This window comes from Meriones unguiculatus, chromosome X (assembly GCF_030254825.1).
Source record: "Meriones unguiculatus strain TT.TT164.6M chromosome X, Bangor_MerUng_6.1, whole genome shotgun sequence".
Classification (NCBI taxonomy): domain Eukaryota; kingdom Metazoa; phylum Chordata; class Mammalia; order Rodentia; family Muridae; genus Meriones; species Meriones unguiculatus.
In genome coordinates this window covers 104279464-104351552 of record NC_083369.1, presented here as the reverse complement: position 1 = coordinate 104351552, position 72089 = coordinate 104279464, and positions in this window count along the sequence as shown.

Below are 72089 nucleotides of genomic sequence, written 5' to 3'. Positions count from 1 at the left end.
CAAGCTAGAAAACAAGAGTCATCCACCATCTTTACTGCAGTTCCTGCCTCCAGGTTTGTGCCTTCAGTCCCATTGTTGACTGCCACCAATGAACTTAACATGTAATCCAAATAAACCTTGTCTTCCCCAAGATGAGAGAGAACATGCAGCAGTTGCATTTCTGGGTCTGAGTTACCTCACTCACTGTAAAATTTTCCAGGTCTCTCCACTTACCTGAAAAGTTCATGATTTCATTTTTTCTTTACAGAGAAATAATATTTGACAATATAGATTAATAGTTTTTATGTCCATTTGTGGGCCAAGGACATTTAGGTTATTTCCATTTCTTAGTGGATGTAGTTGACTAAGTATCTATGTAGCAGGATGTTCAGTACTTCAGACAAGTTACAAGAAGTAATATATGTAGGTCATATGGTGGATTTGTTTTTAGCATTGCAAAAGATATCCACATTGTTTTCCAGAATGGCTCAACAACTTTGCAATCCCATCAACAATAAATAGCAGTTCTCCTTTCTTTACATCTTTGTTAGCATTTCTTGTTGATTATTTTCTTGATCTTAGCCACTCTGTAAGGGATAAGATGAACTCTCATAATTGTTTTGATGTCTATTTTCCCAGTTGTTAAGAATGATGAAGTTTTTTAGCTATTTACTTTATAATGATCCACAAACACTATTTTTGGCTTGGATTGTAGCTCAGGAATAGAGCACTTTTATAGTATTCATACAGTTTTGTGTTCTATTCCCAACTCCACAGAAAGATATATCATCTATTTTTTTTTTTTATTTTTTGAGACAGGGTTTCTCTGTGTAGCCTTGAACGTCCTAGACTAGCTTTGTAGACCACAGAGATATGTCTGTGTCTGCGACCATAGTACTTGAATTAAAGTCTGAACCAGCACACTTGGTTAAAACATGTTGATCATGTGATCATTTAAAAAGTAATATGTGTCTATTACAAACAAATTTGTCTTGTGTAAAGTTTATTCAACTTACAGCTGCTTGCAAGTACATAGGATCAAAGATTCTCAGTCTTTATCAAGGCTCACTGGAAAATCCAGAAATGTTTGTTTAATGATATCTATCACAGTAAGACGTGTGTATGAACAATAAACATTATATCCTTTATATTTCTAAATTAGTGTCCCAAACATCCCTTAAAATATACCATTCCTTATTATATAGAAATTATACTTACTTCTAAGGTGTATGTGAGCTTAACAGTTGAATAGTATTTTGATATGCACAATAAATGCATACTTGTACTTAATAGTAAGAAACTTATATCCAATAAGAATTCTAGGGCTTAAAAATAAAATTCAACTTTGCACATAGGAAAATATAATTTTTAATTAAATTTTTATTTTTTAGTATTAGTTACAGTTTGTTAACTTTGTATCCCTGCTGTATCCCACTCTCTCTTTAACTCCCAATCCCACCCTCCCACCCTCATCTCATCCCTGCCCCTTTCCAAGTCCACTGATAGGGGAGAACCTCTTCCCCTTCCATCTGACCCTAGCTTATCAGTTATCTTCAGGACTGGCTGAAAAGTTCTCCTCTGTGGCCTAGCAGTGTTGCTCCACCCTCGGGAGGTGAGTGTCAAAGAGCCCGCCATTGAGTTCATGTCAGAAACAGTCCCTGTTCCTCTTATTAGAATACCCACATGGATACTGAGCTACCAAGGGCTACATCTGAGCAGAGCTTCTAGGTTGCATCCATACATGGTCCTTGGTTGGAGAAACAGTCTCAGAAAAGATCCCCCTGCCCAGATATATTTGGTCCTTGTGGAGCTCCTATCCTCTCCAGGTCATAGGAAAATATAAATTTAAAATAAGTTAATGAATATAGACAAAGATACTCATTAATGGTTTAATGATTCTTCATTATTTTATAATTAAATGAAGTATAATTTCACAGCTGAGTCAGTGGTACATAACTGTAATTCTAGGACTTAGGGAGAAAGAACCCAGCAGATTTCTGTGAGTTCATGGCCAGCATAATCAATAAAGTGAGTCCAGGACATCCATGGCTATACTGAGAAAACCTTCTTGAAAAACCAAAAACATTTAAAAAAAAAAGTTGAATTTCACTTGGATTAAGAATACTTGATTCAGCAGCAACAATCAGAGACTTAAAAAATAATTGGGCTCCAACACTTCTGTACTTAGTCCATCTCTGTTTACTCCTTAGTCTTAGGAATTGCTTGTTGAATAGAGATCATGTTTTTATTGCTGTCTTATGTGAACAATGGACACATAGATCCATTCTAAAGCATAAGGTCACCCCTTGATTCTCTTACAAGGGCTGCTTAAGGCCTTGTCACTTAGAGAAAGAGGAATTAGGCAGTCCTGAAGAGACTTGATAGTCTGTGGTCAGTTGGTAAGGGAGGAGTGTTCTCCCTTTCTGAGGACTAGGGGTAGAATATAGGGGAAAAGGTAAGGAGGGTGAGACCTGAAAGAGGATATGGTCTATGACTGGGATGTAAAGTGAATAAATTAAATGTTATTTAATAAAAAACCTTATTAAAAATGAAATAGTCTACAGAAACCAAAAGAATATCTGTTCCATCGGTCTAAAACTGTGGCCTAGGAACTAAAAGCACTTGCTCTTGCAGAGAACCAAAAATAAGTACCCAGCACTAAAGTGGCAGCTTACAACAGGCTAACTTTTTTTCCAGGGAATTTCATGTTGTATTCTGGCCTTCATTGATACCAACAATTCAGGTAGTGCAATGCATAGATCCAGAGAAGCACTCATACACATACAATAAAAATAAATATATTTTAAAACCAGAGCACCTTATTCAATTTACTCAAATCTTATACTAAATAGGGGTTGCTATCCCTTTCTTGTTCTATATTAGAAAACTATTACATAAGATATTATCTAAATAGTTCAGGTTTGAATGTATTTCTGTATTTTGAAATAATGAATAAAATAAGAAATAGATATTTTATCTCACAAAAAGAAGAAATAAATATAAATTTCTAAAAGGGTATTACGCTTTTATTACTGCAATAATGATACAGGAAAGGGTTAGAGAAACAAAAGCTTTTAGAGAATGACATTAGGAGATGGCTTAAGGTAAGACAATGAAGGCCTCAGTCATTGGATAGCTATGGGATAATAATAATAGTAACAATAATGATAAACAATGTGGTAATCTAAATCATTTCAACAATAATCTTCTGAAGAACTAATAAAACATTAAAATGCAAACAGTTATCAGTCAAGGACAGGTTAATTATCTTTAAGGCATTAATAAGCTTTAAAAGGATAAAGTAGATTTTTCATTTATATAGGGTAGATTTTTTTTGTCATCTGGCTATTTTAAAAACCTTTTTAGACAGAGTTACTTTTTTGTTTTATGCATGTAGGCATCTTCTTTTCTAATTTTAATTTTTTTCACAATTTATTCATTATATATCCTGATTGAAGCCTCCTCCCTCATCTCCTCCCAGTCTCTCCCTCCCTCCATCTTCTCCCCATCTCTTTCCCCTAGTCCACTGAAAGGGGGTGTTCTTCACTATTGCCATTTGCCCAAAGCTTTTTAAGTTTCATCAGGACTGCCTGAATCCTCCTCCTCGGTTCTCTGCCAAGGCTGCGTCATCAGGAGCAAGGGATCAAAGAGCAGTCAACTGAGTTCATGATAGAGGCAGCCCATGCTCTCCTCACTCAGAGATTCCACATGGAGACAGAGTTGACAATAGGCCACATCTGAGCAGGGAGTTTAGGTCCTCTCCATTCATGATCCTCTGTTGGTGCATCAGTCTCTGCTGGACCCCCTTGGCTCAGATCATTTAGGGTTTTTTTTTGTTGTTTTTTGTTTTTTTGTTTTTTGTTTTTTTTTTGGTCTTCTTATGGGGCTCTTGTTCCCTACATGTCCCTCTATTCCCACCCCTTTCTTCCTCCATAAGAATCCCTGTACTGTGACCAAAGAATGTTCTTGAGTCTCAGCATCTGCTTCAATCCCCTGTTGGGTGAATCATTTCAGAGGAACTTTTATCATAGGTTCCCATCTGGTTTCCTCTCTTTCACTTCTGATGTCTATCCTGTTTGACATGTTGAATGAGATATAACCATCCTCCCTAGGGCTCTCTTGCTGTTTATATTCTTTAAATCTGTAGATGGCTATCCTGTATTATATGGCTAATATCTGCTTATAAGTGAGTATATACTACTTCTGTCTTTCTCTTTCTGGGTTATCTCAGGATGATCTCTTCTAGTTCCATCCATTTGAGTGGGCATCTTCTTATTTAGTAAGGTTTTGGTAAAAACAGCTAAAATAAGGCTTAAAAAAGACAAACTAAAGTTTGAAAATTTCTTCAGTTATGGCAGGCCAGTTGTACCTTTCCATGTAAAACATATTCAAATATATACCATTTCTTCCTTTATTACACTTTGCAAAATCAAAGTAATAAAGGGTTCCAACTCCAACTCTTTTCTCTTTCTAACATCATATTTCACTCATTCTGTGGGTAAGCTTCCATATCCACTTTTTTCTGAGGTCCAGACTCACATCATTCAGTTTGCTGGAATTTAATACAGTAGAAAAACAATAACTTTCAGTTAACCAGGAATATCTGATTGAACAACAAATGTAATAAAAAAAGAGATTATCAAAGGTGATTCATAAATTAATTTCTGAACCTAGCAGAAACACCTGCTATACTGAAATTGAACTAGAGGGTCAAAGACTAAATAGCCCTTGTGTTCATTTTTAGGAATATTCTGAGAAGCTCTGGTTGCATAGGAGGAATTACTTCACAAAATATTAGAATTATTTTTAGTAAGTTCTTTATCTTTATCAGAATTTCTAAGCTGAAGAAGATGGATAACTTTGAAACACAAGTTAGGCAACAAAGCAATACCCCAACTCACAAAAGAGAACTATTAATGCATATGAATATGAAAATATACATACATAGATATATGAACATATACACACAAATATAAATATATCTGCTAGATTTTGTGTAGTAAGACATTGTAATGTGAAACCATACCAGTGAAACTTTATTTACGTTATGGGGAACAGCTAAGGAAAACTGACTTTGAATTCCCAGAAATCATGTTAAAGCCAGACATAAACACAAGCATGTACAAATTTCACAATTTCCTTATTTTTCATTGCTGAGTAATATTCCATTGTGTAGATGTACCACAATTTCTGCATCCATTCTTCAGTTGAGGCACATCTGGGCTGTTTCCAGCTTCTGGCAATTACAAATAAAGCTGCTACAAACATGGTTGAGCAAATGTCTTTATTGTGTAATTGAGCCGCTTTTGGGTATATGCCTAGGAGTGGTATGGCTGGATCCACAGGGGTCTTCCCAGAGACTCATACTCCAACCAAGTACATGCATGGAGATAACCTAGAACCCCTGCACAGAGGTAGTCCATGGCAGTTTAGTGTCCAAGTGGGTAACATAGTATTGGGAAGAGGGACTGTCTCTGACATAATCTGATTGGCCTGCTCTTTAATCACCCCCCACCTGAGGGAGGGAGCAGCCTTACCAGGCCACAGAAGATGACAATGTAGCCACTCCTGATGAGATCTGTTATACTAAGATCAGAAGGAAGGAGAGGAGGCCCTCCCCTATCAGTGGACTTGGGGAGGGGCATGCGTGAAAAACGGGGAGGAAGAGTGGGATTGTGAGGGGAGGAGGGAGGGACTTATGGGGGATACAAAGTGAATAAAGTGTATTAATAAAAAAAAAAAAAAAACACAAGCATGTATCATCCCAGATCAAGTCTACTAGGAAACAGGAAGCAAAGACAGGAGACTCATCAGAAACTATGGACCGTTTACTCTGGAGTACTCAGCATGAAACAACAAGAAAAGCTATCTCAAACAAGGCAGAAACACAAAGACTGGCACTCAAAATTGTCTTCTGATCTCCATATGAACTTGGTGACGACAGCCTCCCTCCCTACATACAAACATAGAGACCTCCTATGCACAGTACTGTCATCAAGTTTATCTATCTATCTATCTATCTATCTATCTATCTATCTATCTATCTATCTATCTATCACACTTTGAATCCTTGTAGTACCTTCTGTCCTTTCCTTCCAGTCCCATCCTCCTTCCTTCTCCTCTTTTCCTCAGAGAAAGGGAGCTCTATTTCCCATCCACCCCAGTTCATTATGTTGCATAAGGACTGAACATATGCTGTGGCTTGTCAAGACAGTCCTGCCAAGGGAAAGTGATCTAAAAGCTAGCAAGTGAGTCCTTGTCCAATTCAGTCCACACTTCCCTTACTAGAAGACCCATTTGAAGCCTAAGCTGCCTGAAAGGAACAGTCCTGAGTCCCCTATAAAATGTCATCAGTCCCAGGAACTATGCCATAGGTCACCAATTCCAGGAAGAAGACCACAAAATTCCCTACCAAAGGAATAGCCTGAAGGTAACCACAAAAATGGAAAGGTATCTTATCTCAGGGTGGGACGTCTGTGTTGGACAGCCTTATTTTCAGAAATACTGCCCACCAACCACTTGAATGAAAGCCAGTAAGAAGTTGATCCTTGTAACTTCCTTGACAGCTATTATTTGGGGCCAGTATAAACCAGTTTAGAGAACTCCAACCCCTAATAAGGCCCTAGCTAGCCCTAGCCAATTATTGATGCTTTTGACCTCTGCCAATCACAGTAAAAATGACTTAACTGCCCCTGAAATTTCTCTAGTTTCCTATAAAAAGTTCTATGTGCCTTTGTTTAAGGTTGCCATTCTGCCTGGATGGTGGCCCCAGGATGCTGTTCTTCTGCAGAATAAATGCATTTTGTTGCTTGCATGCTACTTGACTCTGGGATTGTCCTTTTTATCATTTTCTGGATCCTAACACTGCCTGTCTACTACATCTCTGTAACAGGCCTAGTTCTATTTCATGCATGGCCTTTTGTTGATGCTTCAGTCTCAGCAAACCACTCTGGTCCCTGGTTAGTTGACTCTGTTGTTTTTGTTGTGGAGCTCCTGTCACTTATGGTCCTTTTCTCTTTCCCCCCACTATACCACCAAGACTCCCTACTCATAGATCAATATTTTGCTGTGAGTCTCACCATCTGTTTTCAGGCGCTGCTGTGTAAAGATTCTCAGAAGACAACTCTGACAGGTTCCTGTATGGGGACTGCATTTATAATGTCAGTGGATGGCATTCTCCAATAGGGTGGGTCTTTGGTTGGGCCAGGCATCAGATGGACATTCCCTCAATTTCTACTCTATCTTTATCCCTGGATATCTCATAGGCAGGGTAAATTTGGGTTTGAAGTTTTTGTGGGTGTGTTGGTGTTCCCTGCCCTTTACTAGAAGAATAGTCTAGTTAGAGGATGTCCTCTTTAGTCTCTACTTCTATTGTCTCTGCTTGAATCCCCCTACTATCCTCCTAGGAGCCTCCAGAGGAAAGCAAGGGGCTGAGGACAGAAGATCTGTAGAGAAAAGAGAGACTGAGAGTGGCAGATCTCAGTGACAAGCTGGAAAATTAGGTCAGGATAGGCTCCTGTGGGATATGAGCAAGACTCAAGCAGAAGCTCCTAGTAGCAGAGACCATAGAGACTGAATAGGACATCCTCTAACTAGACTAGTCTAGTAAAGGTGAGGACAACGAACCCACGCACAAAAACTTGACAGTCATCAATTCTAAAAAGTGGTTGTAAATGAATGGATATGAAAATGTGGTACATATATACTATTGAATAATATTCAGCTGTAGGGAAAAATGAAATCATGAACTTTGCCGGTAAATTAATAGACCTAGAAAAGATGATATTCAGTGAGCTAACTGAAAACCAGAAAGACAAATGTTATATATTCTCTCTTATTTGAGGCTTCTAGCTGCAAATGTCAGGTGTGAGAATGTAGCCTGGAGCAATAGCAGAAACACGAAGGGGAAATGAGAAAGGAATCCAAAAGCAGGCAACAGAGTTGGAGTCAGAAACAGCCCCTACTCCCATTGTTAGGGGACATAGATAATGACTAAGATGCATATCTGCTACATATATGTAGAGGGTCTAGGTCCATCCCATGCATATTCTTTAGTGAGCCCCCATGAGCCCATGTTAATTTACTCTGTAAGTCTTCTGTGGTGTCCTTGACCCCTCTGGCTCCCTCTATCCTTACTCCTACTCTTACACAAAACTCCTTGATCTCTGCTTAATGTTTAGTTGTGTGTCTCTGCATCTGTTTCCATCAGCTGCTTGATGAAGAATCTCAGAAGACAGTTGCCAGGAGCCTCCAGAGGAGAGCAAGGGCCTGAGGACAGAAGACCCTTAGAAAAAAGAGAAACTGAGGGTGGAAGATATCAGTGACAAGCTGGAAACCTAGGTCAGGATAGGCTCCTGGGAGGACTGGTTCCTGTCTCCAAGCTAGCAGAATATAGTTATAGTTAATAGTGTTAATCCTTCCTTCCATTGGCTCACCACAATGGGGTAGATCTCATGTTGGGATAGTCATTAGTTGGCTTTTCCCTCAATCTCACTTCTTGTAGGGAAGACAAATTTTAGGTAAAAGGTTTTATGGGTGGGTTAATGTCCTTCTCCCTCCCCTGGAAATGTAATCTTGCAACAAATTGTGGCAACTTCAGGCTCCATATACCTGCTGCTAGGAGTCTCAGCTAATGTTACCCATAGACTCCCAGGATCCTTCCCTGTCCCAAAGATGCCCCCTACCACCAATTCCCATTTTCTCTCTGATGACTAACCATAACCTCCACCCTACCACTCTTTGCACACATGATCCTCATCCCTGTTACCCTCTCCACATCCTCTCCCATCCAGGTCCCTCCCTACAACTACTTCAGACATCTGTTTAAATTTTGCTTCGGAGTGAGATTCAAGAATCCTTCCTTCCTCCTTGGCTTCTCTGGGTCAGTGGCTTGTAGCATGGTTATTCTGCATGTGAAAGAGAGCAAAGAGGTATGAGGGAATTAAAGGGAGGGAATGGAAGAAGAAATTGTTGTGGTTACATTCTCAAAAATAAAAGGTAGTTATAAAGAACTACAATTCTAGACTAGGCCCTGTTTTAAATTCAGTTTTTCCTTTAATAACAGTGATATAGTATAGAGGTTAGTGTTCTCATCTTCCTTTTACAAAGGAAAAAAAATGAAACCCTTGTAATTATCAATATGAGGAACAATAAAATGGTAAAATTATTTGGATAGTGTATACACCATTGAATACATTACACTGCAACATAGTATGTAAATTCATAAAGCAGCCTTTTTCTAATACAATCAACCCACCCACAAAAAATTTGACCTCAAATTTACCCTGCCTATAGATGTGCAGGGATATAGATAGAGCAGATAGTGAGGGAATACCTAACCAATGCCTGGCCCAGCCAAATACCCACACTATGGAAGAGTGCCAACTTCTGACACTATGAAAAATACTCTGCTGAGCTTGCGACAGGAGCCTGTCAGAGTTGTCCTCTGAGAGGTTTTACCCAGCAGTACCTCAAAACTGAATCTGAGCCTTACAGTCAAACACTGGACAATGAGTAGGGAGTGTTGTGAAAAGTGGGTGGAAAGAGAAAAGGACTTGGAGGTGACAGGAACTCCACAAGAAGACCAATAGAGCAAAATAACCAGGAAACAGAGGGGGCAGTAGAAATGAAATCATCAACCAAAGACCATGAATGAACCAGACCTAGGCCCCCTACAAAGATAAAGCAAGTGGGCAGCTGAGGATTCATGTGAATCCTCTAGTAATAGAAGTGGGGTCTGCATTAGACATGGGCTCACTAAATAGCTTTTTGATCATTGCATTCTGGCGGTACTGCCTTGCCAGGCCACAGGGAAAGATGACATGGCAAGTCCTTATCCAACTTGATGAGCTAGGCTGGCTGGGATAAAAAGCTCCCCATTTCAAAGGAATAGGAACGTGGTAATGTTGTGGATATAAACATGTTTTTGTTTTGGTCCCAGGTGTGGGATGTGTGACTGATTCAGATGGTCCACAGCAACACACTATTTGCTTCCTGTGGGCCCTGAAAGGAGCTCTTTGCCATATGGAGATAGTTTAAATCTGAGGATTCTGGAGGGAGAATAAATGCCAGAGCTCAGAGAGTGGAACGAGGAAAAAGAACAAGGCTGCTCCTGCTTACCTCTTGCTGCTCCTAGTTGCTGTTGTCAGACGAATAGTTGAAGATCTCCTGAAATGAGGACTGGACTGGCTCCAAGGAACCTGATGATTCTAACCAGCAGGAAGCAGCTAAGAAAGAACTGCATTCCCTCTCTCCGGTCTGGTGGTGGGGTGTTGGAAGGGATTGGGGTGAAGTAGGGAGAAAAAAGATAAGAAATGTAAATAAAAAGTATGCCAACAAATGGCACCCAGATGTTGGGCTTAAAATACCGGTTTTATTCTTGCTTTCCTCCAAGAGCTGGTTCTTTGGATTTGTTTCGTTGCAAAGTTGGCAAAGCAATTAGAAAGTTAGCTGGTAGAGGTTGAAATGTTTAAAGAGCTAAAAGCGTCATTGGTAAAGGGAGAACAACTGTTATGGAAAGCTCCTTGTTTTTAAAAAAATGTTTTCAACATTATGACAGGCCTGTAGGCCACCAGGTCTTCAGAGAACCTTCACAAGCACATTCTGCCTGGAAACAGCACAAGCAACCACACACCTTCCAGAACTTAAGCCCCACATTCCAGGCATCAAGCACCTTGTCCATCAAGGCATACTTCCACCCACAAGCCTGCACATGCTCATCAGCATTTAGGCAACTGCACCTGTGGCCTTCCACTGTCAGGTACAGCTGAAACACCAATACACACTCTGACACCTGTGGATCTCTCTCATCTTCCTTAAGAATACTCTAGAAACCAGAGAAAGGTGGACCCAGTCTGAATTACAGACTCCAGGAACAAACAGCAAAGGTTACAGATAAGCAGATGTCTAGAGTTTGGAGTAAGAACACATCCAACAATAAGCAGGACATCATGGTATTACCAGTAAACCCCAAAATCAATAGTTATATTTTAACTCACTGGAAACACAGGAAAATGATTTAAAACTATGCTTTTCCAGTTATTAGAGGCACATAAAGAGCAAAAAAAAAAAAAAAAAAAAAAAAAAAAGAGTAAAAGAACAAAGTTCTCAAAGAAACACAGACAAATACAGCCAAATGAATAGAGGCACAAGAAAAGGCACAATTAGTGGCATTAAGAGAATAAACAAACAACAACAACAACAACAAAGAGGCCATCATAGAAAAACAGGAATCCACATTCAAACAGTTGAAGGAAATGGTGCAAGGCATGAACACAGAATTAGAATCAATTAAAAAAAAAAAAAAACACAAACAGAGAAAACCCTGGAGCTGGAGAACTTAGAGAAAAAATCAGGTACCGTAAAGATAAGCATCATCAACAGAATACTAGAGATAGAAGAGAGAATCTCAGGTGCTTAAAATACACTTGCAGAAAATGATACATCTCTAAAAGAAAAAGTAAAACCAGAAAAGTTCAAAAAACAAAATATCCTAGTAATCAAGGACTCCATGAACAGACGAAATCTAAGAATAACATGAATAGATGAAAAAAAGATTACAGGATCGAAGGTCCAGATAATATTTTCTAGAAAATCATAGAAAAAATATTTCCCAACTTAAAGAAAGAAATGTCCATAAACATTCAACAGGCCTACAAAACAACAAATAGATTAGACCAGAAAAGAAACACCTCATGTCACACAGTAGTCAAAACACTAAATCTACAGAACAAAGACAAATATTAAAACCATTGTAAAGACAATGTAGAGCAAGCCTTTAGCCAACATCAAACTAAACAGAGAGAAACTTAAATCAATCCTACTGAAATCAGGGAAAAGGCAAGGTTGACCACTCTCTCCATATCTCTACAATATAGTACTATAGTTATAGCAATAAGACAACCAAAGGAGATTAAAAGGATACAAATAGGAAAGGAAGAAGTCAAAATATCACTGTTTGCAGATGATATGATAGTATACATGAAATAGCCCAAAAATTCAATCAGAGAACTCCTTCAGCTCTTTACACCTTCAGGAAAGTAGCTGGATACAAAATTAACTCAAAAAATCACTAGCCTCATGAAACTGGAAAATGTCTATAAAACAAAGGACACTGTCATCAGAACAAAACTACAGCCTACAGATTGGGATAGGATCTTCACCAACCCTATATCTGACAGAGGGCTATTATCTAGAGTATACAAAGAAATCAAGAAGTGAAAAAGCAACAAATCTAATAATCCAATTAAAAATTGGGACACAAAGATAAACAGATAATTCTCTGTAGAGGAATATAGAATGGCAAAGAAACACTTAAAGAAACGTTCAATGTCCTTAGTTATCAGGGAAATGCAAATCAAAACTACCCTGAAATTTCACCTTACACCCATCAGAATGGCTAAGATCAAAACTCAAGTGACAACACAGGCTGGAGAGAATGTGGAGAAAGGGGAACTTTCCTCCATTGCTGGTAGGAAGGTAAACTTGTACAAGCACTTTAGAAATCAATCCGGCTCTTTGTCACACACTTAGGAATAGCACTTCCACAAGATCCAGCTATACCACTCCTTGGCATATATCCAAAATATGCTCAAGTATGTAAGAAGGACATTTGCTCAACTATGTTTGTGGCAGTTTTATTCGTAATAACCAGAACCTGGAAATAACCCAGATATCCTTCAACTGAGGAATAGGTACAGAAATTGTGGTATATTTACACAATGGAATACTACTCAGCAATTAAAAACAAGGAAATCATGAAATTTGCAGGCAAATGGTGGGATGTAGAAAAGATCATCCCGAGTGAGGAATCTCAAGGCAGAAAGACACACATGGTATATACTCACTTGTAAGTGGGCACTAGACCTATAATATAGGATAAACATACTTAAATCTGTACACCTGAAGAAGCTAAGGAAGAAGGAGGACCAGGGTAAGATGATCAATCCTTACTCAGGAAGGCAAAGAAGATGTACATTGGAAGAGGGAGAATACAGCAAATAGGACAGTAGCCTACATCAGAGGGCCTTTGAAAAACTCTATCCAGCAGGGTATCAATTAGATGCCGAAACTCATAATCAAACATAGGGCAGAATGTAGAGAATCTTATGAATGAAGGGGGAGATAGAAAGACCTAGAGGGGACAGGAGCTCCACAAGGAGAGCAACAAAACCAAAAACTCTGGGTGCAGAGGTCTTTTCTCAGACTGATACTACAACCAAAGACCACGCATAGAGATAACCTATAACCCCTGCAGAGATGTAGCTTATAGCAGTTCGGTCTCCAAGTGGGTTCCCTTGTTAGTGGAACAGGTACTGTCTCTGACATGAAATCAGTGGCTGGCTCTTTGATTACCTCCCTCTGAGGGGGGTGCAGCCTTACTAAGCCACAAAGGAAGACAATGCAGCCAGTTCTGATGAGACCTGATACGCTAGGGTCAGATGGAAGTGGAGGAGAACCTCCCCTAAGAGTGTACTTTGGCAGGGGCATGGGAGGAGATGAGGTAGGGAGGGTAGGACTGGGAGGTTATGAGGGAGGGGGCTATAGTTGGGAAACAAAGTGAATAAACTGTAATTAATATTTAAAATTAAAATTAAACATATTTTCACCCTGGCCTTCATCCAGGAATAAGGATACGCAGGATGTTTTTTTTTTTTTTTTTTTTGTTTTGTTTTGTTTTGTTTTTTTTTTTTTTTTTTTTTTTTTTTTTTTTTTTTTTTTTTTGCCAAGTTAATTTCGTCTTTTTTGTGTGAGGATCACAAAATTGGTCGAGGTACAAAAGTTTGACTTCTGCGTGAATGCCTTCATTGAATCAAAGTGCTTTGTTCTATAAAAAGCTATTATTGGAAAAAATCAGTATGTGATACTTCTACTGACTGCCCTCTTGAACAGATCCCATGAGTAGTGTTGGTTTAATAATCTTTCTTTGAATCCTGACTCCTCACTCAAGAACTGTTCACCTCTGCTGGCAGGCTCTGGAAACCTGGTAACTGACAGCAGGAATTCTACACAATTTCTGCCCAGCCCTGCTCCAAGTGCTTTGAATGTCAAGTTTCTACAATTTCTGTGAAGCCTGGGAAGCTGGGAGAAGCAGAAGACTGTATAAGCTGAAAGCTTAAGGTCAAAAAGTCTGTTTCAAGAAAACAGGTTAATCATAAGCGACATGAGCTGCAAGAGGAACAGCCTTAGGTTAAAAGATTAACACCATTAGCTGTCCCATTAGCCACCAAAATTTCATGTATCAAAATCCTCAGTGCTGCCTCAGAGCTTAAAATGGCTGGTGTATTAAATCAGAAATCTGTCAGAGAAGCAAATGAGCCATTTCTGGAAGCACTGTGTTCTCTGCAAGAACATCTGTGAAACTTCTGGCTGTCAAGGACCTATGTTGAAGCTCAACAGCAAAAAGTATGTGTCTATCCAGACAAGAGCAACAGAAAGTAAGTTATAAGATTATAAAAGAAAATGATTTAGTCCCTTGATTATCTCCTTTTCTAAAAGCAACAGCCATTTTTGTTTATATTGGATAAAAAGTCAGTTCTATTAAAAAAAAAAAACAGAAATGGGGAAAATGTTGTGGATATAAACAAGTTTTTGTTTTGGTTCCAGGTGTGGGATGTGTGACTGATTCAGATGGTCCACAGCAGCACACTATTTTCTTCCTGGTGGCTCTGAGAGGAGCTCTTGCCAGCTCCAGATAGTTTAAATCCGAGGACTCTTGATAGAGAATAAATGCCAGAGCCCATAGAGTGGATCTAGGAGAAAGAACAATGCTCTCCTGCTTCCTCCTTGCTGCTCCTAGTTGCTGTTGTGATACAAGAAGTTGGAAATCTCCTGAAACAAGGACTGGGCTGGCTCCAAGGAACCTGATGACCCTAACGAGGAGAAAGCACCTAAGAAAGAACTGTGCCACTCTCCCACTATCCTTTTTCTCTCCTACCTGGTAGTGGGATATTGGAAGAGAATGGAGTGTAGTAGGAAGAAAAATATATAAGAAACATTCATGTTTATTCATAAAAGAATTTTTTAAGTATGCCAACAGGGAGAAAAGAGAGAGGGAGAATGGGACTGGGCAGAAAGGAGTGATGGGCTACAACCAGGATGTAAAGTGAATAAAAAAAATGCATTTTTTAAAGTTTGGAAGCATATGATACTGCAGTTTCTTCTAAATTGAAATATTTCTTTTGGGAAGGAAGAAGAACCTGCAGATATTAAGGGTATAAACACATGTCAAGTGTCTGGAAAAGGACCCTTCTTCAGGATTACAGGAGCAGTCAACAACTGATGAAGCAGGAGTCTCTGACTAAACTAACTGCCCAGAGATACATCTGAGATCTACTGAGTTGCTTCAAATTTTCATAGAAAGCTCCAGAGATACAGCTCATGTGAGTTACCATACCGTGTTTAGATGGGCTGCATTTGAGTTGTTGCTGTTTGTGTAACTCCTCACCAAACTCTGGTCAGTACCTCAAATAACAACACATTGTTTCAGCAAGCTGAACTTTGATTCAGTAGCTACTTTGGTCTGTCTTGGGATTTTCCAAATGTCTATTGAGTTTGGCAGGAGTTTTATTTTGTTTTCTTTTCTTTTTTTTTTTTTTTTTTTGAGACATGGTTTCTCAGTGTAGGCTTGGCTGTCCTAGACTCACTTTGCAGATGAGGTTGGCCTTGAACTCACAGATATCTGTCTGTCTCTGCCTCCTGAGTGCTGAGATTACAGACCTGTGCCACCGCACCAAGCTAAAATATATAGCTCAGACTGGCCTTGAACTCATGATCCTCCTGCCTCTGCCTCAAGTCTTACTGGTGCATACCACCACAAGTAGCTTTAAAAAGGAGAATTTGAGGAATTTTTTTTTTTTTAGATCATGGAGTGTTACTCTATGGTCATCAGGTTAATGTGGTCTGTTACAGATTGATCACTGATTTGAGATAAAAAATGTATCCTAAAGGTAGTTTTTAAAGGTATGATTACACTATTTCTATTCATGCAGTCTGTACTGAAACATGCATATTTATTGTTTTCTTTAAAGTTAAACATTTGAAAAGTATAGTTTCTTATTTTTGAAACTATAGAGCTATTGTTGAAAGAAGCTGTGAGGTGAGTATTTCAATAATACATTCAAAAGTATTATGAATGACATGCAAGTTAGAGAATAAAGGAAATAATGTGAAAGTTAGAAAATAAAATCTCAAACTATTTGTATGTCTTTCTGTTGCAACTTATTTCTGTCATCAATTTTAAATAATCAAGTTCAGAGCTGCCAGTGATCAAAGTTTAAATAGCACATATAATAAGGTCAAACTGGTATTAGAATATAATATTTGGTTCTGCAAACATTACTTCCTTTCAAAGTATCAAGCAAAGTATCAGTATTTTGAATAAAAGAGACTGAATACATGAATATTTGTGGAATGGCCAAGGAATCAAGGGCTATAGGCCCTGTGAACGTAGTCACTGAGTTCAGGAATCTTAGTAATACATCATGAAGTTTACCTCCAGTTCTTACTGTAGTGTAATAGAGCTCAAAGTATGTTTCAGTTTATTAGGTTCGTCAATACTGTGCACAATAATCAAAGTTAATACATTATTTCACATGGGAAAACAATAATAGCGGTTATTAATATATGACAAGACACATAGTGTGCCACATTCTATTCTTGATATTGTGAAAATTATAACCTTTATTTCACAAGGAACTAAAGATGCAATAGAGGCTGTTGTTTCTGTAGCAAATTGTCATGAAATAAAGAACACCAATTTATCAGCTTAAATTTTTGAAAGTTATGTCTGAAATAGTTAATACAGAGTAAAAAACACAGCATTAAAAGGGCTACATTCCTTCCTAATGACTCTGATTGTTCACTTTTTTGCTCTTTACAGATTTTAAAGACATCCTAGAGTTTCAGCTTGTGGTCCCCAGCCTCTATTTTCAGTACCAGCAATGGTGAGCTGATTCCTTCTCATAAGGCCATCTCATTCTCTGTATGACCAGAATTAGAAAGGATAGCTTTCACTATGTTAATCCTACAGATCCATGTGCATGGGAAATCTTTCCATCTTCTGATATCTTCTTCAATTTCATTGTTCAGAAACTTGAATTTTTTTTTTCAAACAGGTCTTTCACTTTCTTGGTTAGAGTCACACTAATGTACTTTATGTTATTTGTGGCTATTGTGAACGGTGTAGTTTTCCTAACTTCTTTCTCAGCCCTTTTGTCTTTTTATACAAGAGGGCTACTGATTTTTTTTTTTTTTTAGTTAACTTTGAATCCAGCCACTTTGTTGAAGGTGTTTATCAGCTGAAGGAGATCTCTGGTTTTGGGTCACCCATGTATACTATCATACAATCTGCAAATAGTGATACTTTGACTTCTTCCTTTCCTATTTATATGCTCTTGACCTTCTTTAGTTGTCTTATTGCTATAGCTAGGAGTTCAAGTACTATGATGAAGAGACACAGAGAGAGTGGACAACCTTGCCTTGTCCTTGATTTCAGTGGGATTGATATAAGTTTCTCTCCCTTTAGTATGAGGTTGGCTATAGGCTTGCTTGCATATTGTCTTTACTATGTTTAGGTATGTGCCTTGTATCCCTGATCTTTCCAAGTCTTTAAACATGAATGGGTATTGGATTTTATCAAATGTTTTATCGGCATCTAAGGAGATGGTCATGTGGTTTTTCTCCTTTAGTTTGTTTATATGGTGCATTCCATTGATGGATGTTCTTATATTGAACCACCCCTGCATGACTGAGATGAAACATATTTGGTCATGGTGGATGATATCTTTGATGAGTTCTTGGACTTGGTTTGCAAGTATTTTTATTGAGTATTTTTGCATCAATGTTCACAAGAGAGATAGGTCTGAAGTCTTTTTTTTTTTAATTTTGTGCCTTTTGAGATTTAGGTATCAAGGTGACTGTGACTTCCTACAATGAGATTGGAAATGTTTTTGTGTAATAGTTTGAAGATTATTGGAGTTTGCTCTTCTTTGAAGGTCTCGTAGAATTCTGAATTGAGTCCATCTGGCCCTGGGCTTTTTTTTGGAAGGGAGAAATTTTTTTTTAATTTTTTTTATTTTTTATTTTTTATTTTTTTTATCAGTTACATTTTATTAACTCTGTATCCCAGCCGTGTCCCGATCCCTCATTCCCTCCCAGTCCCTCCCTCCCTCCCTCATCTCCACCGTGCCCCTTTCCAAGTCCACTGATAGGGGGGACCTCCTCCCCATTCATCTGATCCTGTTTTATCAGGTATCTTCAGGACTGGCTGCAAAGCCCTCCTCTGTGGCCTAACAGGACTGCTCCTCCCTTCGGGGGTGGGGAGACCAAAGAGCCATCATTGAGTTCCTGTTAGAAATAGTCCCTGTTCCCCTCACTTTGGGAAACCAATTGGTTACTGAGCTACCACAGGCTACATCTGCTTCTATTTCTTTGGGAGATATAGGAATATTCAATCTATTTACCTGATCTTGATTTAATTTTGGTAAATGAAATCTATCAAGAAAATTGTCCATTTCATTTAGATTTTCAAATTTTGTGGCATATAGGCTTTTGTAGTAAGACCTAATGATTGTTTGGATTTCCTCAGTGTATGTAGTTATGTCCCCCGTTTCGTTCCTGATTTTGCTGATTTGAATAATTTCTCTCTGCCTTTTAGTTACTTTGGCTAAGTGTATGTTCACCTAAAGAAGCTAAACAAGAAGAAGGACCCAGGGTAAGATGATCAATCCTCACTCAGAAAGGCAAATGGGACAGACATTAGAAGAGGGAGAAAACAGGAAACAGGAGAGGAACATACCACAGAGGGATTCTGAAAGATTCTCTCCAGCAGTGCACCAAAGCAGATGCTGAAATTCATAGCCAAACTTTAGGCAGAGTGCAGGAAATCTTATGTGAGAACGGCAAGAGAGAAAGACCTGGAGAGGACAGGAGCTCCACAAGGAGAGCAACAGAGCCAAGAAATCTGGGCTCAGGTGTCTTTTCTGAGACTGATACCCAAATCAAGGACCATGCATGGAGACAACCTAGAACCCCTGCAGAGATGTAGTCCATGCCAACTCAGTGTGAAAGCAGGTGCTTTAAAAAGAAAGGATAGCTTGCCATCATGAAACTGTGAGACCCACCTGTATTTTTCAGTCTAATATTCTTTTTTCTTAAGGTCTTTTACTAAATCATACCTTCAATGTCCTTTCTGTCATATAAACTGCTGTATTCATAGGGTTTGGGGATTAAGGAGTTAATATACGGGAAAATATTAGATCATCAGTTGAAAATTTGATTTTGAAATTACTTAATAACTTATCCAAACTTAAATACCTAGGCTAATGTTTTAATCTGGTTTGGCTCCTCCACAAAATATGATATTAACCAGATCAGAATATTAGAGATACAATAAAAGAACCATAGACTCTGATGATCACTCTCAGTCTTTACTATCTGAAAATTCTCCTTGAAACCATTAAGATTTTTTTACATTTCTAGTAGACTTCTTTGTCTCACCATTACACTTCAATGTTAATTTAATTCTAGCATTATTTCAAAGATGTAGGTAAGTTCAGACTTATTCCTTGGATATGTTTTTAATCCTGAAATGATCAAGGAATACACAAAGAACTGTCTGTTTTGGGTACTCAAAATAGTATTCAAGCTCCAAAAAAGTTAAGGACATACATATAGACACACACACAGACACATACACAGACATATAAACAAACACAAATACATAGACACAAAAAACACACATACACACACACATATAGACACATATACAACACACATACAGACATCCACAGACACACGTACCAACACACATATAAACATGCACAGACATACAAAAACACACACAGACACACATATACACTCATATAAAACCACATAAACACACACATAAACATACACATATACACACATAGACAACACACATAGACACATATATACATACAGACACACATACTGAACACACATACACACACACATACAGACATACACACACATACACATAGACATACACTCAGCATACACACACAGAAACACACATATATATACACACATAAACACACACAAAGATAGACACACACACATACATATATACATCTATACAGAGCACATACACATACACATAGATACAGACACAAAGACATACACACATAAACATACAAACATATATGCATACACAAACACCCATACACACACACATAAACACAACATACTTAGGTACACACTGAACACACACAAACATGCAAAGACACAGACAGACACACTCTCATACACATACACACAGGCACATACAGACTTAGATACAGACACACTAACACACACAAAGACAGAGAAATATACAGAGAGACATGCACAGAGACACACAGAAATAGACACAAAGATACACTCACACATACATACTCAGACATACTTTGACACACAACATAGACACACTCACACACATACATACATACACAGTTGGATATAGTTCTGAGATTTCAAAAGTACTTAGGTAATATTATCTGCTTTCTTGGACTTCACATTATTTTAAGTCCCTTCTTTAAAAATTGAATTAGAGAACAGAATCTTGGAAAATACATTCTTAATGCAATATTAAAAATATGTATTATTCTTCACTTTTACCCTTCTATTTAGTATTCATTGGGGTTCTTTTGCCAACCAAAATGTAAACTCTCTGGTTTCCTCTGCCTAAAAGCTACAATTAGAATATTTATGTATTTTAGAGCAATAACTGAGCATCCATATATGAAAAACAATATTTGCATAATGAAGACTTGACTTTCAGTCCCTGGGCATCTTTCCTTGCATCTTGACAGTAGCATTCCCTGGGGTCAGTCATCATTATAAATTTAAAGTGACTTTCACAGGAACTCAATTAAGAAAAAATTTCAGAAGTTAGTTCTCATGTAATTCATGTATTTACTTGACTACATGAGTAGCATAACAATGAATAGTCATATGTAACTTCCAAAAATCAGCACTACGTACTTGTTAGTTTTTCAAGTAGCTGAGCAAATGTAAGCAGAAATTAATCATGAACTAGTTATCTGAAGAATGCACTCTGAAGCTCCTTTATTACTTTAGGGTAGAAATTAATTGTACAGATTCATAAGTACAAAAATATTCTAATCACATAAGTGAATACCAATGCATAGATGCAGTAGATATCTATTGGGCTCCAAAACCTGAAGAAAAAAATATGAAGCGTTGATGTAATGGTTATAGACTATCTACATTGAGAAAATGTAATTTGACAATAAGCACTTTATTAAAAATATGAATCTTTCACTGGCTCTTATTATAGTGTCAGTAAATTACATATTGTGAAAAGAACTAATAGGTAAGCTTTGGGATTTTTTGATTGTTTTTGTTTTCTATTGTTTTCTTGAGTATATACTATCTGAGTCTTTCTGCTTCTGGGTTGCATCACTCTAGATGATCTTTTCTGGTTCCTACCATTTGCTTGCAAATTTTATGATTTCCTTGTTTTACTCCGCCTAAGGGGTGCAACCTTGCCAGCCACAGAGGAAGATAATACATGCAGCCAGCCTTGATAAGACCTGATAGGCTAGGGTCAAATAGAGGGGGAGGAGTTCCTCCCCTATCAGGGGACTACAGAAAGGGCAGGGAGGGGACAAGGGAGGGGGTGCAGTGGGGATACAAAATGAATAAATTGTAATAAATATATAAATAAATAAAATTTAAAAACATAAGATTCTCTTACTGTCTCTTATATATTGTTAGTAAATTACATATTGTGAAAAGAACTAATAGGTATGCTTTGGTTTTATTTCTTAAATCTTCTTCATTGTCAAAGAAGACAGAATCTTAATCTTGTTCTTTACCTTTTTTGGTATGGTTTTGGAGTTGGCAAACTTTTGGAAGCCCTTTACTCATTTCATCACCAGCTAAAATTTCTGTAAAAAAAAAAAAAAAAAAAAAAAAAAAAAAAAAAAAAAAAAAACTAAACAAACAAGCAAACAAAAAGACAAACACATAAATTAGTCAATGCTGATACCTTTACTAACATGAGTAGAAGAAGATATTTGACTAATTTATTGAGAGATTCCACTAGAAGGAGTCAAAGATGGTGGCGATCAGTACACAACTTTTCTGAGGGGTTGAGGCTCTGAAACTCCAAAACTGGTGAGTGGATGGGCAGGTGAAGCCAGAGGATCAATTCTGAGGCTTCTGGGGTTAGAGGGACAACACATGAGCTGGAACAGATTGGACCCATCTCCCACACCTTGGACATATCCCAGGTATGAGAGTGGGGAACTATATATCCCCTGAAATTTCCTCTGAAAATTAGCTGGCAGGGAATGCATAACCCCAGCTATGGTGCCTCCTTACTCTAAAGGCCAACCAGAGGACACAAATCTGACAGTTTCAGCACAGAATTCTACCAGATCTTCAAAGAGCAAACTCCAATTTTCTTCAAACTATTCCACAAAATAGAAACTGAAGGAACATTACCAAACTAATTTTATGAGGCCACAGTTATCTTGATATCTAAACCACACAATGACCCAACAAAAAAGGAAAACATATATCTATTATGAGCATTGACACAAAAATACTCAATAAAATTCTCACAAACTGAATCCAAGAACATGTAAAAGATATCATCCACCAATACTAATACCCAAGCATGCAGGGGTATTTCAATATGTTCAATATATGACAATCCATCAATGTAAGCAACCACATTAAAAAAAAAAAAAAACAGAAAGGAAAAAAACCCACATGATCATCTCTTTAGATGCCAGAAAATCATTTGACAAAATTGAACATCCACCTAGGAACCTACCACAGAGGGCCTCTGAAAGCCTTTGCCCTTCAGACTATCAAAGCAGATGCTGAGCCTGATGGGCAACTGTTGGGCAGGTGAACGGAATTTTAGATAAGAACTGGAAAATAGTAAGAGCTGGAGAGGACAGGGTCTCCACAAGGAGAGCAACAGAACAAGAAAATTTGAACACAGGGAACTTCCCAGAGACTCATACTCCAACCAAGGACTATTCATGGAGATAACCCAGAACCCCTGCACAGATGTAGCCCAGGGCAGTTCAGAGTCCAATTGGGTTACATAGTAATGTGAAGAGGGACTGCCTCTGACATAATCTGATTGGCCTGCTCTTTGATCACCTCCCTCTGGGGGGGAGCAGCCTTACCAGGCCATAGTAGAGGACAATGCAGCCACTTTTGATGTGAACTGACAGACTAAGATCAGAAAGGAGAGGAGAACCTCCCCTATTAGTGGACTTGGGGAGTGGCATGCAAGCAGAGGGAGGAGGGAGGGTGGGACTGGGGGGGAAGGAGGGAGGGGCTTATGGGGGGATGCAGAATGAATAAAGTGTAATTGATGAAAAAAAATTGAACATCCATTCATGTTAAAGGTTTTATAGAGATCACTTATAAAATGCACATACCTAAACATAATAAAGGCAATATACAACAAGCCTACTGCCAATATCTAACTAAACAGAGAGAAATTTAAATCAATCCCACAGAAATGAGGGACAAGGCCAGGCTGTCCACTATTTAGCTTGAGGGAAAAGACAACTAAAGCAGATCAAGGGTATACAAACTGGAAAGGAAAAAGTCAAAGTATCACTGTCCATAGATAATATGATAGTATACATGAGTGACCCAAAAATTTTTACCAGGAACACCTTCAGCTGATAAAGGTATTCAGCAAAGTGGCTGGATACAAAATTAACTCAAGAAAATCAGTAGCTCTCCTGTATAAAAAAGACAAAAGGGCTGAGAAAGAAATTAGGGAATCAACACCCTTTACATTGGCCACAAATAACATAAAGTACCTTGGTAGGACCCCATCCAAGAAACTGAGAGGCCTATATAAAAAAATCTTTAAGTCTCTGAAGAAAGAAATTGAAAAAGATATCAGAAGATGGAAAGATCTCCCATGCTCATGTATTGGTAGTATTAAAATAGTGAAAATGGCCATCCTGCCCAAAGCAATCTACAGATTAAGTGCAATTCCCATCAAAATACCAGCACAATTCTTACAAACCTTGAAAGAAAAATTCTCAACTTCGTAAGGAAAAAAAAAAAAAAAAAACAAAAAACAAAAAACAGAATTGCCAAAATAATCCTGTACAAGAACAGACCATCTGGAGGTATCTCTATCCCTGATCTCAAGCTGTACTATAGAGCAAAAGTAATAAAAACTGCATCATACTGGCAGAGAAACATTCTGGAGATTCAATAGAATCAAATAGAAAACCCAGAAATAAATCCACACACCTAAGGATACCTGATTTTTTTTTTTTACAAAAAATAACTCCAAACAATACAATGGTAAAAAAGCGACTTCAACAAATGGTACTGTTCTAACTGGATGTCTACATGTAGAAATATACAAATAGGGCCATATTCATCACCCTGCACAAAACTAAAGTCTATGTGAATCAAAGATCTCAATATAAAGCCAGACACATTAAACCTGTTAGAATAAAAAGTAAGGAAGAGCCTTGAACTCACTGGCACAGGAGACAACCTCCTGAACAGAATGCCAACAGAACAATCAATAAATGGGACCTCATGAAACTGAAAAGCTTCTGTAAAGCAAAGGACACTGTGGTCAGAACAAAATGACAGCCTACAGATTGGGAAAGGATCTTCACCAATCCTATATCTGACATAGGGCTAATATCCAGAATAGATAAAGAACTCAAAAGTTAAACAGCAACAAGCCAAGAAATCCAAATAAAAAATGGGGTACAGAGCTAAACAGAAAATTTTCAATAGATGACTACTGAATGGCAGAGAAACACTTAAAGAAATGCTAGATATCTTTAGTCCTCATAGAAATGCAAATCAAAACTATCCTGAGATTTTACCTTACACCCATCAGAATGGTTAAGATAAAAAAAAAAAAAAAAAAAAAAAAAAACTCAAGTGATAATACATTCTCAAGAGGATGTGGAGAAATGGGAACCCTCCTCCATTTCTGGTGGGAATGAAAACTTATACAACCACTATGGAAATCAATCTAGCACTTTCTCAGAAAATTAGGAATACTACTACCACAATATCCAACTGTAATACTCCTAGACATATAACCAAAATATGCTCACGTACACAGCATGGACATTTGCACAGCCATGTTTGTAGCAACTTTATTTGTAATAGCCAGAATCTGGAAGCAACCCAGATATCCTTCAACTGATGAATGGATATAGAAATTTTGGTACATTTACACAATGGAATACATTTACAAACAAGGAAATCATGAATTTTTCAGGAAAATGATGAGAATTAGAAAAGATCATCCTGAGTGAAGTAACCCAGAACCAGAAAGACATACATGGTATATATTCATGTATAAGTGGTTATTAGTCATATAATATAGGATAAACATACTAAACTCTATACTCCTAAAGAAGCTAAACAAGAAGGAGGACCGTAAGGATGTTGCTCAATCGTCACTCAGAAAGCAAATGGGATAGACATCAGAAGCAGAAGAAAACAATGAACAGGACAGGAGCCTAACCTAGAGGGCCTCTGAATGACTCTGCCCAGCAGTGTATCAAAGCATATGCTGAGAGTCATAGCCAAACTTTGGTGAGAGTGCAGGTAATCTCATGAAATAAGTGGGAATAGAAAGACCTGGAGAGGACAGTAGCTCCACAAGGAGACCAACAAAACCAAAAAATATTGACCCAGTTGTCTTTGCAAAGACAGATACTCCAACCAAGTTCCATGCAGGGAGCTAAACTAGACCCCTTGCTCAGATGTGGCTCATGGCAGCTCAGCCTCCAAGAGGGTTCCCTAGTAAGGGTAGCAGGGTCTGTCTCTGACATGAACTCAGTGGCTTGCTCTTTGATCACCTCCTCCTGGGGACAGTACAGCTTTATCAGGCCCCAAGGGAACTCAATGCAGCCAGTCGTGATAAGACCTAATAAGATATGGTCAGATGGAAGGGAAAGAGGACCTTCCCTATCACTGAACTTCAGGAGGCACATAGGAGAAGAGGGAAGGAGTGTCAAATTGGGAGAGGGCGAGGGAGGAGCTACAGCTGGGATACAAAGTGAATAAATTGTAATAATCAAAAATAAATAAATATAACTATTAATAACTGTGTCCTCATGAAACTGAGAAGCTTCTGCAAAGCAATGGACACTCTCAACAGAAAAAAAATGAAAGAATACATACTGAAAACAAATTTTCACCAACCCTATATCTGGCAGAGTGTTAATATCCAGAATATATAAAGAACACAAGAAATTAAACCAACAAACCAAATAATCCAATTAAAATGGGGTACAGAGTAAACAGAGAATTCTCAACAGAGGAATATTGAATGACTGAGAATCACTTAAAGAAATGTTCAACTTCCTTAATCATCAGGCAAATTCAAGTAAAATTAATCTGAGATTCCATCTCACCAGTCAGAATGACTAGGGTATAAAACTCAAGTGACGACACATACTGGAAAGGATGTGGAGAAAGGGGAACACTCCTCCGTTGTTGGTGGAATACAAACTTGTACAATCACTTGGAAAATCAATCTGGTTCTTTCCCAAAAAATTGGGAATAGTACTACCTCAGGAACCAGCTACACCACTCCTGGACATATACCCAAATGATACTCTACCATACAACAAGGACATTTTTTTCAACTTTGTTCATAGCAGCTTTATTCATAATAGCCAAAATCTGGAAACAACTTATATGCCCTCACCTGAAGAATAGATAGAGAAATTGTGGTAGATTTACTCAACGAAATACTAAATACTACTCAGCTAATAAAAACAAGGAAATTATTAAATTTGTAGGCAAATGGATGGAACTAGAAAAGATTATCCTGAGTGAGGTAACCCAGAACCAGAAAGACACACATGGTATATACTCCCTTATAAGCAGATATTAGCCATATAATACAGGACAATCATAGTAAAATCCACAGACCTAAAGACACTAAATAACAAGGAGGACCCTAGGGAGGATTCTTAATTCTCATTCAGAAAAGAAATAGAATAGATACCTGAAGCGTTTGAAGGGAAGAAAGAGGAGGAGAGCCTACCATAGATATCTTCTGAAAGACTCCACCCAGCAGTAAATTGAAGCAGATGTTGAGTGTCACAGCCAAACTTTGAGCAGAGCACAGGGAGTCTTATGGAAGAAAGGGGGATAGAAGAACCTGAAGGAGGCAGGAGATCTACAAGGAGACCAACAGATCTGGGCCTAGGGGGCCCTGAACAAACTGATGCACCAACCAACAACCATGCATGGAGAAGACCTATACCACCTTTTCAGATGTAGCCAATAGACAGCTAAGTCTCTATGTGGGTTCCCTATAATTTGTTTTCAGTATGTATTCTTTCATTTTTTTTCTGTTGAGTGCCCATTGCTTTGCAGAAGCTTCTCAGTTTCATGAGGACACAGTTATTAATAGTTATACATAAATCTTGTAATACCATTTAGGCTGATGTAAAATGACATTTCAGAAAATAAAGCATCCCAATAATAAATAGTCACATACGTTTTTCTTTAGTAGTTTCGAAGAAAAATAAAGTAGTAATAATGAAAATGTTTTATATATGTAAACTGAAAGTAAACTGATATTATGTGAGTCTACTGCAGTTAATGCAAATTTTTACTGATGTACATAGAAAGTTTAGACACCACTTAGTTAAAACAATTCAGTAATACTTCTAAACTTGTACAAAAACCTATGTGGTTAATAAATACTGATCCAGAAAATTTGGCTCAAAGAACTAACTGAACTGAGAGAACATGAAGATTCTAAGGAAATGATGTTTAGCTAATAACAATTTGGTTCCCAGGAAATATTTAGCAATTGGGTATGTTACTTGTTTGCCAGAAAAGTGAGTGTGCTGTCAGAAGAAGCTAAGGATATTGCAAAATACTCTCCAATGAACAGTGTAGCCAGTAACAGCACATATTTCTAACAATGAGAACCTGGCAAACCGAGGTGAATGGTAATTATTGAAGAACCACATGTATTTAATGACTTAAATGACCTTTATCACATAAACAGATGTCTATGGATGTACCTATTTCAATGTACTATTAAGTTCATGTTTAAAATGCTGGAATACTTGAAATATAAAACTAGAAGTGTAAACTAGCTATTAGTAAAGAACATGAATGTGTTAAATCTGGGTGAACAATAAATCAGAAAAAGAAGCTGTTGTTGTATTATAGATTTGATGAGAAAAATGTGTAGACTTGTCCAAAGTAGGAACACACATCATGTGTACTCAGAACAAATGCATCAGGGCTATCTTCATCTTCTCAACTATCTCCCCTCCTTCCAATATGTCCTGTCAAGGATAATAAAAAAGAAAAGAACTGATCAAAATGAAGAGACAGTTGGTCAAATTGAGGCAAACACCATAAATATCTTTATGGGTTTTGTTGACATAAAATTCATTCCCTTGAATTGCCAATTCATAGAAGCTCACATCATTTAGTCTGTTCAAAAAACCAATTAGCAATAACTCATCCTCAGCAGAATTTAGGGCATTCAATCTCTTGTCATCTGAGATTGCATTTTAGGTAATACTAGGTCAGAGAATGGGGAAACGATACATAATCTGGAGTAAGGTTTGTACAATACTGCAAAAAAGAAACACAATAAAATGGAAAAAAAGTATTTGAACTAGTGACTGTGTTTATGTGGATTTTCGTGTGTGCATATCAAATAAAATAAGGGTGGTAGTCTTATATCTGTTAATTAAACAAAGATATGAAATGAAAACTGGAACTGTGGGAACCCTCTAAAAGGTAACAGATGTCTATAGTTGCCAGGAAGTACAGTGTTTCAGACCTGCTTTTAACTCATTAGATTTGTGCTTGACTTCTGGTCTTAAGAGTTATGAGAAAACAAAATTTCGTATCGTGTTTTATAAGATATTAAGTTTCTAGTTGTTTGCTATAGAAATAATAGAGTAAAGCTGTTAACCTTTTAGCTATGGGTGTGGTGTGTTTATTCCTGTTTGTGTCATGAGTGTGGTAGTTAATGTTGTCAACTTGACAGAATCTTAGAATCACCAGGGATATGTCCTCATGGCATGCCAGCGAGAGATTATCTTAATTGCATTTATAAAGGGGGAACACTCACCCATGCTACCTTACTCTGTCTTGGATCCTATACTAAGTAGGCGGAGAAAGGGAGTTGAGAAGCAGCATACATCCATCATTTTCCTCATCAAGACCATGGATTTGCTTCAAGTTACTGCTATCTTGACTTTCCCACCATGATGGACCGTGTCTTGAAATATGGGCTAATATGAACTCCTCTTTTAGGTTGCTTTTGTCAGTGTATTTGGAAAAGATTTCAAAGACATTGATAGAGCATACAAGGATAGTTTTACCTTTATTTGTTTGCTTGCTTTCAATCATGAAAGACAGTGCTCTAGAAACATGTTACCATTGCAATTAACTTGCCCAGTGACTAAATTTGTCCATAAATAAACTACTTCTCTGGCTTCTATAGAGAATATATAATTTAGAAAAAAAAGGATAATTTACAGATCTCTTTAAAATATATTTATAATATTCTATGTATGTGTGGTGTGTGAGTGTATGGAGGCATGTGTATGGTCATAGGACAACTTGTGAGAGTTTTCTTTCCACCATGTGGAAGCTGGATATTAAACAAAGGTCATAAGCCTTGGCGACATGTTCCTTTACCAACTGAGCCAACCTGCCCACCCAACAAATTCTTTATTAAGAGTAACTACTCAAGAAGTCAAAGTGAAAGGAATAGTCATGTTTTGTAATGTTTATCAAAGGACAGAAGTATAGTATGCTTGAAACTTTATAACTAATAGAGTTAAACACATCTTTTTAAAAATTTTTATTCTTCTCTTCCTCCCTCCACCTCAAAGTCCCTCCCACACCTCTCTTCTTTCCCAGATCCACTCATCTTCTTTCTCCTTTCAAAAGATGAAATTGAAAAAGGATAGGGCTTCTAAGGATATCCACTAACAAACATTGCTAAAAATGATACAATAAGATTGGGTACAAGCCTTCATATCAAGGTTGAGCAGGGCAATCCAGTAAGAGGAAAGGATCCTAAAAGTAGGCAAAATTGATACCTTCCACTTTCATTGTTGGGAGTCCACCAAGAACATCAAGCTACATATACATAAGTCATATGCAAGGGACCTTGCTCAGTCTCATACAAGGTCTGTGTTTGTTGCCCCATTCTCTGTGACCTCCTATGAGCCCTGCTTAATTGATTCTTTGGGTCATGTTCTGTGGTGTCCTCGGCTCTTCTCTGGCTCTGAAAATCCTTCCTCCCCCTCTTCTGTGGGATTCACCTTGTTCCTTTTAGTGTTTTTCTGTGTCTGTGGGTCTCTGCATTTGTTCCAATTGGTTGCTGAATGAAGCCTCTCTGATGAAAACTGGCCTGGACACCAATTTATGAGTGTCACTAAGAATCATTTCATTGCTTTTTTTTTTTTTTTTTTTTTTTTTTTTTTTTTGCCAGCCATGTTTGGTTCTATCCTTGGTCTCTGAGCTGTTCTCCCTCTGGTTCCCGGACATTCAGGAAGTGTCAGACATGGGCTCCCTCTCAGTTCAGTGGCATGGGCCTCAAGTTGGAGCACTCATTGTTTGGCCACTACTACAAGTTCTGCACCAACATTGCCATCAAACAGGCAGGACAGATTGTACATAAATGGGTTTGTGGCTGAATTGATGGAGTTAGACATCTTGTGTTCAAATACTGGCATGGCTAATTTAAGTGAACAATGGAAGCTTCTACATCAAGGCAATAATTTCTTACCAAAAATAGTCCCACACTCTATAAATCTTGCTGTAGCCTAGACATTAATACCTATAACATGAGGAGCTAAAACAAGATACCTTCTACATTTGATTTTTGTGAGAAGTCACAAATAATGCAGCTGTACTAATACATTAAAATAATAATGTGGTGATGGACTCTGTACTAATTTGCTTTCTATTGTGATAAGACACAATGAACTAAACTGAGAGAGGAAAAGTTTATTTGGCTTTCATGTTCAAATCACAGTTCATCACTGAGGAAAGTCTGGACAGGAATTAAAGGCAGGAATCTGGAGGTAGGAATCGAAACAGAGGCTATGGAGGTATGCTGCTTTCTGGATTCCTCATCATGACTTGCCCAGCCTGCTTTCCAAAATTCCCCAGGGCTTTCAGCCCATGGATGGCACCACCTACTCTTGACAAATAGACTGCAAATACGTCATTTTTAATTATCATTTGTCCCCAATATTTCAGGTTAATGTCAAAGTATAAAATTCAATATAAGATTAAAAGTGTCACAGTCTTTAAAATATTCAAAAAACTCAAAGCTCAATGTCTCTTTCTTAAAAATCCAGTGTCTCATTACCAGGCCATAGAAGAACTCAATGCAACCAGTCCTGATGAGACCTGATAGGCTAGGCTCAGAGTGAAGGAGAGGAGAACCTCCCCTATCTGTGCACTTGGAGAGGGGCATGGGAGGAGATGAGGGATAGAGGGTATGTTTGGGAGTGGAGGAGGAAGGAGGCTACAGTGGAGATACAAAGTGAATAAACTGTAATTTATAAAAAAATAAAATTTAAAAAGTCAAAGTGTAATGTATATATATATATATATATATATGCGCTCTTGTAAAATAAAATAAATTATTTTCTTACTATAAAAGGGAAGAATTAGAGCATAGTCACAATGAAATGAAAGCAACCAAAGCCAAAAGTTATATAGCTCAAGCTCTGATATCTGGGACTTAAGATCTCCTGGGTTTCAAAAGTATTACACAGCTCCATTACTCTGGTTTTGCAATCCACAATATATTCAGCTTGTCTCCTGGGTTCAGGGTTATTCCATTCCATACCCACTAACTGTCCTTGATGATCAACCCAATATTTGCAGGATGCTGGGATCTCTAATGCAACTGAAGCTAAAGTGAAGCTAAACTCTCTTCAGTCTTTCTAAATCTGACATGTGGTGCCAATACTCAGAATCTCTCTGTCACACTTTCTATCGTGGAACTTCTATTGTAAATGAGGCCACACTTTCATCACTGCCTCTCCTGGCCTTCATACCAGGCCTCAATTGCTCTCGATGACCCCTTCAGTCCTGAGGTCTCCATTTATATTTAAGTTGTATTTCACTTCACAGATGGCCTGTCTGGGCCTCTTGTGGTGCCATACCTCACTTTTTCTCCTTGATCCTTTCTTTCAATCCTGCAACTCCCATGCTGCTAAAAATAGTAACAAATTGACAACTCTAAAAAATTTGCCAAGTTCAGCTGCCAGTTTGAGATGCAGCTTTGCCTCCCTTCTACTTTGTACCACAGCTTTGTGTTCTGACCCTAAGAAAATAATCCCCTCCAAAGTTCAACACAGTGATTCCTCTCTTGTTGAATGCAGTTCATTTCTCAAACTTGGCTAACCTGCATCAATTGTCACAACTAAACAATTTCTGACATAAACTTAGTGGCTAGCTCTTTGACCCACCCCCACCCCCCCAGGGAGGAAAAGCCTTGCTAGGCCACAGAGGAGGACATTACAGCCAGTCCTGATGAGACCTATAAGCAAGGGTCAAATGGAAGGGGAAGAGGACCTCCTCTATCAGTGGACTTAGAGAGGGAAATGGGAGGAGATGAGGGAGGGAGGGTGGGATTGGGTGGGAATGAGAGAGGGGCCTATAGCTGGGATACAAAGTAAATGAATTGTAATTGATATAAAAATAAAAATTTAATTAAAAATAGATTTTACTTCAGTGGTTCAAGTCTTCCCTTAATAACAGCCCATTCTTTGGCTCTAGCTGACCAGGAACTAAATATTTTTTATTTTTATTTTTTTGGTGGGGGAGGATTTTTTTCTTTTTTATTATTATTGTCATTTTTTACAATTTATTCATTTTGTATCCCAGCTGTGGCCCCCTCACTTGTCTCCTCCCAATCCCACCCTTCCTCTCTCTTCTACCCCTATGCTCCTTTCCTAGTCCACTAATAGGGGAGGTCCTCCTTTCCTTCTATCTTGACCCTAGCCTATCACATCTCATTAAGACTGGCTGAATTGTATTCCCCTGTGGCCTGGCAAGGCTGCAACCCCTAGGGGGAGGTGATCAGAGAGCTTGCCACTGAGTTCATGCCTGAGACAGCCCCTGCTCCTCTTAGTAGGGACCCACTTGGAGACTGAGTCTATGGCCTACATCTGAGTCAGGGTTTTAGGTCCTCTCCATGCATTGTCCTTGGTTGGGCTATCAGTCTCTTCAGAGCTGCCAGGGCTCAGGTTTTGTTTTTTTGTTTGTTTGTTTGTTTGGCTCTGTTGGTCTGTTGAGCTCCTCTCCCCTACAGGCCTATCTCCCCTTTCTTTCATAAAATTCCATGTATTCTGCCCAAAATTTGGCTTTAGGTCTCAGCCTCTGCTTTGATACCTTGATTAGTAGAGTCTTTCAGAGACCCTCTGAAAGGCTCCTATCTTGTTCCCTGTCTTCTCCTGCTTCCTATGTCTATCATGGTTGCACTTCTGAATTAGTATTGAGCATCTTGTCTTCCTGTTTGTTTAGATTCTTTAGGAGTATAGATTTTAGTATGTTTATACTGTGTTATATACCTAATAACCACTTATGAGTGAGTATATACCATGTGTGTCTTTCTGTTTCTGGGATACCCTACTCAAGATGATCTTTTCTAGTTCCCGCCATTTGCCTGCAAGTTTCATGATTTCCTTGGTTTAAAAAAAAAAAAAAAAACAGATATTCTTAATACAAAACAATCAAACAAATGTTCAAAACAGATTCTTTGAGAGAATATCAAACTTCCATCTGAAATTTTATAAATCAGGTCTCTATTTTCTGCATTGTTCTCAACATTATATTGCAAGTCCCTAAAGAACAGCATACTAAACCCTAAGCATGAAGCAACTTTTCCAGTCAAATTCTCCAAACACTTCCACAATCCTCCCCCAAAACTCCATAGTCAGGTCTGTAACAGTAATGACTCATAGAGCTAGGACCGATGTCTATCCCAGTTCATTTTCTATTTCTGTGAAAACTGTCATAACCAAAATCAACTTTGGGAGGAAAGAGTTTATTTTAACTTACAAATTATAGTCTATCACTGAAAGAAGCCAAGGAAAAAACTCAAGGCAGGAACCCAGAGGCAAGAATAGAAGCAGAGACCATGAAAGAATGTTTGATAACCATGTTTTGCTGAGAACCAAGGACTACTAGCCAAAGGGTGGCACCACACACAATGCGATGGGCTCCCCTATATTAATCATCAGTCAAAAAAACATTCTGCTTATTTGACCAAACCCCAATCTGATGAAAACATTTTTCATATTGTAGCAGCACTTTTCAAAGTTTCTGGTTTAAGACTCTTTTCTACTCTTTATAATTATTGTGGGGAATGAACCTATCAAAATTTTCTACATTATAAATTAAAGTTAAAGCAACTTAATAAACCTATTACAAATTAAGATAAATATTCACCAAAGTAACTGTTTGTTGAAACAAACATATACCAAAAATATGATTATAATATATTTTTTCTACAATTTCCCTTAATAAATGACTTAATAGAAGACAGCTGTATTTTTATATTTTTCCTCATTGATTATTTTGTAATAAATCATTTTCACTAAAATGCAAGAAAATATTGTGGTACTAACAAATGCAGTTAGAAAATAGCGAGGTATTTTGTTACCACTTTCAGATATTTTGGCTAATTTTTCTAAAATAGTATGGGTACTTAAAGTAGATACACAAGTTGTTCTTTCAATCATTTTCTGAAGAAAAGCAGTGTGTCATGTAAATAAGAAAGTAATAACACAAATGTTTTTCCTGGAGACAACCACTCTGCTTCAGTTTACAGAAGAAGTGATTTTTGTGCACTTCTCTGTTCATCACAGGATGTTAAAATATTAAATGTAAAAAATACATTTATTCAGGATTCATAATGATAAATTTACTACATCTATGGCTTATTTAGGAGTATAGGCTCCTAATGAAAAGTGGCTTGTATATAAGAGTCTGACTCTGAGAAATAGATGATTAATATGTTTGGTAAATTGGCATCTGTCATTGTGCAGTATGATTTCTTCAGTTTTCCTAAACAATTAGTGTAAATATCAACACAGAATAAAAGAAGAAATATCTACATATTAATTAAAAAAGAGTTCTGGTCTTATAGATTTGGGGAAATGCTATTACAACAGCAAAGATACCTAAGGAACATACTTTGAGAAATATCCTTCCTCTACTAGGTAATTTGTACAATTCTATGCAGACCTTCCTATATATGATTTCTTATTTTACCTCAAAGCTTAAATCTTATCAATAGTGAACTTGTTGCACTTCATGAACCAATCCTTCTGAAATGTACTTGGTCCTGGCTAAACTATGGTTATTCACTTTATATCCCCCTGTACCTCCCTCCCTGATCCCTTCTCAATCCCACCCTCCCTCTTCCCCACCCATGTCCCTCTTCCAGAGCACTGATAAGGGAGGTCCTCCTCCCCTTCCCTCTGATCCTAGTCTATCAGATCTCATCAGGAGTGGCTGCATTGTCTTCTTCAGTGGCCTTGTAAGACTGCTCCCTTCTCAGGGGGAGGTGATCAAAGAGCAGGCCAATCAGAATATGTCAGAGACAGTCCCTGTCGCCGTTACTATGGAGGCCACTTTGACAATGAACTGCCATCGGCTACCTCCGTGCAGGGGTTTCAGGTCATCTCTATGAGTGGTCCTTGGCTGGAGTACCAGCTTCAGAAAAAAAAAAAAAAAAAAAAACTGTGCCAGACTTTTTGGATCTGTTGCTGTCCTTGTGGAGCTCCTGGCCTCTCCAGGTCTTACTACCTCCCACTTCTTTCATAAGATTCCCTGCACTCTGCCCAAGGTTTGGCTATGAGTCTCAGCATCTGCCTAGATACCCTGCAGGGTAGAGCCTTTCAGAGGCCCTCTGTGGTAGGCTCCTGTCCTGTTCCCTGTTTTCTCCTTCCTCCAATGCCCATCCTCTTTGCCTTTCTGAATGGGGATTGAGCATCTAAGCCAGAGTCCTCCTTCCTGATTAGCTTCCTTAGGTGTACAGATTTTAGTATGTTTATCCTATATTATATGTCTAATATCCACTTAGGAGTGATTATATACCCTGTGTGTCTTTCTGCTTCTGGGATGCCTCACTCAGGATGATGTTTTCCAGTTCCCAACATTTACCTGCAAATTTCATGGTTTCCTTGTTTTTATTGCTGAGTAATATTCCATTGTGTAGATGTACCACAATTTCTGTATTTATTCCTCAACTGAGGGGCATCTGGGGTGTTTCCAGCTTCTGGCCATTATAAATAAAGCTGCTACAAACATGGTTGAGCAGATGTCCTTGTTGCATACTTGGGCATTTTTTAGATATATGCCTAGGAGTGGTATAGCTGGATCTTGAGGAAACACTATTCCTAATTTTCTGAGATAGGCCAGATTGATTTCCAAAGTGGTTGTATAAGTTTGCATTCCCACCAACTTTTGAGGAGGGTTCCCCTTTCATTACAACCTCTCCAGCATATGTTGTCACTTGAGTTATTCATCTTAGCCATTCTGATGGGTGTAAGGTGAAATCTCAGGGTCGTTTTGATTTGCACTTCCCTGTTGACTAAGGACGTTGAACATTTCTTTAAGTGTTTCTCTGCCATTCAATATTCCTCTATTGAGAATTCTCTGTTTAGCTCTGTACCCCATTTTTAAATTGGATTACTTGATTTGTTTAACTTCTTCAGTTCTTTATATAGAACAACAGTAAGAAAAACTGCATGGTACTGGCATGGAAACATAATGGTGAAACAATGAAATCGGATAGAAGACCCACAAATAAACCCACACAATTATGGACACCTGGTTTTTGACAAAGATGCCAAAACCATACAATATAAAAAACAAAGCATCTTCAACAAATGGTGCTATTCTAACTGGATGTCTACATGCAGAAAAATGGAAATTGATCGATATTTATCACCCTGCACAAAACTAAAGTCCAAGTGGTTCAAAGACCTCAATATAAACCAGACACACTAAACCTATTAGAAGAAAAAGTGGGGAAGTGCCTTGAAGTCATTGGCACAGGAGACAACTTCCTGAACAACAGCACAGGCTCTAAGAGGAACAATCAATAAATGGGACCTCATGAAACTGAAAAGCTTTTGTAAAGCAAAGGACACTATCATCAAATCAAAACAATTCCCTACAGATTGGAAAAGGATCTTCACCAACCCTATATCTGACAGAGATATATGTCTGATATGTCCAAAGTCATACTTTTTATGCCAACAAGTTTTAAATGAAAATTTCAACACATGAAGGCATTAGCATTCAGACCCAGGCATTTGTTCAAATGAAGATAAGGTCCAGGTATATTTTCTGACAAAAAAAAAATAGTTTTACAAAGTTTTAAAGTTGATTTGATGGACAGGTTATAGGTTGGTCCTTTTTATCTTTTGATATCGTTATTATTAATTACAGTTTATTAACTTTGTGTACCAGCTGTAACCCCTTCCCTCTTCTCCCCTTGGTCCCACCATCCCTCTCTCTTATCCCCTTATGTCTTTCATGTAGTCCACTGATAGGGTATGTATCTGACTCTAGCCTATCAGGTCTCACCAGGAATGTCTGGATCCTCTTTCTCTGCAGCCTAGTAAGGCCACCTCACCAGGGGAAATTGATCAAAGAGCAAGCAACTAACTCCATGCCAGTGACTGGTCCTGTTCCCCTTACTACAGCACCCACTTGGAGACCCAGCTGCCAATGGGCTACATCTGAGAAGGAGGTCTAATTCCTCTCCATGCATGGTCATAGGTGTATTCATCAGTCTCTGCAGGACCCTTTAAGCCCATATGTTTTTGGCTCTGTTGGTAGCCTTGTGGAGCTCCTATCCCCTCCAGGTCTTTCTGTCTCCCCATTCTTCTATAAGATTCTCTGCACTCTGCCCAAAGTTTGGCTGTGAGTATCACCATCTGAAAAGAAAAACTAACAAACGAAGATTCTTCATTATATTTGCATAATAAACTTGGATTTCAGTGTTTAGTTAGGGATTTCATTTAATGAAATGTTTCTGAATATTTAATAAAAAAATGTGTATTTATCAAGGGTTAACTCTAACATATAAATGTTCCTTTGAATTTGGAAAGACAGGCACAGGAAATGAATTTCATATGTTTTTTTTAAATAAATGAAATGAGACATTTAAACTCAAGCTATATCATTTAAGATTAAATATTACATAAAATTACATTGACTAGTTAGGTTTTGCTATTCATATGACCTCTTAACTACAATAAGATTATCTGAACATTAAGTATATAATAAGTACATTTACAATGTGAGAATATTTATGATTTATTTTTTATTTTTCAAAAGAGCTATTGTTCCCATTTTATAAATTGAAAACTACAACACAGTTGAGAATGATGAAGTGAACATATGCTGCTAAATCTTTTTTTTAACTTCGATTTTTTTAATTTTATTTTTCTTATTAGTTACATTTTGTTAACTCTGTGTCCCAGCTGTTTCCCGCTCCCTCATTCCCTCCGCAACCCCACACTCCCTCTAAGACTCATAATCAAACCTTAGGCAGAGTACAGGGAATCATATGAAAGAAGGGGAGTTAGTCTGATGGGGAAAGGATAGGAGCTCCACAAGGACCAAATATATCTGGGCACAGGGTCTTTTCTGAGACTGACATTCAACCAAGGACCATGTATGGATATAACCTAGAACCTCCACTCAGATGTAGCCTGTGGTAGTTCAGTAACCAATTGGTTTCCCAAAGTGAGGGGAACAAGAACTATTTCTAACAGGAACTCAATGACTGGCCCTTTGGCCTCCCCACCCCCGAAGGGAGGAGCAGTCCTGTTAGGCCACAGAGGAGGACTTTGCAGCCAGTCCTGAAGATACCTGATAAAACAGGATCAGATGAAAGGGGAGGAGGTCCCCCCATCAGTGGACTTGGAAAGGGGCAGGGATGCTGCTAAATCTTAATGACTCCTTGAATTATCCCCTTCTTACCAACACACAACAGTGTTCCTTAACTTTAATTTAAATCTTATCTAGATTACAATTTATTATTGCAACTATGAACAGGGACTTAGTCTGTGCCTTATTTCTATCATCTAGAAAACATTGATATTATAAGAATATGTTTCAGTTTGTGGGTATTGTGTATATAGATATGAAAAATTTTGAATTCTTATACTTTAATTTCTGTAATATGATCTTCATCTTGGTTGCTTAAAAGACATGACCCTAGTTTGAATGCTGATATTACTGTGGAAGTATGTCTCTAATTAAATATCTTTTTAATAGCATAAATTTATTATACAAGATAATGGACTTCATTGTAACTTTTTATGTATGTATTTAACATATTTTTATAATACTCATAGCCTAAAATTATCTTCCCCAGTTTAGAAGAAAAGAATCAGGCATACAATATGAACCTGGGCTCCCTTCCACTGGTCCTTTTCCTTTTTTTCAAATACTATTGTTGATGCATTTCATTGCTTTTATAGTTTTTATTGAAAATATTTGCATACAATATATTCTGATCCCAGTGTTTCTGATGATAAGTAAAAGTATAATCATTATAAAAATATTGGGAAATACTTACTTCAAAAATGCTTTTTTTTTCTTTTCCCACTGACTCCACTTAGGTAAACCTGGTCAGAGATTTTCACAACACTTGCATGTATATGATTAGCAAAAAAAATACCAATAACTAGAAACTACTTCTAAGCCCCGGAATAAACTGAGTGCTGTGAATTATGAAAGACTAAAGTACTTGCTTAGTGGAAATAAAAATAAACATATAACCTAAGACCCCTGGACAAATGTAGGCCATGGCAGTTCAGTATCAAGTGAGTTCCACTGTAATAGGAACAGGGACTGTCTCTGACATGAACTGATTGGCCTGCTCTTTAATTACCTCCCCCTGAGTGGGGAGCAGCATTACCAGAACACAGAAGAAGACAATGTAGCCACTCCCAATGAGACCTAATTGACTGGATCAGAAGGAAGGAAAAGAAGACCTCCCCTATCAGTGGACTTGGGGAGGTGCATGCATGCAGAGGGTGGAGGAAGGGAGGGATTGGGATGGGAGGAGGGAGAGAACCACATGGGGAATACAAAGTGAATAAAGTGTAATTAATAAAGAATTAAAAAAAATAAACATAGAGAAAAGAATGTCATATTCAAGTCTTTACTCATCTCAAAATTTGAAAAATCATAAATAAATATCTACATACACAAAAGTTTTTATTTATGTTGACTTATTTTCTTTCTGATTTTAGGTTTTGACGTACTCTCATACCATGTGTAGCCTGGATGGCCTGGTGCTTGCTAAGCATTTAAACACAGAAAAATTCATCTAGATTTTCAAATTTTGTACCACATAGGCCTTTGAAGTAAGACCTAATGATTGTTTGGATTTCCTCAGTGTCTGTCCTTATGTGCCCATTTTCGTTTCTGATTTTTTTGATTTGGATAGTTTCTCTCTGCCTTTTAGTTAGTTTGGCTAAGAGTTTCTCTATCTTGTTGATTTTCTCAAAGAACCAACTCTTGGTTTCATTGATTCTTTGAATTGTTTTATTTGTTACTAATTTATAGATTTCAGCAGAGTTTGATTTTTTCCAGCCACATACTCCTCTTTGGTCTGTCTGCTTCTTTTTCTCTAGGGCTTTTAGTTGAACCATCAAGTTGCTTGAATGAAATATTTCTAATTTCTTCTTGAAGGCGCTTAGTGCTATGAACGTTCCTCTTAGTACTGCTTTCATTGTGTCCCATAAGTTTGGATATGTTGTGCTTTCATTTTCATTGAATTCTAGGAAGATTTTAATTTCTTTCTTTATTTTTTCCCTGACCCAGCTGTCATTGAGTAGCAAATTGTTCAGTTTCCATGTGTGTGTAGGCTTTTGTTATTTCTGTTGTCATTGAGGTCTAGCTTTAGTCCATGATGGTCAAATAGGATACATGGGATTTTTTCAAACTTTTTGTATCTGTTGAGGCTTGTTTTGTGACCAACTATATGATCTATTTTGGAGAAGGTTCCATGAGGTGCTGAGAAGAAGGTAAATTATTTTTGTTTTGGTGAAAAGTTCTATAGCCTGTCACAGAGGTCTTCTGAAAGGCTCTACCCTGAAGGGTACCAAAGCAGATGCCGAGACTTATGGCCAACCTTTGGGCAGAGTCCAGGGTATCTTATGAAAGAACTGGGAAATAGTAAGACCTGGAGAGGACAAAAACTCCATTAGAATAGCAACAGAACTAAAAAATATCTGGGCACAGGGTTCTTTTCTGAGACTGATACTTCATCCCATAGTCAACCCATATCATCTCAGGAGCCTACCCTGTCTGTTTACTTTCTTTTTTAAATAATTTTTAAAATTTAGTTAGATATTCACTTTACATCTCAATTGTAGCACCCTCTCTTCTGTCCTCCAGGTCCCTCTCCTGTGTCTCTCCCTCATTCCCCTATCCCTCATTCTTGGCCCCTCAGGAAAAAAAGAGATATAAATATTTGTGCACAGGTTTTTGTTGAACAATAAATTTCATCTTACTAAGAAAATATCAAGGTATGGTTGTTAATAAAAAGGGAGATAGCACACGGTAGGTTGCAGATCCTGGTATTTTTTTCTATCTTTCTAGATTTTCTGGTATTACAATTAGTCATTTATGTGTTCCAGTTCAGAGCTTTTCGTCTTAACCTCTCCATCTTCAATTTGTTCTATCGGCACAGTAAGATATATAACCGAAGAAATGTACTATTAGTGTTAGAAAAATGCTCTTGATATTCCTGCTTTTATATTCAAAACTAAATTTTGTGTATCAGCCCCCTTCCACACAGTTCTCCTCCCTTTATATAGGTAATAACATTCCACATTACAAAATGAAATGCATATCAAAATTATTTAAGAGCTATTAGTTTTGCAAAAGGGATATTTTAAAGATGTGGAGAAAAATAAATAATTTGAAGAGGTCCTTTTGTGGGAGGAATTACAGTAAAAACCTGCTTAACAAATACCTACACTATATTAATCCTGCCAAACCATGAGCATGAGAGATCTTTCCATCTTCTGATATCTTCTTCTAATTCTTTCTTCAGAGACTTGAATTTTTTTTTCATACAAGTCTTTGACTTGCTTGCTTAGGTTCACACCAAGGTACTTTATGTCCTTTGTGGCTATTGTGAAGGGTGTTGTTTCCCGAATTACTTTCTCGGCCGTTTTGTCTTTTGTATACAGGAAGGCTACTGATTTTTTTTTAGTTAATTTTGTATCCAGCCACTTTGCTGAAGGTGTTAATCATCTGTAGTAGTTCCCGGGTAGAATTTTTGGGGTCACTCAGGTATACTATCATATAATTTGCCAACAGTGATACTTTGACTTCTTCCTTTCCAATTTTTATCCCCTTGATCTCCTTCAATTGTCTTATTGCTCTAGTTAGGACTTCAAGAACAATGTTGAAGAGATATGGAGAGAGTGGACAACCTTGACATGTCCCTGATTTCAGTGGGAATGATTTAAGTTTCTCTCCATTGAGTTTGATGTTCGCTATAGGCTTGCTGTATATCACTTTTACTATGTTCATGTATGTGCCTTGTATCCCTGATCTCTCCGCCATCTTACCAAAAGCAATCTACAGAGTCAATGCAATTCCCATTAAATTACCAGCACAATTCTTTACAGACCTTGAAAGAAAAATTCTCACCTTCATATGGAACAACAAGAAACCCATAATTGCTAAAACAATTCTCTATAGTAAAAGATCTTCAGGGGGTATCTCTATCCCTGATCTCAAGCTGTACTATAGAGCAACAATACTAAAAACTGCATGGTACTGGCATAGAAACAGACTGGTGGATCAATAGAATCAAACAGAAGACCCTGACATAAATCCACACATTTATGGACACCTGATTTTTGACAAAGATGACAAATCCATTCAATGGAAAGAAGACAGCATCTTCAACAAATGGTGCTGGTCTAACTGGAAGTCTACATGTAGAAAGATGCAAATAGATCCATACTTATCACCCTGCACAAAACTAAAGTCCAAGTGGATCAAAGACCTCAACATAAAACTAGACACACTAAACTGCTTAGAAGAAGTAGTGGGGAATACCCTTGAACTCATTGGCACAGGAGACAACTTCCTGAACAGAACACCAACAGCACAGGCTCTAAGAGCAACCATCAGTAAATGGGACCTCATGAAACTGAAAAGCTTCTGTAAAGCAAAGGACACTGTTCTCAGAACAAAACGACAGCCTTCAGATTGGGAAAGGATCTTCACCAACCCTTTATCTGACAGAGGGCTAATATCCAGTATATATAAAGAACTAAAGAAGTTAAACAGCAAAAAATCAAGTAATCCAGTTAAAGAATGGGGTACAGAGCTAAACAGAGAATTCTCTGCAGAGGAATATCGAATGGCAGAGAAACACTTAAAGAAATGCTCAACCTCATTAGCCATCAGGGAAATGCAAATCAAAATGACCCTAAGATTTCACCTTACACCATCAGAATGGCTAAGATCAAAAACTCAAGAGACAACACATGCTGGAGAGGTTGTGGATAAAGGGGAACCCTCCTCCACTGATGATGGGAATGTAAACTTGTACAACCACTCTGGAAAGCAATCTGGCACTTTCTCAGACAACTGGGAATAACTCTTGCTCAAGATCAAGCTATACCACTGCTGGGCATATATCCAAAAGATTCTCAAGTACACAATAAGGACATTTGCTCAACCATGCTTGTAGCAGCTTGATTTGTAATAGCCAGGAGCTGGAAACAGCCGAGATGCCCCTCAACTGAAGAATGGATGCACAAATTGTGGTATACCTACGCAATGGAATATTACTCAGCAATAAAAAACAAGGAAGTCATGAAATTTGCAGGTAAATGGTGGGATCTGGAAAATATCATCCTGAGTGAGCTATCCCAGAAGCAGAAAGATGCACACGGTATATTGGTATATTCTCACTCATATAGACATATAATATAGGATAAACCTACCAAAATCTGTACACCTAAAGAAACTAATCTTGCTAAAATGCTCAATTCCTATCCAGAAAGGCAAAGAGGCTGGACATCAGAAGAAGAAAAAAAGAGGGAACAAGTCAAGAGCCTGACACAGAGGACCTCTGAAAAGCTCTGCCCTGCATACTATCAATGTAGATACTGAGACTTATGGGCAACCTTTGGGCAGAGTGCAGGGAATCTTAGGAAAGAAGTGAGAAACAGTACGATCTGGAGAGGACAGGAAGGAGAAAAAGTACACAAGGAGAGCAACAGAACCAAAAAATCTGAGCACAGGTGTCTTTCCTGAGACTGATATTCCAACCAAGGACTATGCATGGAGATAACCTATGACCCCTGCACAGATGCAGCCCATGGCAGTTCAGTATCCAAGTGGATTCCATTGCCATAGGAACAGGGACTGTCTCTGACATGAACTGATTGGCCTGCTCTTTAATTACTTCCCCCTGAGTGGGAAGCAGCATTGCCAGGCCATAGAAGAAGACAATGCAGCCACTCTTGATAAGACCTAATTGACTAGGATCAGAAGGAAGGAAAAGAAGTCCTCCCCTATCAGTGGACTTGGGGAATGACATGCATTCAGAGGGTGGAGGAAGGGAGGGAATGGGATGTGAGAAGGGAGAGAACCACAGGGGGGATACAAAGTGAATAAAGTGTAATTAATAAAGAAAAATAAATAAATTTAAAAAATAAAAAACAAATACCTAAACACCTAATTTTAGTCAATAATTTAGCCAACTGATTATGAACAATTCTTATTCCAATCATCGTAATAAAGATATCAAGACTGACTGTTTTGAGTTTATTTCATGCCTGTGTAAATAGACAAAAGCACTCTTCAACATTTTATTTCTATTAATCAAAGAATATCTGTCTTCTGAATTATAGTTCAAATTGGTTTTCTGTCCCTTTAATCCAGGATCTGCTGTAAATGTATTAGTAAACAAATGACTAGGTATTATCTATTTTTCCAATGTTTTATATACCCTTTACAAAATTTGGAAAATGTATAAGATTTTTTTTAAATGTCTGGTGACGTTGCATCCTTTTTCTCACTGAAAATATCTAAGTAGGAAAAATATGTAATTTATCTGTGTCAGCTTTCAATATTCACCTCACAACATGATTACATTAGATAATAGACGCGTAGTTTATCCTCCCATTACTCACAAACTCGTATTTCTCAATGTGTTCTTACCACCATTGACTTGAAACTCTAATTCAAAAGAGAATTCCCTGACAAGTATTTGCTTGAGTCTTGACACTGTAATTCATCCTTTTCTAGGCACCTTTCTTCCCTTGTAATCTCTAACTTATTCTCACATTTTCTTCCTGCCCTTCTGGTGTTCTTTCACAACTTCCAGCAGACATGTTTTCTGAAGATGGGAAAACTGAATCTTTGATTTGCCCTATGTGCTGGTGTCTGAGTTGAGTAATGGTAATAATTCTAATGATAAACATCCTTATTTCTGATACTGTCTGAGGCATCTAGATTACACTCATACATGCACAGCAGGTGCACACACACACAAAGACACACACACACATAATTACAATAGCAGGAAAATAGAATAGATGTACTTAGAGGTTAAGAATCTATCATTGTGAGGAATAGTGATTATAGTTGTGACATCGTGGTTGGGAAATATATTACCAAATAATAAAATCAGTTATGTTGAGTGTCTTCATAACATTAAGGTATTTTTAAATTTTAAAACACCATAACTAACCATGTTCATAAAACTCAAGACTTCTTTATATAAAATTAATTGAAGCAGTAATTATAAATTACATAGTTGTTCAACGTTATCTAAGACATTGCTTCAGAAAAAAATGCTTATTGTTGTGTACTTGAACATATTTTGGATATATGCCCAGGAGTGCTATAGCTGGATCCTAAGATAACACTATTCTTAATTTTCTGAAAAAAACAAAACAAAACAAAACAAAAAAAACAAAGACAAAAACAAAAGAACAAAAAACACCAGATTGATTACCAAAGTGGATGTTCAAGTTTACATTCCCACTAGTAATGGAGTAGAGTTCCTCTTTCTCTGCATCCTCTCCACCATGTGTTGTCACTTGAGTTTTTTATTTTAGCTATTCTGATGGGTGTAAGGTGAAATCTCAGGGTCGTTTTGATTTGCATTTCCCTGATGACTAAGGATGTTGAACATTTCTTTCCATGTTTCTCTGCCATTTGATATTCCTCTGTTGAGAATTCACTGTTTAGCTAGTTACCCCATTTTTTAATTGGCTTACTTGATTTGTTAATGTTTAAATTCTTGAGCTCTTTATACATTCTGGATATTAGCCCTCTGTCAGACATAGGATTAGTGAAGATTTTCTCCCTGTCTCTAGGTTGTCATTTTGTTCTGATGACAGTGTGCTTTGCTTTAAAGAGGCTTTTCAGTTTCATGAGGTTCCATTTATTGATTGTTGATCTTAGAGCTTGTGCTGTTGGTGTTCTGTTCTGGAAGTTGTCTCCTGTTTCAATGAGTACAAGGCTCTTCCACAATTTTTCTTCTAACAGGTTTACTGTGTCTGATTTTATGTTCAGGTCTTTTAACCACTTGGACTTTAGTTTTGTGCAGGGTGATAAATATGGCTTTATTTGCATTTTCTACATATACACATCCAGTTAGATCAGTACCATTTGTTGAAGAGGTTGTGTTTTTTTCATTGTACAGTTTTTCTTTCTTTGTCAAAAATCAATTACCCATAGGTGTGTGAGTTTTATAGCACCTTCATTCATAATAGTCAGAATATGGAAACAGCCTATATGTCCGTCAACTGAGGAATGGATACAGAAATTGTGGTACATTTACACAATGCAATACTACTCAGGAATTAAAAATAAGGAAATCATTAATTTGGAGGCATATGTGTAGAACTAGAAAAGATCATCCTGAGTTAAGTAACCCAGAAGCAGAAAGACACACATGGTACAAACTCATTATAAGTGGATATTAGGCATATAATATAGGATAAAAATACTAAAATCTGTACTCCTAAAGAAACTAAACAATAAGGAGGACCCTAGGGAAGATATTCTATACTCACTCAGAAGGGCAAAGGGAATAGTCATGGGAATATGGAGAATAAAGGGAGCAGGAGAATAGCCTACCACAAAGGGATTCTAAAAGACTCTACCCAACAGGGTATCTAAGCAGATGCTGAGACTCATAGAAAAACTTTGGGCAGAGCACAGGATATCTTATGGAAGAAGAGGAAGACAGAAAGGGGACAGGAGCTCTACAAAGAGAACACAAGAGTGAAAAATCTGGGCCCAAGGGTCTCTGCAGAGACTGATACTCCAACCAAGGATGATGCATGGAGAGGACCTACGTCCCCTGCTCAGATGATATCTATAGGAAACTCAGTCTCCAAGTGGGTTACCTATTAAGGGGAGCAGGGGCTGTCACTGACATGAACTCAGTGGCAGGCTCTTTGATCACGTCCCATGGGGGGTGCAGCCTTGTGAGGTTACAAAGAAAAACAATTCCATTGATCCTGATGAGACCTTATAGGCTAGGATCAAATAGAAGGAGAGGAGGACCTTTCTTTTCTGTGGACTAGGAGAGAGACATGGGGGAGAAGTGGGAAGGAGGGTGGGACTGGAAGGAGAAGAGGGATGGGGCTGCAGCCAAGATACAAAATGAATAAATTGTAATAAATAATAAATAATTTAAAAAAACAAATTAAAAAATCAGTTAATCTTTTAACTTAAAGCTATTATTTGTAAGACTTGTTATGTAATAAAACATGTAACTGCAAAAATATATACAATAAGGGGAAATTGTAAAAACTTCAAAAAACGTAATTTGAGAATTTATTTCAAATTTCCAAGATACCAAATAATCCTGTGGTGTATTTGTTCTTCATAGGTTTTGCTATGATATTTTTATTTTGTTTTTTTTTTTTTTTCAATGCAGTTTATTCAGGAACCTTGAACAATCATCTGACCCTGGGGAAAGCCAGCCCACAGCTTAAATAGCCTCTGGGTAGCCAACCCCAGCGTGCCACGTGGGCAATGCAGATAGGTCCACATACATGGAAGCAAGCCAGATCCTCAGCCTTAGCCAAATATGGAGTTGTTTGTGACAGAGAGCACTCACCATCGGGAAGGTGGAAGGCGGAAACCAGCTCCATCTTTAAGGCTCGGCATTACACAGCTCTCTACAGTTCCCCCTTTTTGTTTTAGACGCATCAGGCAAGAGTAGAGGTCTGATCTCTGATATTAGAAATAAATTGGGACTTTGTACAGATGTTCATTTAGGTGTCATCCACCCAAAGAGCATCAGACCCGTCCAATACCTTTTTCTCAGAGGCGGGACCTGGGGCATCAACCCGCATGCAATCAGACATGCTCTTCTCTGGGTCCAAAGCGGCTGACCCTGAGTGCAGTGCTTAGCCTCGCATCCTGAGCGTAACATTTTAGCTTTTTATGGTAGCCAACCATGCTTGGGGAGACTGTCCTGCTTCAATGGCTGTAAAGGCCTGAATGATCATGGCTGCATTACACTGTTGTGAGACTCTAATCTTGCATATACAACACAGGCAAACCAAGGAGACCAACACCAGAAGGCCTGCTAATGCTCCCATGCCCAACCATTCCTTCAGATGATTCATGGCTGCAGCAATCCATGATGATAATCCTGTGGCTAGTCCTGCGTCCACTCTGGTAGAATTTACCGTGACAATGGCCACTCTCAGCTGCTCCATTGTAGTATCGAATTCTCCAGTCCAATTACCTAAAATATAGCTCACTCAGAAAGGCAAACAGGATGAGTATCTGAAGAGGAGAAAAACAGGGAACAGGACAGGATCCTACCATAGAGGGCATTTGAAAGACTACCCAGTAGTGTATCAAAGCAAATGCTGAGGCTCATAGCCAAACTTTGGGCAGAGTGCAGGGAATCTTATGAAAAGAGGGGGGAAGAGAAAGACTTGGAGGGGACAGGAGCTCTACAAGGAGAGCAACAGAACCAAAATATCAGGGTTCAAGTGTCTTTTCTGAGACTGATACTCCAATCCTTGACCATGCATGGAGATAACCTAGAACCCCTACACAGATGTAGCCCATTGCAGCTCAGTTGCCTAGGCGGTTCCCTAGTGAGGGTAACAGGGGACTGTCTCTGACATGAACTCAGTGCCTGGCTCTTTAAACACCTCCCCCTGAGGGGTGAACAGCCTTACTAAGCCACAGAGGAAGACAATGCACCAGTCCTGATGAGACCTAATAGGCTAGGGTCAGAAGGAAGGGGAGCAGTACCTCCCCTATTAGTGGACTTGAAGAGGGTCATGCGAGGAAGGAGGGTGGGAGTCGGAGGGAATGAAGGATGGGGCTACAGCCGGAATACTAAGTGAATAAACTGTAATTAATAAAAAAAATAAATGTAAAAAAACAATAATAAAGAAAACATCACTCATACACATAAACAATAAAATGCCTCAAATTGAAGAACAAATAAAATTAGCCAAGTGCTAAAGCTATAATCTTGGGAGGAGGGAAGCCTTGATCACCCTTTATGATATTTATGATAAAAAAAATGTAGCAATGGGCATGGTAGCACACAACTCTAACCAGAGAATTTGAAAAGCAGAGGCAGAGAGATCTTTGTGAATTTAAGGCCAGCCATATCTATATAGGAAGGAAGCTCTGTTCCATAGTGCATATTCCATAGTGCACATAGTGCATTCCTGTAGGATATGCATAAAGATTTATACAAGACTGAATATTAAGTTATATTGAGTAAATCATTAATAGCAAGGGATGTTTCAGTGATTAGAACCTACTTTCAAGTCTTCTAAATACTACAATATTAAAAATTACTATGAAATTATTTGTGATGTTTACTGTTATCGGTGTGGTGGGAACTATATGCTTGTGAAGGAATTTCCTGACTACCTTAATTGATGTGGGAAGACTTGTCCATTGTGGGTAGCACAATTCCCTGTCTATGATCTGGGGCTGTATTTGAATACAGAAACAATCTTAGCCCCCAAACAGCATGTATTCAACACCGTTCTCTTGTGATTATGGATGTGAGGCAAGCAGCTCCCCTGAACCATCTGTTATGATTCCTCACTATAGAGAATAACCAGGGTCCATAAACCAAAATAAATGTTTTCTCCTCTTAGCTTCCCTTTGTCAGAGTATTTATCACAGGGACAGAAAAATTACATTAATCAACCTCATTATTATGATAGTAAACACACTTAGTCTCAAAGGGTTCACACTACTAGCTAATTCTAACTCTGGAACTCATATATTTCCCATTCCCCAGGACAAAAAGTTGAATATTCAATGAATGAGCAATGCTTATTACTTAGGAATTTAGGCAACTGGTGAAAGTTTGGTGTTTTGCTTTGAATATTTTATACACACTTATATGCATAATGTATGTATACAGGTTAAGCATTCATGTAGAATGCATGTAGTAGTTATATTTATTGTTTCCGTAGAACTGAAAATTGACAATTCTGTTATATTCTAAGAATAACGACAGGATTAAACATGAATTATGAAACAATTGTTATTATCACTAAATACTGAATAAGGCTATCATTTAGAAGATCTCATATGTGTTACACAGCTTTACAAATTGTCTACCAGTAAATGAGCAATTTTTTGAAACAAATAGCAGATCTACTTAACACAGCAGTCCTGCAGATTGACTGTACCTGTGGTACTACTACTTTGTGAATGGAATAAAGTGGAAAAAGCCTGGTGGCCTTCTCCAGGATTCATTATCAAATACTGGACTATCTTTTGATGGTAATTGAATCATATACTTTATACTTAAAATCTCATCCCTGCCTTTTTGTTTGTTTGGACTTGTCATAGAAATATTCATCCTATCCTCTTCCACTGGCTCTTTTTAGTGCTATTTTGCCTGTATTAAAAATAGAATTTTTCCTTACAATATGTTTTGTTTATATTTTCCCTGCCTCCAATTCTTCCCAGATTCTCTCTACTTCCCATCCCACCCACATTCCACTAGCTGTTGATTCACATTCTAAAGATATTTTTCTGATTCTCAGAGAGCTGTAAAAAATAAATGAATAAATTTTAAACATTTAGAGGCTGGTTTCTGAAAAGTAGAAGAAACATTTTTGGTATTGCAGGATATGGTGGTACACGCCTTTAATTTCAACACTTCGGAGCAAGAGACAGGCAGATTTCTGTGATTTTGAAGCCAAACTTGACTATCTGGAGTTGAAGACCATACCAAACTACATAATGATACAACCATTTCTCACAAAAAAATATTGTTTGTGTATAATGAGTCATAGAAGTAGAGACCTTTTGATGGTATTTTTAGCCAATTTGCAAGCACGCATCTATACTGTGAGGTTTTTTTTTAAATTATAGGCATATACCTATAATTTCAGTAATGTGGGAACTCTATTTAATCTTTTCATCATGTAGCATATGGGTTTTTCTTTCATCTTACTCTCTTTGAGCCTTCAATATTAACTTAACAAAATAAAACCTTTACAGGCTAATCTTTGTTCTACCTACTTAGTGAGTTTGTACATAATCACTATTAAATTTTCCTTAAGTGTTGGAAAAGGGTCACCAATAATGACTTCTTAAAAAGTCATTTTTCTTGTGGTAAGTTTTTTAATTACAAAGCCATTGTTTTGTATGCACAGCTCAATTCAGATTCTCTATTCTTTGTTTTCTTTGTTTTACTTTTATAGTGAAATAATTTCAAAAAAAACTCAAATTTTATAGCTTTACTGAAATATAATTTAGATGTCATAAATATACACAATTATAATACAGAATTCAATATTTTCTATCTGTGCAACACTGGACACAATCTAATGTATGGACATTTTTCAATACCCTTGAAAGAAATGTCAAAACTTCATGAATCAACATAACTACCATTCCCATTCCTACATTCTGTGTCCTCTATCTCATCATGGAAGGCAGATATCTACTGTTGCTCTGTTGTATATTGTGGATTATCTATGAAAATCAAATGAAACCTTTTGTGGCTTCTTTTTGGTAGCATTGTTCACTTAGCATAATAATATAACGTTTTATGAATATTCTAGAATGTGTCCTAATTTTATTGATTTTATGACTGAATGGTGTCATACTTCATGCAAATATGCCATTTTATTCAGCAATTTATCAATTCCCAGAGAATGTTTTCCTATTACACTAGAATGAATGATACTTCTGTAAACGCTTATGCCCAGGGTTCAATGCAAATATACTTTTTTTATTATTTTTAGGTACATATATATAAGGTATAAGTTATGTGTTTAAACTTTTCAGCATATAGCAGATTGTTTTCCAAATCAACCAATACTATAATACTTCCTCTAATATCAATATTATAGCAGGCTTCTAGTTATTATTTGCTATCAATTTTATTATTGTCTTTCTTAAATATTTTCTAGAGTAATAATTATGACTCTAAAGTGATGTCTTATTAGTTTCCATTTGCATCTCTTAGATATGTTTTATGTTTAAAACATTATGTTTTAAATTTTCTATTTATCACTTTAAAGCCTGATCCCAGCCCCCTCCATCCTCTTCTCCAAGTCCCACCCTTAAGGCCTATCTCCCCCATAACCCCTCCTTCTTCCCTAGAAAGGGGACGCCCTCAAGGGGTATCAACCCACACAAGCGCCTCAAGTCACAGAAGAACTAAGTGCATCCTCTCCCAGTGGGGCATGACAAGGCAGCCCAGCAAAGGGAAAAATGGTTCTAAGGTAGGCAACAGAGTCATACACAGCCCCTACTTCCATTGTTAGGGTACACACATGATGACAACTCAGCACATCTGCTACAAATTTGTAGAGAGTCTAGGTCTATCTCATGCATGCTTTTTGGTTGGTTGTTCAGTCTCTGTAAGCCCCCATGGTCCCAGGTTAGTTTACTCTGCATGTCTTCTTGTGCTGTTCTTTACCCATTCATCTCCCTCACTCCTTCCTCCCATTTTTCCACAAAACTCCATGAGTAGTTTGGCTGTGGGTCTCAGAATCTGTTTCCTTCAGATGAAGCCTCAGAAGATAGTTACGCTATCCTTCTGGCTGCAAGCATAGCAGAGTATCATTTACAGTGACAGTAGGTGGCTCTCTTTTATGGGGTGGGTCTACAATTGTGAGAATCATTACTTGAGCATCCCCCCAGTCTCTGATCCATCTTTAGCCCTACACTTTTTTCAGGCAAGAGAAATTTTAGGTGGAAAATTTTATGAGTGGGTTGCTGTCCCATCCTTTCAACTGAGAGTCCTACCTGGTTATAGGAGGTGGAGACTTCATGTGCCTTAAACCTTTCTGCTAGGAGTCTTAGCTAGGGTCACCCCCATATACTCCCGAAAACCTCCCCTGTGCCAGGAATGTCCAATCTTTTCCCATTCTCTCTCCAGGTCCTGCCCTCTACCCACCTCCCCTCCTCTTTGATCTCTGCATCCCTGATCCCCACCCCAGTTACCTTCTGCATGCTCTCTCCCACACAGTTCCCTCTATCCATCTATTTCAGATTCCTATTTTATATCCTGTTCTGAGTATCTTCCCTTGGGCTCAATTAAAACACTAGGTACAGAAGAACTAAGGAGAGAATTCTCAACAGAGGTATCTTTAATAACCAAGAATCACTTAACGAAATGTACAAAGTCTTTAGTCATCAGGGAAATGCAAATCAGAATGACTCTGAGATTCCATCTTTTTTTTTTTTTTCAATGCAGTTTATTCAGGAACCTTGAACAATCATCTGACCCTGGGTAAAGCCAGCCCACTTTAAATAGCCTCTGGGTAGCCAACCTCAGCATGCCACGTGGGCAATGCAGATAGGTCCACATACATGGAAGCAGGCCAGATCCTCAGCCTTAGCCAAATGTGGAGTTGTTTGTGACAGAGAGCACTCACCATCGGGAAGGTGGAAGGCGGAAACCAGCTCCATCTTTCAGGCGCGGCATTACGCAGCTCTTTACAGTTCCCCCTTTTTGTTTTGGACGCATCAGGTAAGAGAAGAGGTCTGATCTCTGATATTAGAAATAAATTGGGACTTTGTACTGATGTTCATTTAGGTGTCATCCACCCAAAGAGCATCAGACCCGTCCGATACCTTTTTCTCAGAGGCGGGACCTGGGGCATCAACCCGCATGCAATCAGACATGCTCTTCTCTGGGTCCAAAGCGGCTGACCCTGAGTGCAGTGCTTAGCCTCGCATCCTGAGCGTAACATTTTGGCTTTTTATGGTAGCCAACCATCTTATAGCTGTCAGAATGGCTAAGATCAAAAACTCAGATGACAACACATGCTGACATGGATGTGGAGAGAGAGGAACATTCCTCGATTACTGGTGGGAGTACAAACTTGTACAACTACTGTGGAAATCAATCTGGCAGAATCTCATAAAATTAGGAATAGATCTACCTGACACCCCAGGTCTACCACTCCTTGGCATCTACCCAAAAAATGTTCCACCATACCACAAGAACAGTTCTTCATCTATGTTCATAGCAGCTTTATTTGTAATACACAGAAACTGGAAACAACCTAGATGACCCTCAACTGAAGAATGGATAGAGTAAATGTGGTAAATTTCCACAGTAGAACTACTAAGCTATTAAAAACAAAGACATCATGAGATGTATTAGCAAATCGATGGAACTATAAAAGATCATACTGAGTTAGGTAACCCAGACCCAGAAAGATACATATGGTATTTATCCACTTATAAGGAGATATTAACTGTAAACTATGGGTTAGCAATGCTAAACTTCACATGCACATTTTATGAATTCTTACGATAAAAACCCACTAAAATATATTGTTCACATTTCATATTGTTTGTCTGTCCTTTGTTGTTGATGTGTAATGTTTCATCACTAACTGTACAGCTCAACCATATTTGATACGTGTTTTACAAGTAATTCATCAAATACTCTTTTCTTTGCTGATTTGATTTTATCTTTATTGAAACACTAGAAAGTTTAGTTTTTTGAATCTGATTTACCTGCATTATCACCAAGGTTAATATAGTTCCACATTTTGCAAGTCTATTAATGTTCAGCAAATGTAAGACATACCATATTGCCCTAATACATATAGTATGTATATACTGTCTACTTTTTAAAATATTTATTATTTACTCTCTGTGTGTGCATGTACACATGCATGGGGGTGTCAATTAAGGACAGAAGAGAACATCAAACCCTCCTGAAGCTAAAGTTACAGAAGGTTTTGAGGAGCAAATGATATGGATACTGTCAACTAACTAGGATCCTTTAGAAGAGCAACAAGCAACTTCGCAGCAAGCTTTTCAGCCTCTCCTGATTTTTTTCGAATATTGATTTTGGGGGTGACGGCTGTTCTTTCATGCAATAAGCTTATGTTTGGTCACATACACTGTGCAATTTTTATTTTTAAAATAAATATAAATATCTGTAATTACTAGAATTAAAACAAACTCTATAAACCATGCAGAGAAACACGTGGAGTTTTCCTTTTTAAAGATTTTATATGTTATTATTCATTACAATTTATTCACTTTGTATCTGAGATGTAGTACACCTCCCTCATTTTCTCCCAGTCCCACCCACCCTTCCTATTCTCTCCCTTTGCCACTCTTTTAGTACATTGAGAGGGGAGGACCTCCTTCACTGTTATCTGACCCTAGCCTACTAGGTCTCATTAGGGGTGGTTGTGTAATCTTTCTCTGTGGCATTACAAGGCTGCAAGCCCCAGGGAGAGCTAATCAAAGAGCTGTCCACTAAGTTCATGTCATAGACAGCCACTGATTCCCTTACAAGGGAACCCACTTGGAGATTGAGCAGCCTATGGGCTACATCAGAGCAGGGGGACTAGGTCCTCTCCATGCATGGTATTTGGTTGAAGTATTTGTCTCTGCAGTTCCCCCTGGGCCCAGGAATTTTGGTTCTGCTGGTCTCTTTGTGGAGCACCTATCCCCTCCAGATCTTTCTATCTTTCCCTTCTTCCATAAGGTTCCCTGCATTCTGCCCAAAATTTGGCTATGAGATTCACCATCTTTTTCTATAGCCTGATGGGTAGAGACTTTCAGAGGACCCCTGTTAAAGGGGCTGCTGTCCTGTTCCCTGTGTTCTCCTATTTGCTATGTCTATCTTGTTTGCTCTTCTGAATGAGGCTTTAGCCTCTTCCTTGGGTCCTCCTTGTTGTTTACCTTCTATATGGAATACAGATTTTAGTATGTTTATCTTATATTATATAGCTAGTATCCATTTATAAGTGCATATATACTATATGTGTCTTTGTTCTTCTGGGTCAACTCACTCAATATGATCTTTTCTAATTCCTTCCATATGCCAGGAAATTTCATGATTTCCTTATTTTTAATTGCTGAGTAGTATTCCATTGTGTAAATGTGCCAAAATTTCTGTATCTATTCTTCAGTTGAGGAATATGTAAGTTGTTTCCAGATTCGGGCTATTATGAACAAAGCTGCTACGAAAATAGTTAAGCAAATGTTCATGTGTATGGTTGAGCAACTTTCAGATATGGGTATAGCTCTGTCTTGAGTTAGTACTATTTCTAATTTATCAAAAAGTGTCAGATAGTTTTTCAAAATGGTTATAAAAGGTTACATTCCCACCAGCAATGGAGGGTGGCTCCATATTCAACACAATCTCTCCAGCATGTGTCATCCCTTGAGTTTTTGATCTTAACCATTCTGATGGGTGTGAAGTAGAATCTGATGGTCATTTGACAAATGAACAGAATGCCAAAAGAACAGGCACTAAGATCAACAATCAATAAATGTGACCTCATGACTGAAAAGCTTCTATAAAGCAAAAGACACTGTTAACATAACAAAACGACAACCTATAGACTGTGAAAAGATCTTCACCAAACCTACATTTGACTGAGGGCTAATATCCAGAATCTATTAAGAACTCAAGAAGTTAAACATCAAACCAAGTAATCCAATATTTTTAAAAAATGGGGTACAGAGCTAAACAAAGAATTCTCAACAGGAATAATAGATTGTTGATTTGTTATAATGACACTGTCCTTTGTGTTACAGAATCTTTTCAGTTTCATGAGGACCTTTTTATTGATTGTAAATCTTAGAGCCTACCCTGTTGGTGTTCTGTTCAGGAAGTTGTCTCATGCACCAATGAGTCCTGAGCTCTTCCCCACTTTTTCTTCTAACAAATTTAGTGTGTCTGCTTTCATGCTGAGGTCTTTGATCCACTTTGACTTTAGTTTTGTGCAAGGTGATAAATATGGATCTTATCTGCATTTTTTTCTACATGTAGACATCCAGTTAGACCAGGACCACTTGTTGAAGATGCTCTTTTTTCCATTGTATCATTTTGACTTCTTTGTCAAAAATCAAGTATCCATAGGTGTGTGGGTTTATTTCAGGGTCTTCTATTGCATTCCATTGAGCCACCATTCTATTTCTCTGCCAGTACCATGAAGCTTTTATTACTATTGGTCTCTAGTACAGCTTGAGATCAGGAGATACCTCCAGATGATCGAGTGTTGAACAGGAGTTTTTTTGGCAATTCTGGGTTTTTTGTTTTTCCATAGGAATTTGAGAATTCTTCTTTCAAGGTCTGTAAAGAATTGTGTTGGTATTTTGTTGGGAATTGCATTGAATATGTAGATTGCTTTTGGCAGGCTGGATGTTTTCACTATGTTAATCCTACCTATCCATGAGCAAGGGAAGATCTTTCCATCTTCTGATAGCTTCTTCAATTTCTTTCTTCAGAGACTTGAAGTCTATTTCAAACAGGTCTTTCACTTGCTTGGTTAGTGACACACCAAAGTACTTTATGTTATTAGTGGCTATTGTGAAGGGTGTTGTTTCCCTAATTTATTTTTCAGCCCATTTGTCATTGGTGTACAGGAGGGCTACTGATTTTTTTTCAGTTAATTTTGTATCCAGCCACTTGCTGAAGCTGTCTATCAGCTGAAGGAGTTCTTTGGATTAATTTTTGGGGTCGCTCATGTATACTATCATGTCATCTGCAAATAGTTATACTTTGACCTCTTTTTCTGATTTGTATCCCCTTTATCTCCTATACTTGTCTTATTGCTACAGCTAGGACTTCAAGTACTATGTTGAAGAGGTATGAAAAGAGTGGGGAGCGTTGCTTTGTGACTGATTTCAGTGATTGATTTAAGTTTCTCTCCATTTAGTTTGATATTAGCTATACGCTTGCTGTATATTGTCATTACTATTTTTAGGTGTGTGCCTTGTATCCCTTATCTCTGCAAGACTTAAACATGAATGGGTGTTGGTGTTTGTCAAATGCTTTTTATGTATTTGGTTATTCTCCTTCAGATTGTTTACATGATGGATTACATTGATGGATTTTTGTATATTGAACCATGCCTGCATACCTGGGAGGAAGCCTAGATGGTCATGGTGGATGAAATCTTTTCTATGTTCTTGGATTCGATTTGCCAGTATTTTATTGCATATCTTTGCATCAATGTTCATAAGAGAGAAACATCTGAATTTCTCTTTTTTGATTGGGCCTTTGTGTGGTTTAGTTATCAAGGTGACTGTGGTTTCATATAATGAATTTGGTAATGTTTCTTCTGTTTCTACTTTGTGGAATACTTTGAAGAGAATTGTAGTTAGCTCTTCTTTGAAGTGCTGGTAGAATTCTGAGCTGAAACCAACTGGCCCTGGGATTCTTTAGTAAGGGAGAGTTTTGATGACTGCTTCTCTTTCTTGGGGGATACAGGACTATTCAATCTTTCTACCTGATCTTAATTTAATTTTAGTTAATTGAATCTGTCAAGAAAAAAATGTCTATTTCATTTAGATTTTCAAATTTTGTGTCATATAGGCTTTTGTAGTATGACCTAATGATTGTTTGGATTTCCTCACTGTCTGTAGTTATGTCCCTGTTTTCATTTCTGACTTTGCTTATTTGGATAGTTTCTCCCTGTCTTTTAGTTTGTCTCAGTCTTTGTTTATCTAGTTGATTTTCTCAAAGAACCAGCTCTTGGTTTCATTGATTCTTTGAATAGTTTTATTTTATTCTAATTTCTTGATTTCAGCCCTGAGTTTAATTATTTCCAATTATCTATCCCTCTTGAGTGTATCTGCTTCTTTTTTTTTTTTTATTTCCTCAGGTCTTTCAGTTGGGCCATTACGTTGCTTCTATGAGATGTTTCCAATATTTCTGGAAGGCACTTAGTGCTATGAATTTTTCTCTTAGCTCTACTTTTATTGTGTCCCATAAGTTTGGATATGTTATGCCTTCATTTTCATTGAATTCTAGGAAGTCTTCATTTTTTTTCTTTTTTTCTTCCCTAATCCAGGATTCATTGAGTAGGGAGTTGTTCAGTTTCCATGTGCATTGTACGCTTTTTGCTATTTCTGTTGTTGTTGAGGTCCAGCTTTAGTCAATGGTTGTCAGATAGAGTACAAAGGATTATTTAAATCTTCTTGTATTTGCTGAGGCCTGCTTTGTAACCAACTATATGATCTATTTTGCAGAAGGTTCCAAGAGGTGCTGAAGAAAAGGTATTCTTTTGAATTTGGGTGAAAAGTTCTGTAGACATCTATTAGGTCCATTTGATTTGGGACCTCTATAAGTGCCTTTATTTCATTATTTAGCTTCTGTATAGATGATCTGTCCCTTGGTGAGAGTGGAGTGTTATATTTATTTTAATATTTACTATTGATATATCTTTTGTAAGGCTGTAGTTAATCATAAACAGCTGTATAACCAAATCACCACACAGAGACTAGGATTTATTTAGTTAACCTAGAACACAGTGCTGGGCAATAATTACTCCATCGCAAATCTCCAAGATCACATAGTTCCTACCATTCAGTTTCACCCATTATACTTGTTTTTAGTGATATCTTAGATCCCGTTCATTTCTCCACATCATTCCAAGAGCTCTCCTCCAGTCTTGCTTTCTCAGCTTCTTTCCTGTTCTGCCTACCACTCCTTCCTTTCCTGTGGCTCCTCCCCTCTGCCTCTTACTCCTTCCTCTCCATTGCTCAACATTGTGGCTGGTTGCTTCATTTTGGTATATTTACACAAATTTGAGACAGGAGATGCTTAGAATAAACATCAGAATAGAATGTCCAGATTGAAAACAGAGAGTTGGGGAGAAAATTCAGCATTTGAATGAACAAGGGTAAGGTGTATACATCCCAAAAGAACATTATACCTACAGTGGAGTGTTGAAGTCTCCCACTATTAAGGTGTTGGGATCTATGTTTGATTTAAGCTTTGAAAATGTTTCATTTACAAATGTAGGCGCCCTTGTATTAGGGGTATAGATGTTCAGAATTGTGATGTCTTCATGGTAGATTTTTCCTTTGATGAGAATGAAATGCCCCTTCTCATCTTTTTTAAGTAATTTTGGTTGAAAGAGTAATTTATTAGATATTAGGATAGCTCCCCCAGCTTGTTCTCTGGGTCCATTTGCTTGAAAAACGTTTTTCCAGCCCTGTATTTTGAGGTAGTGCCTATTTTGTTGCTTAGGTGTGTTTCTTGAATGCAGCAGAATCCTGGATAATGTTTCTGCAACCATTCTGTTAATCTATGTATTTTTATTGGAAAGTTGAGTCCATTGATGTTGATAGATAATAATGACCAATGAATGTTAATTTCTTTTATTATAGAGTCTGTGGTCTTACTGTAATTCATTGTTTGTTTTCTTTTTTTGTTGTGAAAGTTATCTGTATCCTAGGTTTTCTTGGGTGTAGTTGTTTTTCTTTCCTTCTAGTACCTTCGATAGGGCTGGGTTGCTGTGTAGATATTGTATAAATTTAGTTTTGTCATGGAATATTTTGCTTTCTCCATTTATATTGATTGAAAACTTTGCTGTGTAGAGTACTCTGTATTGGCATCTGTATTCTCTTAGAGTCTGGATAAAAATAGCCCAGGCCCTTCCGGTCCTTTCATAGTTTCTGTTGAGAAGTCTGGTGTGATTCTCAGAGGTCTAATTTTGCATGTTACTTGGCCTTTCCCCCTTACTGCCTTTAATATTTTTTCTTTGTCCTGTAAGTTTAGTGTTTTGACTATGATGTGACATGAAGAGTTTCTTTTCTGGTCTAGTCTATTTGGTGTTCTGTAGGCCTCTTTTTTTGTTTATCAACATTTCTTTCTTTAAGTTGGTAAAATTTTCTTCTATGATTTTCTTTAAAATATTTTCTGAGGAGGACTTTGCAGCCAGTCCTGAAGATACCTGATAAAACAGGACCAGATGAATGGGAAGGAGGTCACCCCCTATCAGTGGACTTGGAAAGGGGCAGGGTGGAGAGGAGGGAGGGAGGGTGGAAGTGGGAGGGAATGAGGGAGCGGGATACAGCTGGGATACAGAGTTAATAAAATGTAACTGATAAGAAAAAATAAAAATTAAAAAAAAATATTTTCCTTACCTTGGAGCTAGGAGTCTTCTTTTTCATCTATTCTTATTATTCTTAGATTTCATCTTTTCATGGAGTCCTTGATTTCTTGGATGTTTCATGTTTGGGACTTTTCTGATTTTACTTTTACTTCGAGAGAAGTATCAATTTCAGTAAGTGTATCTTCAGCACCTGAAATCTCTCTTTCATCTCTTGTATTGGAGATTTTTACCTTGTGGTTCCTGATCTTTTCTCTAAGTTCTCCAGCTCCAGGGTTTTCTCTGTTTCTGTTTTCTTTATTGATTCTAACTCTGTTTTCATGCCTTGCACCATTTCCTTCATTTGTTTGAATGTGAATTCCTGTCTTTTTATGCTGGCTTCTATTTTTTTGTTTGTTTGTTTCCTCTCTATATGCCAGTAATTGTGCCTCTACTTGTGCCTCTATTTGTTTGGCTGTATTTGCCTGTATTTCTTTTTTAGAGTTTTGCTCATTTCCTCATTATTTGCCTCCATTTTTGTGGCTATTTCTCTGAGAGTTTTGTTTGTTTCCTCTTTATTTGACTCCACTTGTGTAACTATTTCTCTAAGAGATTTGTTCGTTTCCTTTTTATATACCTCTAATAACTGGATAAGCATAGCTTTAAAGTCATTATCCTGTTTTTTTAATGAGTTGAAATATCCATTGATTTTGGGGATTGCTAATGGAGCCATTATGTCCTGATTTTTGTTGGGTGTCTTCTTATGCCAACCTCTGGCCATGTGCTTATCAGTAACTTTTGCTGTTTGTTCCTGGAATCTATACATTAGACTGTGTCCACCTTTCTCTGGTGTCTGGAGTATTCTTCAGGAAGATTTGATAGGTCTACTGGTTTGAGAATGTGTGTTGGTGTTTCTGCTGTACCTAAGGGAAGAAAAGCCACTGGCGCAGAATCACAATTGTGTGTGTGTGTGCGTGGAAGTATGTCTTGAAAGAGAGAGTGTTAGAGAATGTAGATGCTTAGAATGTCGGGGTGTGCAGGTGCAGGAGGCGGTGTAGATGCTAGCACACTCCCAATCCCATCCCCTTCCTCATCTCCTCCCATACCCTTCTCCGAGTTCACTTATAAGGGAAGTCCTCCTCACCTTCCATCTGATCCTAGCTTCTCAGGTCTCATCAGGACTGGCTGCAATTTCCTCCTTTGTGGCCTAGCAAGGCTGCTCCTACCTTGAGGGTGGGGGGGTGGTCAAAATGCCAGCCACGGAGTTTATGTCAGAGACAGTCCCTGTTCCCCTTAGTAGGGAACCCACTTGGATATTGAGTTGCTATGTGCTATATCTGAGCAGGGGTTCTAGGTTATCTAGGTTGTATCCACGAATGGAACTTGGTTGGAGTATCAGTCTCAAGACCACTGTGCCCAGATTTTGGGTTCTGTTGCTCTCCTTGTAGAGTTCCTGTCCTCTCCAGGTCTTATTAACTCCCCCTTTGTTCATAAGTTTCCCTGCACTCTGCCCAAATGAAATAACAACTATAACAATTTATGGTTGAGTATTATCATAACATGAAGAACTGTATTAAAGTGGCACAGGAAGAACCATTAAAAGAGAAAGATCTGCAGTTTTAACAAATAATGTTGGGAAATTTGACTGTCCTCATATAAAAAAATAAAATTATGATCTTTTATATCACTGTGTACAAAAGTAAACTCCAAATTGATCAAAGACCACAACATAAATTCTGAAATGCAGAAACCACCTGGAGAAAATATGGGCAGTGTCTACAAGGTACAGATGTAGCAAAGAACTTCATGAATAATATTCCATTTGTTCAGGAATTAAGAACAAGTTTTAACAAATATTACCTCAGAAAACTAAAAAGCTGTAAAACAACAGAAACAATTAAGTTGTCACAGAGTGAGTGAATCTTTGCTAACTCTACAGCCAATAGAAAATTAATATGCTGAATGCAAAAAGAACTTAAAAAAAGTATTCATGGCTTTCTATTGCCATCATAAAAACAGCAAACAAAGACAACTTATAAACGAAAGCATTTAATCAATCTATGGTCCCAGGTATTTAGAATGCATGATGGTGGTGCTGAGGCACAGCAGGAGATAAAACTATGAGTTAACAGCTCAAACTACAAACAGAAAGCACAGAGAACTGACGCAAAATGGCACAAGCCTTTTGATACCTCAAAGCTCACTCCTGGTGTTATGCTTTTTTCCAACAAGTCACACCTCTTAATCTGTCCCAAACAAATTTAGTAACTCAGGGCCAATATTCCAGAATATGAGCCTATGGATGCCATTCTCATTCAGCCCACTACAAAGAAATATCTTTTAAAACTTTTCTACTTCCTTAGCAGTTGGGAAGATGACTGGGATACACACACACACACACACACACACACACACACACACACACACATATATATATATATACAAACTCACAACAAATGCTGGTGAGGATGTGAAGTAAGGGGGTTTTCATTTTTTGATTTTCTCTTGGGCAGGGGAGGACTGCAAACTAGAAAGCTACTAGGAAAATCTGTGTGGAAAATTTTCAAAAGGCTTAACATTGATATACCACATGAGAACTATGCCATTCCTAGATATATATGAAAAATTTAGGAAAATGGAGAAAGCTTGAAATAATTATATTGAGGTAAATATGACCCAGAAAGACAAGTGTCACATTCTCTCTATTTGTGGATCTTATCTCCAAATATTTATATTTGAGTATATTACCTTGTGTAATGTCTGAATTCAGGAAAGTTTCAGAGAGTTGTGGAGGGTTAGGGAGCTCTTAAGAAGGGGATAATAGAATATATTTCCTATGTGTGTGGGGGGACAGGTATGGAATTTTAACTGGGCAACAGGAAGAAAAATAATAGAGATATTGGCTGAGAAATAAATAACACTATGGATGTTTGAAAAAAAAACAGGTAAACAGCTTTTTTTTTAATTTTATTTTTTTCTTATCAGTTACATTTTATTAACTCTGTATCCCAGCCATGTCCCGATCCCTCATTCCCTCCCAGTCCCAACCCTCCCTCCCTCATCTCCACTGTGCCCCTTTCCAAGTCCAGTGATGAGGAGGGACCTGCTCCCCATTCATCTGATCCTGTTTTATCAGGTATCTTCAGGACTGGCTGCAAAGCCCTCCTCTGTGGCCTAACAGGACTGCTCCTCCCTTCGGGGGTGGGGAGGCCAGAGAGCCAGTCATTGAGTTACTGTTAGAAATAGTCCTTGTTCCCCTCACTTTGGGAAACCAATTGGTTACTGAGCTACCACAGGCTACATCTGAGCGGAGGTTCTAGGTTATATCCATACATGGTCCTTGGTTGAATGTCAGTCTCAGAAAAGACCCTGTGCCCAGATATATTTGGTCCTTGTGGAGCTCCTACCCTTTCCCCAACAGACTAATTCCCCTTCTTTCTTATGATTCCCTGTACTCTGCCAAAGGTTTGGTCATGAGTCTTTGCTTTGACAACACTGCTAGTTAGATTCTTTCAGATGCGCTCAGTAGACTCCTGTCAGACGTTCAATGCACATCCCATCTGTCTTCTAAACAAGGATTGATCATCTTACCCCATGTCTGCTCTCTTGATTATCTTTTTTAGGTGTATAGATTTCATTATGTTTATCATATCTTATAGGTCTATATAAGTGAGTATATACCATGTTTGTCTTTCTCCTTCTGGGATGTTTCACTCAGAATGATCTTTTCTAGATCCCACCATTTGCCTGCAAATTTCATGATTTCCTCCTTTTTGATTGCTGAGTAGTATCCCATTGTGTAGAAATACCACAATTTCTGTACCCATTCTTCCATTGATAGACATTTGGGTTGTTTCCAGGTTCTGGCTATTACAAATAAAGCTGCTATAAACATGTTTGAGCAAGTATCCCTTTTGTGTACTTGAGCAAACTTTGGGTATATACCTAGCAGTGGTATAGCTGGGTCTTGAGGAAGCACTATTCCTAATTGTCTTAGAAGGCACCAGATAGCTTTCTAGAGGGGTTGTGCCAGTTTATATTCCCACCAGCAGTGGAGGAGGGTTCCTGTTTCTCCACAACCTCTCCAGCATGTGTTGTCACTTGAGTTTTTCATCTTGGCCATTCTGATGGGTGTAAGGTGATATCTCAGGGTCGATTTGATTTGCATTTCCCCGATGGCTAATGAGGTTGAACATTTCTTTAAATGCTCATCTGCCATTCAATATTCCTCTGTGGAGAATTCTCTGTTTAGCTCTGTTCCCCATTTTTAATTGGATTACTTGGTTTGTTGCTTTTTCTTTGTATATACTGGATATTAGTCCTCTGTCAGATAAAGGGTTAGTGAAGATTGTTTCCCAATCTGTGGGCAGTCGTTTTTTTTGATGATGGTGTCCTTTGCTTTACAGAAGCTTTTCAGTTTCATGAGGTCCCATTTATTGATTGTTGCTCTTAGAGCCTGTGCTGTTGGTGTTCTGTTCAGGAAGTTGTCTCCTCTTCCAATGAGTTCTAGGCTGTTCCCACTTTTTTTTCCAATTGATTTAGAGTATCTGGTTTTATGTTGAGGTCCTTGATCCACTTTGACTTTAGCTTTGTGCAGGGTGATAAATATGGTTCTATTTTCATTTTTCAGCATGTAGAAATCCAGTTGGTCCAGCACCATTTGTTGAAGATGCTGTCTTTTTTCCATCGTATGGATTTGGCTTCTTTGGCAAATATCGAGTATTCATAGGTGTGTTGGTTTATTTCTGGGTCTTCTATGCGGTTCCATTGATCCTCCTTTCTCTTTCTATGCCAATACCATGCAGTTTTTATTACTGTTGCCCTGTAGTACAGCTTGAGATCAGGGATGGAGATTCCTCCAGATGATCTTTTATTGTACAGGATTGTTTTGGAGATTATGGGTTTTTTGTTTGTCCATATAAAGCTGAGAATCTTTTTTTTCAAGGTCTGTAAAGAATTGAGTTGGTATTTTGATGGGAATTGCATTGAATCTGTAGCTTGCTTTTGGTAAAATGGCCATTTTCACAATGTTAATCCTACCAATCCATGAGCACGGGAGATCTTTCCATCTTCTGATATCTTCTTCCATTTCTTTCTTCAGAGACTTGAAGTTTTTCTCAAACAGGTCTTTCACTTGCTTGGTTAGAGTCACACCAAGGTACTTTGTGTTATTAGTGGCTATTGTGAAGGGTGTTGTTTCCCTAACTTCTTTCTCAGCCTTTTTGTCTTTGGTATACAGGAGGGCTTCTGATTTTTTTGACTTGATTTTGTATCCTGCCACTTTCCTGAAGGTGTTTATTAGTTGAAGGAGTTCTCTGGTTGAATTTTTGGGGTCGCTCATGTATACTATCATATCATCTGCAAATAGTGACACTTTGAACTCTTCCTTTCTGATTTGTATCCCCTTGATCTCCTTTAGTTGTCTTATTGCTCTGGCTAGGACTTCAAGTACTATGTTGAAGAGATATAAAGATAATGGGAAGCCTTGTCTTGTCCCTGATTTCAGTGGGATTGATTTAAGTTTCTCTCCATTGAGTTTGATGTTAGCTATAGGCTTGCTGTATATTGCCTTTACTATCTTTAGGTATGTGCCTTCTATTTCTGATCTCTCCAAGACTTTAAATATGAATGGGTGTTGGACTTTGTCAAATGCTTTTATGGCATCTAAGGAGATGATCATGTGCTTTTCTCCTTTAGTTTGTTTATGTGGTGGATTACATTGGTGGATTTCCGTATGATGAACCACCCTTGCATGCCTGGGATGAAGCCTACTTGGTCATGGTGGATGATATCTTTGATGTGTTCTTGGATTCGGTTTGCAAGGATTTTATTGAGTATTTTTGCAGCAATATTCATAAGAGAGATAGGTCTGAAGTTTTCTTTTTTTGTTGGATCTTTGTGTGGTTTAGGTATCAAGGTGACTGTGGCTTCATAGAATGAGTTTGGTAGTGTTCCTTCTGTTTCTATTCTGTGGAATAGCTTGAGGAGAATTGGAGTTAGCAATTCTTTGAAGGTCTTGTAGAATGCTGCACTGGAGCCATCTAGTCCAGGGCGCTTTTTGGAGGGGAGACTGTTAATGACTGCTTCAATTTCTTTGGGAGATATAGGGCTATTCAGTCTTTCTACCTGATCTTGACTTAGTTTTGGTAGATGGAATCTTTCAAGAAAATTATCCATTTCATTTAGATTTTCAAATTTTGTGGCATATAGGCTTTTGTAGTATAACCTATTAATTGTTTGGATGTCCTCAGTGCCTGTGGTTATGTCCCCATTTTCATTTCTGATTTTGCTGATTTGGATAGTTCCTCTCTGCTTTTTAGTTAGTTTGGCTGAGGGTTTGTCTATCTTGTTGATTTTCTCAAAGAACCAGCTTTTTGTTTCATTGATTCTTTGGATAGTTTTATTTGTTTCTAGTTGATTGATTTCAGCCCTTAGTTTGATTATTTCCAGCCGTCTGCTCCTCGTGGGTGTATCTGCTTCTTTTTTTTTTTTTTCTAGGGTTTTCAGTTGGGCCATTAAGTTGTTTGTATGTGATGTTATGAATTTCTTCTTGCAGGCACTTAGTGCTATAAGTTTTCCTCTGAGCACTGCTTTCAATGTGTCCCATAAATTTGGGTATGTTGTGCCTTCCTTTTCATTGAATTCTAGGAAGTCTTTAATTTCTTTCTTCATTTCTTCCTTAACCCAGCTGTCATTGAGTAGTAAGTTGTTCAGTTTCCATGTGCGTGTCAGCTTTTTGTTGTTTCTGTTGCTGTTGATGTCTAGCTTTAGTCCATGGTGGTCAGATAGTATACAAGGGATTATTTCAATCCTCTTCTATCTGTTGAGGCTTGCTTTGTGACCCACTATATGGTCTATTTTGGAGAAGATTCCATGCGGTGTTGAAAAGAAGGTGTACTCTTTTGAGTTTGGGTGAAATGATCTGTAGATGTCTATTAGGTCCATTTGATTTAGGGATTCTGTGAGTGTTTTTATTTCCCTATTTGGTGTCTGTCTAGTTGATCGGTCCCTTGGTGAGGGTGGAGTGTTGAAGTCTCCCACTATTAAGGTATTATGATCAATGTATGATTTAAGCTTTAATAATGTTTCATTTACGAATGTTGGTGCTCTTGTATTTGGGGCATAGATATTCAAGATTGTGATGTCCTCTTGGTGGATTTTTCCTTTGATGAGAATATAATGGCCCTCCTTATTTTTTTGATTAACTTGGGTTGAAAGTCTATTTTATTAGATATTAGGATGGCTACTCCAGCTTGTTTTCTGGAGCCATTTGCTTGAAAAACAGATTTCTAGCCCTTTACTCTGAGGTAGTGTTTATCTTTGTTACATAGGTGTGTTTCTTGGATGCAACAGAATGTTGGATCATGTTTCTGTAACCATTCTGTTAGCTTGTGTCTTTTTATTGGTGTGTTGAGTCCATTGATATTGATAGATAATAGTGACCAATGCATGTTAGTTCCTTTTGTAATGGAGTCGGTGGTCTAACCCTGTTTCATTGCTTGTTTTCTTTTCATTTTTGTTGGGATATTATCTGTATGCCCTCTTTTCTTGGGTGAATTTGTTTTCATTGGATTGGAGTTTTCCTTCTAGTGTCATCTGTAGGTTTGGTTTGCTGTGTAGCTATTGCGTAAATTTAGTTTTGTCATGGAAATTTTTTTTTCTCTCTCTATGTTGATTGAAAGCTTTCCAGGGCATAGTAGTCTGGGTTGACATTTGTGATCTCTTAGAGTCTCCATGATACTTGCCCAGGCCCTTCTGGCTTTCATAGTTTCTGATGAGAAGTCCGGTGTGATTCTGATAGGTCTACCTTCATATGTTACTTGGCCTTTTTCCCTTGCTGCTTTTAATATATTTGCTTTGTTCTGTAGATTTAGTGTTTTGACTATGATGTGACATGATGTATTTCTTTTCTGGTCTAGTCTATTTGGAGTTCTGTAGGCCTCTTGTATATTTATGGACATCTCTTTCTTTAAGTTGGCAAAATTTTCTTCTATGATTTTCTTGAAAATATTTTCTGGATCTTGGAGCCTGGAGTCTTCTTTTTCATGAATTCCTATTAGTCTTAGATTTTGTCTTTTCATAGCAACCTTGATTTCTTGGATATTTTGTGATTCTAACTTTTCTGATTTTACTTTTTCTTTGAGAGAAGTATCAATTTCTGCAAGTGTGTCTTCAGCTCCAAAGATTCTCTCTTCCATCTCTTGTATTCTGTTGGTGATGCTTACTTTTGTGGTTCCTGATCTTTTCTCCAAGTTCTTCAGCTCAAGGGTTTTCTCATTTTGTGTTTTCTTTATTGATTCTAATTCTGTTTTCATGCCTTGCACCATTTCTTTCATGTGTTTGAATTTGGATTCCTGTCTCTCTATGATGGCCTCTATTTCTTTGTTCATTTCCTTTTTGTATGCCACAAATTTTCCCTCTACTTGTGTATCTATTTGATTGGCTATGTTTGCCTGTGTTTCTTTAAGGATTTTGTCTATTTCTTCTTTCTTTAGCTCCAATTGACTGGCTAACTCTTTGAAAGATTTGTTCATTTCCTCCTTATGAGCCTCAAATAATTGGGCAAGCATGGCTTTAAAATCATGTCCCTGTGCTTCTGCTGAATTGGAGTATCCATCGATTTTGGGGTTTGCTGGTGAAGTCATGATGTCCTGATTTATGTTGGAAGTGTTCTTTCGCCTACCTCTGGCCATTGGCTTGTCTGAAACCTTCCCTGTTTGTTTTTCAATTCTGCAGATCAGACTGGTACTGTCTCTCTCTGGAGTCTGGAGAGTTCTTCAGGAAGCTGAGAACTCTCAGCGTGTGCTGAGGACTAGCTGTACGTGTGGGAGGAAAGTATGCAGGCACAAACGGGGCAAATGCAAGTGTGCGCGCGAGCGCGCGTGTGTGTGTGTGTGTGTGTGTGTGTGTGTGTGTGTGTGTGTAAGTGTGCGTGGATGTGTGTCTCAAGGGACAGAGTGATGGCTAATGTTGAACCCTTGAGCATGTGGGAGGGGCTCTGCATTGTATATGTCGCAGGCGCTAGTGATGATTGATGATTGCAGCACAATTTCTGGCATTAACTGCTTTAACTCCTCAGTTACACCCACAGAGCAGGAACTTCAATGTCCCTAGTGCCCCTCTGTTTCCCAAAGTGGGTATGTGGGTGGGAGGGGGTTCAATGCCTGGCTTCTGTTTTAGAAGGACCCAGGATCTGGGGATCTGCAGATTCTCAAGGGTGCACTCACTTAAAGGCAGGTCACTTGGCAGAGATGGTGGTATCCAGGCTCTCTGCTCTCTGGTTTGGCCCTGCTTCTTTGATGTGCTCCGCCAATTCTGTGCTGCTGTCACTGCCAGGTTCTGAGGTCTTGCTGCAGCTGGAGATTTCAGGGTGGTCACATCAGCAGGTATGGGGTAACCAGGTTCTCTGTTCTCTAGTTTGGCCCTGGTTAGTCTTAAACTCATTGCTGCTCCGCCGCCAAGTCCCGCTGTAACTGGAGACTGGGTTGCTAGTCCAGATGCTTTCTGGGAATTCCTGGGGTCTCTTCACTGTGCTCTACAAGCTTGGGAGGCCCAGCGACTGGTGTGTCTAGCTTGTATGACGTTTCTGCCTGGTTTTGGTGAGTATATAGCATATTCTCTGTCACTGTGGGATTGGGCGGGCCGTACCGTCAGTGATTGCAATCCTGTGGAGCTAGTATGGAGTCTAGCAGACTCTGGCCCTGGGAGGATGGTGCAGCCACCTCGTGAATCTGGAACCTCGGGACACATACTGGTGGCCTTTGCCTGCCGATAAAGGGCTTGGAGCTCCGCCTCAGTGGCTGTATACCCCAGGCAGTTATGTCTGCGCTGAGAAAGATGAGTCCGCTGTGCTGCTGTGCTGAGGAGGAAGGAGGTCTGGGTGAAGGGAGTGCCGTGAGATCAAAGGATTGTTTCTCTCCTTCCCCAAACAATTCCCTGGGTGACCCAAGTCCAAAGTTTTCACCTCTTGCGATGTTCCCTGTTGTTTAGAAAGCCTCACCGTTGTTTTCCTGGGTTAGAGGTCCTTCCATTCACCAACTCAGAAATTTAGGTATTCCGCCGCTCAGAAACTGTGTGTGCTAGTTGCCATCTTGGCTCTGCCCCATAAACAGCTTTTTATGATCTTATTTGAAATACACACACAAACACAACAAACACACACACACACACACACGTGATAATGCTCCTCAGCTGAATCATAGACTATGTAAAAATATCCACAGCTAGTCCAGCCTAAATACTTATTCTTATACATAAGATAAATACAACTTCAGCATCCCATCAAATAAGCTTCATCTTAAAGCAGATAGAGGACTCTACAGAGATCCACAACTAGTCAAGTGGGGCGGGTGTTTCAGCAACTTTTGATGTATTTGAAATATAAGCTAAATCTCAGGAGACATTTCAGGAGAAGTGTCAGAAAGATTGTAAGAATCAAAGGACAGAATCATTGTCTTCTAGACATGATAGGGGTGTAACTCCCATGAAATTTGAACAATATGGTTGGCTAAACAATATTTACATAATAACCACACAAGTCTACAAATAGACATGTCAGGAGAAAATTTTCTATTTTCCAACCACATGATGAAAACCGACAGACAGTCAATGGCTTTTGGAAAATGGACAATTAATTTTCTCTAGGGCTGAATACAAATGAAGGCTATCTATTCCCCCAGTGTCCATCTCTAAGCACATGTACATATAAGCAATGTTAAATGGATTCAGCAGGTTTTATAT